The sequence below is a fragment of the Erpetoichthys calabaricus genome, chromosome 17 (genome assembly GCF_900747795.2).
Source record: "Erpetoichthys calabaricus chromosome 17, fErpCal1.3, whole genome shotgun sequence".
Lineage (NCBI taxonomy): Eukaryota > Metazoa > Chordata > Cladistia > Polypteriformes > Polypteridae > Erpetoichthys > Erpetoichthys calabaricus.
Genome location: NC_041410.2, coordinates 29268001 through 29335406, shown reverse-complemented (window position 1 = coordinate 29335406; position 67406 = coordinate 29268001). Strand labels below are relative to the sequence as shown.

The window sequence follows — 67406 nt, the reverse complement described above, 5'->3', positions numbered from 1 at the left end:
AGCCACTCTGCAAACATTCCACATAGGATCTTCACGCAGGGACTCACTATCACCATCACTAACAATCATGCAGTATCGTTGCAACAAAAGTGCAACCTTTTAGGCTATATGCCATTTACTAACCAAATTATGTTTTGCTTTTACCACAGTTTTAATTATTGAGGAGTGACCTCACTAGCCTTAGTAAACCCTGTGGGCAAGAAAGTGCCAATTTTGTCCACACTTGACACCCTCTTATTATTTAATCAGTCTAGATAAAGGACAAAGTATAGAAAATAGAAAAGCAACTTTATTGCATTTATTAATGTATAGCAATACCAAATATTAGAAAATAGTAAATAAAATACACAGCAGTGTCTGGATATGAACAATCTAGGAAAAGCTTACTGAAAACCAGAAATGCCATGGGGTGGATGTTGTCTTGGATGACTTTTAATTTAGAGATTGTTGTTATTCATAGACTAAGTTCTCTGATGTCCAGATAAAATGGTTACATGTGTCTCAATGTCTGATGTCATTTTCTCTGTTGCCCTGCTGTAGTTTTGTCCATTTTAGTCCCTTGGAGAAGCCACATTTATGTTAAATTGCACAGGTGAGGTTTCGGGACATTGCATACATTTGATTGACTATCTTGTCATGATGACAAATGACTTTGATCAAAGTGTTTGATCTCTTAAGTACATCTGCACTCCTTCCATTCTCAACCTATAATTCTGTAATTCTAAGTCCTAACGCTTCCACCCATTCCCTGGTTATAATTAACTAAAACAGGTTCTATGATATCTGTACTTATTTCCCATTTCCAAGTCACTAAATAATTGAAAAAGAAACCAACTGGAACAAAAGTATACATTACTGGTACAATACAGGGAGAATGTACAAGAAAGGATGCTTGTAATGTCTGTAATTAAAGTCCTGTAAATTCAGTTTATCTTCATTCATTTGAGCAAAATAATAAAAATGTAATTTAACAGTTGTGGTACCCAGATGGGGGTGGTATCCAGCCGGGACGCCCAAGAAGACCGGAGGAGGGCTTGTGCCTCCTCCAGACCTCGAGGGGGTGACCGCCCTGGGGGCCACGGGTACAGAGCTGGGAAGCTCGACCCTGTAGGGGCCCGTGGTCACCGCCAGGGGGCACCCCAATACCTGTAGAACCCTGGACCTCAGCACTTCCGCCACACACGGAAGTGCTGGGGGGAAGACAAGCAGGGACACCCGGAGTGCTTCCGGGGATACAGCCGGCACTTCCGCCACACTGGGGCGTGTCGGTGGGAGATTGCCAGGAACACACCTGGAGCACATCCGGGTGCTTATATAAAGGGGCCGCCTCCCTTCAGAGAATGACTTGAGTCGGGAGAGAAGAGAGGACGAGATCTCTGGAGGAGAGAAGGAGGCGGTCTGAAGATAAGGCATTGTGATAGCCCGAACTGTGGGGTATTGGGGTTGTTGAGAAGTGTTGTGAACAATGGAAGACCACAATAAACTTGTGTGGGGTAATTCTAACGTGTCTGCCTGTCTGTGTCCGGGTCATATTCCACATAGTCTGCATTTCAAATACTGAAGATTTTTCCACTCCAGAACAATTCCTAAATAATTCTCTTTATGGCTATTAGTATTTCAAGGACAAAACTGAGTATACCTAAAAACTGGCATTAGCAGCTATGTAGGACTGGGGCCTATTCATGTGGGTGACAAAGTTGATACTTCTACATTTCTGAAGGAATACCATCTCCAGCTCAACCTGGTGAAGATGGACCCTCTTTTTAACCCAGCTCATCTGTTTATTCAGCACCCCATCTCTATTCAGCTTGGCTCATTATCACTAAACCCACCAAGTTGTTTGGCAGCCTTGGGGTGGTGATTAATGACCAGCTGTCCTTCAGGGACCAAGTTGCTAAGCTCTATCGGTCTTGCAGATTCACTTTATTCAGTGTCCACAAGATCATTCCATATCTAACTGAGCATGCAGCACAACTCCTGGTTCAGGCTTTGGTCTTGTCACGTCTGGATTACTGCAACTATCTGCTGACAGGAGAACCACCATTTATCATAAGAAGCTGCAGGTGATTCAGAATTTAGTGGCACATCACATGTTTAACCACCCATGGCTTTAGATCACTATATTGGCTTACTGTAGAAGCATATACTAATTTCAAAGCCTTGAAATCTGCCTACTGAGTAGTCAGCAGTTCAGCACCTATATACTGTATATGCTCCTTTTCTACCACTGCTGATAAATGTCATCTGGTGGTCCCACCTCTGCATTGTTTCAAATCTCAGTCCAGACTCTTTTTATGTGGAGCTCCTGGCTCGGGGAATATGTTGCCCATCTGCATTCGAACGTCATAGTCCATCAATGGGGTTAGGAAGTATATGAATACCATCTTGTCTGGTGAATTTTTAATTGATATTAGCTTGTTGTAACTTGCTTGTAATTTTCTTCTGAACTCTTTACTTGTGATAATCAATTTTATAACCTTGCCCTTTAATATTTGTTCCCAAAAAGTCCTGCAGAATGATGTTTATTAAGTTGACCTCTTTTGTAAGTCACTTTGGATAAAAGTATCTGGTACGCAAATAAATGTAAATAAATGTTCTGAGCAACGTGAGAACCCAAAACAGAAAGGTACTGGAATGCAAAAGTCCTAAAATGGAGAAGACAGTGCCAGCCTTTTAGGGAGATGTAGGAACAGCTTGGATCAGCAGAGGGCAGCAGAAGCTAATAGTACCATAGCTTCACATTTTTCCACTCTTGTGAGTCCATGTGACTTCTGATGTCATTTCATGTATAATGCTTGACTGCACCAGCAAGCAATCGAATCAAAGGCCTGTTGGTAGCAAGATGAGTGTGGCTAAGCTCCAGCTGCTGTAAAATGCTTTGGAGGTCTTCAGCGGGTCTGCCACACCTCCTGGCAGCAATCCTGCCCAGCTACTACCAGCAGATGCTGCTATCACTACTGCAGACTGGTTGTTTTCATTATTTGCATCTTCAGCAAGCATTTTTTTTCATCATCATGAAGGCAATGATCCTTCAGCACACAAACAGGGCAGCAGCTGGGGTATACATAACAGTGGTACAATGGGAAACTGAGTATAATGTGCCGTCAAGATTCATATAGAAAATGCAATATAAATGTACTGGAGTTATTGATGAATCAGTCATTTCAGATACTATATATAGCATTGCCAAACCACAAACACAATTAATTCCAATTTATTCTTTTAAATGAACTGTTGCTTATGAGCCCATCATGCTACAATACTACACTGAACACTATAATACTACACTATACTACAATTCAAATGCATACAAATTAAAGTATATTTAAAGCAACAGGAAAGGTAATGTTTTAATATTTCTCTGGAACATGCTGCATATGGAAAAGAAGGGACTATCTTTAAATGCAAAAAGACGCTGAAAAGCCCCTAGAAGCTTTCTGCCCTCTAATGAGCAGACAGCCAATGGCCAAGTCCTCTGTATCTAGACATTGGAGTTGTGTGAGGCTCAGCATACTGTAGCAGTGAACAGTAAACACTTGCCATGCTGTCATCTGTCGTCTGTTCTGCTAGCGGTGGAGGAGATTTATACAAGAGCCTCACAGGTATGGATCACACTGATAACAAACTGTCCAAAGTACATACAATGGATTCAGAAAGTATTCAGATCTCTTAACTTTCTACACATTTTATTGTGTTGTAGATTTAATTTTAAATCGATTAACCTGCCATTTTCTTCCATCAGTCTTCACTCAATAATTATAAATTGAAAATATGTTTTCAGAAAGGTTTGCAAATTTATTTGCACTGAAATGTTATATTGATGGAACTAGATTTAGATTTAGTACTTGCAGAAGCCCCTTTGTCAGCAACTATAACTTTTAGTCTTCTTGAAGAAATCTCTACAAGTTTTGCATCCCTGGAATTTGGAATTTATTCCTTTATTCCTTGCAGATCCACTCAAGCTCCATTAGATTGGAATGGAAGCATCTGTAAACTGCCATCTTCAGGTCTCTCCACAGATGCTGTGTGGGGTTTAAGTCTGGTGTTTGGCTCTACCACTCAAAAACAGTTAGAGACTTGTCCTCAAGCCACTCCAGCGCCGTCTTGGCTATAGGTTTCGCATCATTTTTGTACTGAAAGAGTCTGAAGTTATGTGCACTCTGTAGCAGATTTTCTTCAAGGACCTTCCTTCTATTCAGAACAGACCCCCTGTCCCTGCTGCTGAGAAGCACCACCATGGCATGATTCTGCCATCACCATGCTTCACCGTAGGGATGGTATTAAGTGGATGATGATCAGTGCCTGGTCTTCCCTAGACATAATGCTTGGAGTTCTGCCCAAGCAGTTCAATTTTAGTCTCATCAGATCTGAAAATCTTTTGCATCATGCTCTCAGAATCATCTAAATTGTCATATGCCTTTTATTCAAGAGTGGCTTCTGTCTAGTCACTCTACCATAATCACCTGATTAATTAAATGCTGCTGAGATGGTTGTCCATCCAACAGGTTCTCCAATCTCAGCAGTGGACTTCTGAAACTCTGTTCGAATGACTATTGTGTACTCCCTGACCAAGACCCTTCATACATGGTTACTCAGTTTTGCTAACTGGTTCCAAACTTCTACTGTTTCATAATTTTTGAGGTCACTGCGCTCCTGGAAACACTCAAAGGTTTTAGAAATGGTTTTATTCTCTGCACCTGATCTATACCTCACCACAATTTTATCACAGCAGTCTACATAGAATTCCTTGGACATCATGGCTTAGTTTTTGTCCTGACATGCATGTGCAATCAATTCAGTTTGTCACAGATAGACTCTAAATTAAGTTCTAGACACAACTCAAGGATAATTAAAGCAAATGGAATGCACCAAACCACAATCTGGAGTGCCAGAGCAAAGGGTCTGAATAGTTATATGCTATATTTCTGAAAAACATGTCTTCACTTTGTCATGATGGGTTACCAAGTATTGATTAATGGAAACAAATGTCAAATTTATCAATTTAAAATTAAATCTACAGCACAATAAAGTGTGCAGAATATCAATGGGTCTGAATACTTTCTGAATCCACAATAACTACATCACACAATATCAATAAGACTACTGGGTCAGAATTGACTGTGTAAGCCACAGATAAATTGGTGGAATGCAATTGTTTAGTTTACAACAAAGTGAAGAGGAAAGTCAAGTGGCTCCTGCCCATGCAAATGCAAGGGGGGCTCAAAGAGCAAGGTAATTTCTTGCTGTCTTCTATGATTGCTTGCCCTTATGCGTGAGTGTAATGTAAACCATGCATCAGGAACAGAAATCCATGAGTACTTAAATCATTAACTTGAGTATGTAGAGGTGTGGCATGATAACCACAGAGAGAACCAGGAAACAAAACAATCTAAAAGGACATGACCTGGGTACGTAGGCAAATGATGTAAAGTGTAAACTAACATCACAGACACTCTTAAAGAGGAACACAATCTAAATTGCACAGCAGTCATCCTATGGCTCAACCCAAAAAGAATAAGCTCCAGACCAAAATTTTAAGAAGGGATATGTAGAATACTGGGGGGTGGGAGGGGCATGATTTCATAAAGTCCTAAAAAATCTAAAAGGTAACATTATACCCAACAGAGTGGGGTGGGCTCATCCCAGTCAAATGACCCCCTTGTGCTTTTTTTCTGTCAGAATTTTTAACTTTTTGGGGTGAATATAATCAGCAGGACAGAAATATCTAGATATGGCATACAGGAGCACATGCATCAGTTCGTTTACAAATGCTGAAGAGTGTGATACAGCTCCCAACCAAAAACGGTACAAACCTTATAGTCACTCTCCATTTTCTGAGCAAAATTTAAAAACTGGTTCGATTGTGCGTAAGAAACAGACTGATTTCAAAGTGAGAATCTGCATACGACTCTGTTTTAGAGTTTAAGACTTTTTCATGGGTATGGGTGCCGCTGAGAAAATATTGCACGTGACCTGCGGGTACGGATTAAAGAATTGACTTACATTCAAAGTAATGAAATTAGTGAAACTAACTATATATATATATATATATATATATATATATATATATATATATATATATATATATATATATATATATACATACCTGCGGTGGGTTGGCACCCTGCCCGGGATTGGTTCCTGCCTTGTGCCCTGTGTTGGCTGGGATTGGCTCCAGCAGACCCCCGTGACCCTGTGTTTGGATTCAGCGGGTTGGAAAATGGATGGATGTATACATATATACTTATATTTCCTGCGCCGCCGAGAGTGGCAGCCTTTTCAGCAGCTCCGTGTATGACTGTATGTGTATGTGGTTCCTTATTTACCCGACGAGGTAAGAAGGCGGTATCGTGGCAGCAGAGCTGGCACTAAGCTAAACATGAAGCGGCTTGCGAGAAAGTGGCGTTTTTGTGAATTTGCCCTTGGATTAATAAAGTATCTATCTATCTATCTATAGTAATCTTTAAGCATGTTCTTGAATGAAAACGTGCTGTATATATATCCATCTATCTATCTTCCTAAGCACCCCCTCCCCTGTCCCCACGCACACACATAAGGGGTCAATTTAGCAACGGTAGTTCACCCAAACTGCCTGTGTTTGGACTCAATGGACTGTGAGACAGGACTTCAAGTATCTAACGTATGATTACAATACTGGCAATTAAATTCTCGCGAGACTGTAAGAGGCGCGCTTTCGTTCTTCAGGTCGGCGTGATGCAGGCTTAGCACAACTTTACGTTGAAGAAAGTTGTCCAACAGTTGATATCAAAACGCCTAGTACACTTTGAAACAAGACACAGCCTAAGGATAAATCTTGATAACTATGCAACATCAGTCGGGCAGCATGAAGTTCTTTATTGGAAACCAGGAACCAACCATTCGACTGTCGATAAAGTAAGAGCTGCAAAATGCACTGCCAAGGACATGACAAGGTGTGATATTTATTTATTTAAAATTAAAGTATAATAACAGTTAAGTTATAGAATTGGTTATTACTAGTGATCGTATATTATTTAACCATCACTATTGAAAAATATTCTTTTTATTTATTTATTAGTATTTTTAATTGTTTGGCGGCCGCTGCAAGCATGCATTTCAAACGGCGCGAAGATGGTTACTTGACGTCAGGGCCGTTTGTGGGCCTAGGCAGTCTAGACAATCGTGTTCTAGTGTTAAGGGCACATTACTGCAGCCCCATTTAGAGATTTCTACCGGTATCTTGATTTTGTTTAGAAGAATTTGTCTGGACCGGACCGGAACACAAAGAAAGTTTATGCTGTGCGCCTAAGCAGCGCCTGACCTGTCTGTACTGCACAATATGTTGCACAGAAATGGTCCTGGCAGACGGGACCTTTTTTTTTTAAGAATACAGACCTATTAACAATCAGACTCAACGCGAAAGCGCGATTATATCGTTTTATATTATTTTTGCATACTAGCGATGTTCGGTCTTAATGTCTGATGACCTACACGGTCCAACAACAACACGAACAGCAGCAACAATGATGATGATGATGCCATTAATAATAATCTTCAAATTGCAGCATAGAAGAGACAAACATGGCGAAAAAAATTAAACGATCAAAACGGCAACAGAACTAGCTCATGAGTGAATTGCTAAAAGCAGATTTAATCCAAACTATGATCGTTTCTCAAATGGACATACATTAAAACTTGTGTTAAAACTTGGCAAATATCCTCCTCTTTTGGTGACAACCATTTTTGTGCTTCGCTCCGAGCACGCTAATGCAGTTGTGCGTTTTTTTGTAAAGGTAGATTGCATTAGGGTGGCATGGTGGCGCAGTGGTAGCGCTACTACCTTGCAGTAAGGAGACCTGGGTTCGCTTCCCAGGTCGTCCCTGCGTGGAGTTTGCATGTTCTCCTCGTGTCTGCATGGGTTTCCTCCGGGTGCTCCGGTTTCCTCCCACAGTCCAAATACATGGAAGTTAGGTGCATTGGCGATCCTAAATTGTCCCTGGTGTGTGTGCCCTGCGGTGGGCTAGCGCCCTGCCCAGGATTTGCACCCTATCTTGGCTGGGATTGGCTCCAGCAGAACCCCGTGACCCGGTGTTAGAATATAGCGGGTTGGAAATTGACTGCCTGAATGTTATCATTATTCTTTAAGTTTTCAATTTATTTTATTAATTTAAATTGCAGGTATATGATATGGTATATGTTAGTTAAAAAAAACAACAATACTATGTATAATAATAATGTCACCATCATCGAAAGGCACACATTTAGCTGGTGGTTTTAAAGAAACGTTAAAGACTACCAATACAACACGATTCCTTTTTTATTTTCTGAAATGGCACCAGTCAAGAGTGTATTTTTCTAAGATGGTGTTGTAAACAGACGTTGCTATAACACGACATTCTCAAATTGTGAATTCGAGTTCCTAAATACTTATCTGTCCTCAGTCCTGTCTCCAGGTCTCAATGTACAGGTCTGACAGTGATGATTCCTCTCATAGCAAATGGGATTGCTGGGCACCATTTACAACTTCACCTACAGTAGGTCAGCAAAAACCCTAGAACCATCTCTGCTTGAAATGGCCGCCATAGTCCCGGCTGAGCTAATAAAAAAAATGTCCTCTTTGTAGAGCAACTGTGGAAACTGCCAATTGATGATGACATGCATGCATTGCATTCACAAGTTTTACTTCTTTGTCCGAGTATTTGGCGTCTCACATTTAACACTTGGCTGCTAATAGCTCAATGGTGACAAGTCAGCATGATCAGCATCGACCTGTTAAATCTATAGATCATGGCACCAGTGACAGATGATTTTTCTGACAGGAATGTTACTCCATTGTCACATTCAAGTCCACCCTTGAGGATGCAAATTTTGATTGTAGCGATTGCTGTGCCAAACCAAACCTCAACCACCCACACCAGGGTTGCAAAATAACATTTATTTATATTGCACATTTTTATACATGAAAGAAGCACAAAGTGTTTTACAATAACGATGGCTAAATAAAGTTACAAAAAGAGAGTAAAAACTAAGGAAAATATATTTTTGCCAGTAGAGAATCATAATGTCCAGCTCAGTACAAATTGGAGAAAATAAACCTGTGGGGTTCCAGGGCCAAAACACTGCCCAATTCCCTCTAGGCACTCCACAGTTCATGAATGTGTTGCCATTGACAGGATACTCTCAGTATCCTTATATGGGCCTTGGTGCCACTGCTGTACTGCCAAGTTGTTTGCCTGACATGGAAAAGTCAACTCAGATAAAGGAATACTGGAATCTTCGGGCAGAAAGGTCCTTTTATCAGACTGGCTGACCCAGCAGTGTCTCAGCTTTAGAATGGCCAGTAGCGGGGAGGCAGATTGTTGGCCGAGGTCTCCAGAACTCTACTGTCTGGCTTGTCTGACACCTTTTTCAACAATCTTGCAGTGGTTCTATAATTAGCTGATGGACGGGTATTGTTATTTTTTAATTTATGTTAATTAGTTTCTACTTTGGTTTTGATTTATTTGAACAAATCTGTATCTGTATATGTGATAGTTCTATATTTAATGAGTGGTATAATCCATTCTTGCATCTTGCCTTGAGAGCTGTCATGGCGCTCTGCACTTGCACTTGGTGAGGAGTGCTGGGCAAGAACAAAGTACAGTATTTTTGACTATTGTGTCTACTATTGGATTAATTTTGTTCTGTTTTGTGTTCTGTATTTACACCATTTTTTGACACCTATTGCGCGCCCAAAGTACCTGGGAGTGAGTCTTTCTTTGAATTGCGTTTCCAAAGCTTTCTTCCATTTTTTTCATATAAAGTTGATTTTTTTTGGGGGGTGGGGGGTTTCTTAGGTAGTCAAGACAGTTGGACTGTGAAGAAACAGGACCTGTTAATGCCCACTGACGCATTCCTTGAGTGAATTTAGGCTATACAAGAAATAAAATGTGGTTGTTATTCATCTTTCCAGCAATGCGGGTGAATGCAGCATACTGAGGCCTGAGGACAGATATACATAGTGCCACCACAGAGTACCAGAAAAAACAGAAACACACAAAAGTACTGTTTAGTGACTAGTCCATAAAACAATAAGAACTGAATTTTATGAAAAGAATAAATTACATCCTGCCTTCATTATAAAAATAATGCTAGTGAATCTAATAATTCGTTAAGTGATCAAGAAAGCCAGATTGAATAGGTTGGTTTTTAGTAGTTTTTTGAAGTGTTCAATTGTACTGGTGTGACATATCTCTAATGGTAGAGTATTTCAGATTTTTGGTGCATAAAAACAGAAATCCACCTCACCATTTCTTTAATGCTTTACTCTCAGAATACTGAATAAGCCAGTATTAGAGGATCTAACATCACAATTAGAAGTATAAGGGGACAAGCACTTCAAAATATAAGGTGGTAGTTTGTTTAGAGCCTTGTATACAATCAAAGGTATTTTAAAATCAATTGCAAATGACACAGGCAGCCAGTATAATGATGCTACGACTGTTGAGATAGGCTCTAATTTTCTCTTTATAGTTAAAATTCTTGCTGCTGTGTTTTAGACTAATTGCAGCCAATTTTTATATTTTTTGGTAATTCTAATAGTGTGTATTTCAGTAATCCAGATGACTAAAAACAAATGCATGTATTAACATTTCACGGTCTTTCAGTGATACAAAAAATCTAATTCTTGCAGTGTTTTTTTAAGTCAAAGATGCAGCCTAGTGGGCACTTTGAAGTTTAGCTTAGAATCAAAAATGACAACTACATTCTTTACTTCTGCCCTTATTTATAACACCAGATGGCTTAATGTATTTCTAAGGTCCTCACTTTTTTGTTTGCCACCAAGTATTAAAGTTTCAAATGTAGATTGAGGAAAATAAGTTACTCAAAATAGAACCCTATGGCACACCATACATAACATTGTGGATCTCGGATGTACTGTATAATCACCACAGCTAACAAATAATTTTTTTCCTTTGATATAAAATTAAAACCAACACAAGGCACTACAAGAAAGGCCAACCCCTCTGTCTAAGGTGGTCAATAAGAATGCTGTGATCAATTGCTTTTTTCTAGAATTTTACTTAGGAAAAGCAGGCTAGAGATAGGTGTAAAATTGTCCAAGAAACATCATCAGATTATTATCCTTAAGTGGTGCCCTAACTACAGCAGTTTTTAGAGAAACAGGAATAATGCTCATGCCCAATAAACAATTAACTATATCTAATACAGTGTTGCTTAGCAAGTCACAGACATCTTTAAAAAAGCCTTTTAGGACTGGAACTAAGACACATGTGGCTGATGTTAATTGAGTAATAGTTCTCAATTAAGCTTATTTTGGTAAAGACGTTTAACCATGTTGAGGTTCAGTTAGCCCTCAAATGAAACCTTTATAGTAAAGAGATTTTTAATGTTAACACTGAAGAGTAATGTCACTTGTGAATTTAAACACTATGGAACAGACGTAAATGTGAAAGCTGTTTTTAAGTATGAGCTAATGAGTTAACAGGTTATGTTTGAAGTGTTTTGAAATTTGTAACTTATAATTCTTTACAACAAATGCAGAACCTTGATTGCACATTCCCCAAGTATTTCAGTGTTTTCACCTAGAGTCTGCAGTTTCTTCCCACCATACAAAAGCATACATACTGTTGTTTTTAGGTGACATTAAAAATGTTTTGATGTGTGAATGTGTTTAATATTGCCTGTTAATGAACTGGCATCCAGTTTAAGATGTGATCCTTCTCTTGCATGTGTTGCTAGTGAAGTAATACAGTAGACAGATTTTTTAAATTAACTTTTAACAGAAGAACTGTATTCAGATGCATGAAACCACCTCTCAAAGATAAGTGTAAAAATGACATTCTTTTAACAATAAATATAATAACAGCACAATACAACAAATTACTTCATATAATGAAAAACTGTGTCCATGATAAAAGACTACAGTAGTTAAACTATGGAAAAGCCATAAGCCACAAGGGGCTTGATTCTGGGAATAAGGTAGGGTCTAAATAAAGTTGACTCCAGAGGTACTGAAGAAGAGGACAGTTTTGGTGGCTCTGTGAAGATTTTCAAAAGCTTCTTTTAGGTACTTCTACACGTAAACCTTGGAAGATACTGTCTGTGAAATGGGATAGCTGCCACAGTTCTGGCCATGACAAAGAAAATTGCAAACATCACCTTGATATGTGATTTGGGAAGCCATGCTTTCCATCTGTCCTTCTTGGGACTAAACCATGGTTTGTTGCTTGGTTTCTGGGTCCATTTTGTAAACAAGCTTCGTCACCCTTTCTAGATTCACTTAAACTGCATCAAATGCTCTTTCTGAAAATCCATAAGGAATCATTTGGAGAACTCCATGAGGGCCTGTTTCTTTTCTGTCAACAGCAAGTGTGGGACCCAACGAGCAGAAAGCTTCACTTGTGATTGCAGATCACCGCCACTTGCACATCCTCTTTCACATTTGCATGACTTTCCTTGGGGATTAAATGTTTTGAACTATTCTTTAAAACATTGAAGTATGTGCCATAAAAGAAAGAGCACAATCTGATGACATGAAAGCACATTTAAAATAGACTGTTGGACCTCTCCTTGTAAAGTCTAACACGCTATTAGCTTTCTTGATCTCTCCTGTGTACTGTATGGATGTAGTCAGTGATGAGTCCATTACAACTCCTAGATCCTTCTCATATGGTGTACTTTCAAGGTTCAGACCTTTCTTTCTGTATTCACATCAAACATATTCACTTCCTACATGTAGTGTTTTACATACACTTCAATTAACTTTCATCTGCCACAAATCTGCCCAGGTCTGTATGCTACCCAAGTCTCTCTATAACAATTTAGCTGATCCTACATCATCCGCAAACTTAACCAGCTTATTGATTATATTCTTGTACAGATCATTTGTGTCTATTAAAAAGAGCAGCTGCTCCAGCACAGATCACTGGAAGTGTGGTGTAATTTCGTACCACTGTACTGAATTAGAAGTCTGCAGATATCAGAGGAGGCGACTGTTCAGGCATGCAGATCAGCCACCTAGCTGTGACGTGCTGGTGGCATGAGGACTGTTACTGCAGCCACCCACTGACATACTGTCAACAGCTCAGACTGTTAAGTGTTGAACCTCATGAATTATGGAGCAGCTTCAAAGAAAGTGTCATCCACGTGTTCTATTACCTTATATCGAACATTTTTTCTTTAGTTTCTCCAAGCTATGTGCAGTCTTTAACCGTTGTGCATTTAATTTATACCATTGGGTGTTTTAGTCGAGGCAGTGTGGTGTTGTGGTTAAGGCTTTGGACTTCAAACCCTTAGGTTGTGGTTTCAAATCCTGCCACTGACACTGTGTGACCTTAAGGAAGTCACTTGTCCTAAGGAAGTCACTTGTCCTGCCTGTGCTCCAATTGGAAAACCAAAAGAAATGTACCCTATTGTATCATAAATGTTGTAAGTCGCCTTGGATAAATATAGTGCCGGACAAATAAATAAATAGGCCGCCGGCGTGTTAACGCGAACGTTTGTCTCAATGCAGTACAACAGTTCAAACCATAATGTGGCTTTGTTCCACGTAAGACAGCTCTCCTCTCTAGTATAGCTAATCGTATACGCCTAATGCAGTAAACGTACGCTCACAGTCCTCCAGTCCACCCTCCGCCCCCACGGCTTCGGCCTGGATTTGCAGAGAGGCCCGCGTGTTGACTGGAAATCGCGGAATGGATTTCCTTGCCACCCGGGCAGCGGCTCGTTGTGATTTAATGAGACACGCTGTATGAAAGATGGCCGTGGCGAGCTTTGAGTGAGAGGGTCCTGGGAACAATTAACGAAACAACAAACTACCGATCGAAAAAAAAGATTCACTTTAGAGACGCGCGCTGGAGGATACTATCGTGAACCTGGGGTCGCCCTGCCTGCTTTTGTGGGAAGTAGTGGTCTCTTCGCATCAGATGGAGTGCCCGCACCTTAGCGCCAGCGTCTGCATCGTTCCCGATTCCACTCGCTTCCCCAATGGGTCGCCCTCCTCCTGGTGCTGCAGCGGTAAGTGGCTGACCTAGTAAACCGTATCGTGCCTGCCAGGAAACTCCGCAGGCTGAGTTTTGGCCTGCTATTGGCAAGTGGTGCCGCTTTAAGGAGCTGCAGGCCGACTGAGGCGAAAGTGGAAATTTAGTGAACAGCCGTGGTCCAGAATCGAGAGAGACGGGGGTGGGGCTGGCACAACTTTTATTGTTATCATTATTATTATTATAATTGTTGAAGTTGTTTAAAGGTTAACATTGAATAAACGAAAAGAGGAAGAGATCCGATTTGGAACTCCGCTCCATTTACTTAAGTGAAGCGTGTACCTCATCTCTCTTTGTCTGTGCAACACTCGGTCATGAAGTGCCGCGCTGGGAACTTTACAAGTAGGCACTCGCGTTCATTGTTAAGTGTTCCAGATCTTCATCTTAAACAACGGCAGTTCGTACGGTCGGCTTAAAAGCTGAACAAAACCAGGGTGTAGAGAATATCGAGTACATCCAATGCAGACCTCTTAGTAGTACCCCAGTCGGGATTACTAGCGTGAACCCCCTTTGGCCGAATCCAGGGCGCAAAGGGTTAACGGGTTTCTAGACACACGCACATACGACAGCAAGTGTGGCTTGGTGACTATGCAGTGGACCTTGCATCAGAATGTATCCTGTTCTCTGAGCGACTTGTGACTCTGTACAAGTTCCCTAACATGTTTGTGCTCCAGCTGTAAAACAATTAAAATTACAATTTAAGCATCTGCACTAAAGATCACAGATTCTAAAGATCTTGAGATAAGTATGCATTACAGAAAAGTGCAACATAAAATAAAGATTGTTTGTAAGGCCAGCAGCCATCACCGGTCTTTGTTGGGTTTTTTTGGAGCATTTCGAGAAAATCTCAGACCTGGACCTTGAATGGATGCTTGTTTGCAGTTCAGATAATTAGGTTAGGTAAACTTTATTATCCCGGAGGGAAATATATTTGGTAATGTATTTTTTTTTTGCTACATGAAACAAGTCTTTAGGCACTTTTACACATATAGAAAATAAGTCAAAACACTACAAGTGACAACCAGTGTTATTAAAGGTACACACAAACTAAAAATTATTAAAAAGAATAATTACCTGTTACAGAACACAAAATAATTCCGAATTCATCAGCAACTCCCTGCAAGTAACAGAATTCAAGATGTTTATAGCGCTGGGAATAAAAGACTTCTTAAATCTGTTGCTGTTTGCTCATGGAAAGCTGAATCCACAGCCTGATGGCAACAACTGAAATTTAGGAAAAAAAGAGAGTGGCCGTCTCTCTGACAGAACTGAGTGGGCCTTCTTTCTAACCTGGTTGTAATACAGTTCAGTGATAAACCAATAATTTTACTGCTTATTTTTGCAATGTTGTTAAGGTGGATTATGTACTTAATGCTGAAGTTACCAAACTAGTACATAAAAAGGAACTGTAACAACAGATTTAATGAGAGACCGGTGAAAAAGAGTCAGTATGGTTTTAACCGCTTTATAACAATTGAGATAACTAAGAAAGAAAGGCTGTCGCTGCTCCTTTAGAAATTTGTTTTGTGTTAAGACCAAAGTTTAGCCTGTTATCAGTGATTGTCCCTAAATATTTTTATTACTCTAATAATAATAATAATAATACATTTTATTTAAACAGTGCAATTCCCATGCTCAAAGCACCTCAAAGAAATTTAAAATGTTAAATGTAACATATGTAAAATATTATGTTGGAAACAAATAATATCTGCCAAAAACACAATAAAAATACAACATATACAAAATTTGTGATACAAAAGCCAAGTATCCTGAGCATCTAGAAAGAGGGGGTAAACTGAAAGAAGGGTCAGAATGTCAGGTTAAGTTCAAAGCATTCCTGAATGAATGAGTTTTAAGCTGGTTTTTTTTTTTTTTTTTTTAAAGAATGAGTCTTCTGATCTCATTAATTTATGGAGGTCGTTCCAAGCTCTTGATGTAATATAGCTGAAGACTATCACCCATAGAACACTCCTGTATATACCATATCCACTGTCCTCTTTAATTAATGTTGAAATTTGTTAGTTATAATCCAATGCTGCTTATTTTTTAGTTATCTGCTGTAGGGAAAATCTTTCTATTGCTGGTTCTTCCACTCGATTCTGTCTTCTGACCTTTTCATGTCTTGGTATGATTTACCATCTTTCAGATAATATAACATGTCCTGCCTTGGCTTTACTCCTGATTTCTTTCCCTCCAGTTTACCTTCCAACACAATCTTCAGAAATCCCTCACTATTAAGTGCACGTTTCATTCAGCTTTCTTGCCTTCTCACCATTTCCAACATGGTCCTCAATTTATGTATCCTTTCCACCACTTTTTCATTAGACAATTTATCCATCCAAATGATAATTTCTATCCTTCTACATGGCCACAGTTCAGATGTTTCCCCTCTATTTATATTCCCTTTTCATATAGTCCATGTCTCTGATCCATACAATGCAACACTCAAGATTACCGTTTTTATTATTCTTTTCTTCAGTGTTCCACCTATTGTAGTTCTTGCCAAGTTTTGTTTTGCATTGAAAGCTTCTATTCCCATTGCTAAGCATATTTTTATTTCTTTTTCTTCAGTTCTGTGACAGCATATTTCCTAAATATTAGAAGCTGTTTACTTCTTCCAAGATGTGTTCTCCAATATTTATTATTACTGGTTTCATTATTTCCTTTGTTATGCACATCACCTTCACTTTTTTATATAGATCCTCATTCCATACCTCTTACACGTGTACTCTACTTTGTTCATTAGTTTCTGTCGTCCTCTTTCATTGTTTGATGTTATTTCTTTGTTGGCTGCAAATCTTACCATGTACAGTAATCCATCTTCCTCAAACTTTCCCCGCCGATTTGTTGTTTCATAGTGCTTCTTTAATTCTCCTCTCCACATAGATGTTAAGCAGGATTGGCGATAGTGAGCATCCCCAGTCTATTACCTCTTTCTATTTGACTTGCCTCTGTTAGCCCATATATGTCTTTTACTTTTGCTGACTGGTTCATATATAGATTCCTAGGGACAGAGCATTTTAGTCCTTTTTGGTTCTTCAGTTTTCACTTGTTGTATATTATTGAAATAAGTGCTTTATGGTGAATGTACACATCGACAAGCTTCTGTTCCAAGACCGCTGCTTCCCCAGCCCCTTCAGTGTAATAGTAACCACAGCACAGAGAGAAGTGTGCACATTGCAACAAGTACACATGTCGTAAACGTAGAAAGGACGGCCCTTGGTTGTGTGTGAACTGTTAATATTTGAATATGATGATTGCCTATTGCGTGGAACTGACCTCACTGTACTATTCTTTCCTCTGCATGTCCTGGAGTACAAAAGAAACAACCCCATGCATCCAAAAGTGGACACTGGCAAGATCGAGAAAAAAAAACGCGGTCACTGATTACAAGCGCAAGATGTTATGCGAATGAATATGAATAATGTTGCATCAGTGCCACAATGTTTTCCAAAATGTACTATACAGGTCATAAAATGAATAATTCCAAATATCATATACAGTAATCCCTCCTCCATCGCAGAGGTTGCGTTCCAGAGCCACCTGCGAAATAAGAAAATCCGCGAAGTAGAAACCATATGTTTATATGGTTATTTTTATATTGTCATGCTTGGGTCACAGATTTGCGCAGAAACACAGGAGGTTGTAGAGAGACAGGAACGTTATTCAAACACTGCAAACAAACATTTGTCTCTTTTTCAAAAGTTTAAACTGTGCTCCATGACAAGACAGAGATGACAGTTCTGTCTCACAATTAAAAGAATGCAAACATATCTTCCTCTTCAAAGGAAACAGAGAGGAAAGCAAACAAATCAATAGGGCTGTTTGTGCCGCGGTGCTTCGCATACTTAAAAGACAAAGCTGTTGAAGGCAGCAGCTCACACCCCCTCCGTCAGGAGCAGGAAGAGAGAGAGAGAGACAGAGAAAAACAAAGTCAAAAATCAATACGTGCCCTTTGAGCTTTTAAGTATGCGAAGCACCGTGCAGCATGTCGCTTCACTAAGCAGCTGCACAGAAGGTTGCAACGTGAAGATAATCTTTCAGCATTTTTAGACGAGCGTCCGTATCGTCTAGGTGTGCGAACAGCCCCCCTGCTCACACCCCCTACGTCAGGATCAGAGAAAGGCAGCGCAAGAGAGAGAGAGAGAAAGTAAGTTGGGTTTCTTCTCAGCCATCTGCTAATAGCGTCCCTTGTATGAAATCAACTGGGCAAACCAACTGAGGAAGCATGTACCAGAAATTAAAAGACCCATTGTCCTCAGAAATCTGCGAACCAGCAAAAAATCTGTGATATATATTTAAATATGCTTGCATATAAAATCCGCAATAGAGTGAAGTCGCGAAAGGCCAAGCGCGATATAGCGAGGGATCACTGTATAACTATGTCTCTGTTTTTTTGTCAGTGCGGCTTTGACATCATGGACCGTAAGGTGCATACTAATTCAGCATGAGCAGGAACACTCAGTAAAACTGAATTAAAAAAATTGCAAGTGACGGTGAGATACGAATAAGGCAGATTCACCAGCGTTTGTGTGTCAGCTTTTATCCCTCCAGATCAGAGAATTTCCAGTTCGATTGTCGCAAAACACCACTCACATCTACAGTTATTCCCAGTTTCAGATAAAAAGTAACCACATCAGATCTGGGCCGGGGGAGTGGGTGTTGTACCATGATCGTGACTGAGAGAGTAAAAGTGAAAAAAAAAAAAAAAAAAGCACTTATTTTTACAAGTATTATAAATTTACACTGGCTGTTACAGACACAAATCAAATGTATGTTTTTATTGTATAATATTAACAAAAAGAGCAGCTCACTACTCTAAATGGTAAATTTGCCCGAGAGCTGGTATCAAACTCGCAACCTCTGGGTTATAAGTCGGCAGTTCTAACAGCACCACGGAAGCTGTCGTATCGTACTTGCACCTTTTGTAAAAGTGTTTATTTGATATTTGGCCATCAGCCTTCACATATTCTACAGTTCATGTGTACATTTTGTCATTTATTACTAAAACATGAAAAACATTTCTGTTTTAACGATGTGTTTACATAGATTGTTGTAGACACAAAACACATATCAGATTATTTCCCCTTACAATTCTATGTAGCTCACTCCCAGATAATCAATCAAGGCAGGAACTGGGAGAACTTCTTGCCCGTTCTGAGGCGTTGGGGGGGTTGAGGGGGGGGGGGGGATTGGGAGAAGGTATAGCAGGCCGCTCGCTGCTTATCGACACATTTAGAAGACAAAAGACGTTGATGGAGAGTTACGAAGGGATTTAAGGTGGACCGGAATTACGAGTTTTTTCATTGGCTCTGGTGTAATTGGCCTTAACAAAGACTTGAAACCACTGTGGCCTTGTAGGATTTGGACCTTGGAATACGGCACAACAGTCTATGGCATCCTTTGACACGTGGCATTAACATGCTTCATATTTGGATTGTATCTGGATATTTTCTGGCCCGATTACATGTACACCTGGCTTTAACTTGTGTCTCGATACAGATCTGTTGTCACCTTCCTTGTGTAAAATTCAAATTAGTCCGCTTACATGATCATTGTATGTAGATACAAAATTAATTTGTCTTCATGCTTGTATTAAATGTAGTTACTATCAGTTTATGACCATCTCTGAATGTGGTCTGAGTAAAATTGGCATTGAAGCAGTATAGTGATTGAGGCGTGAAGTCTCGATTGTATCAATACAATGAGGGATGTGTTCCCTATTGAAGTCTTGATTACGTCAAAATAATGGGCCTTGGGGGTTGGAATCCCCATCAAGGCCTTTGTTTTGAGGTAATCTCCAACACCTCCAAATACATTTTCCCCCAACTAATTTACTGAGTGTAGAGGGTGTTGAATTGAAAGCTGCTGTTTAATGCTAGTACATACAGTTTTAAAATTTGTGTGTTTCAGTATTGTTCCAGTACCATTATGCCGTGTAACTATAGGTCTGAGTGATCCAATCAAAATTCAGTCACAAGTATATTTATACCTGATTTTCAATGTGGTCGCATGATTTGCATTTCTGATCAAGTCACCAAAAATGAAGTAACTTGGTCATGGTCACACAATATTGTTAGTAGGATTGGTACTTGGAACCTTAACACTACACCAGGTGTATTGCCTGGAAGCTCATGTGAATGAATCAAATGGGCAACTCCAGTGTATATTAATATGGTTCACCAAAAAATGTATATGAAAGCGCCACTCACAAAGGAATAAACATTTTCATTCCATATATGAACATATATGGACATGAAAGTAAGATTTTCATTGCACTCTGCTTACCTGAATATATTACACCTACTACTCCATGTGCGTGTTTTAGCCTTTTTATACTTTTTAAATATAATTCTGTAAAAATCTGACTTGCAGAGCAAACTAATACTAGGATACATTTTCAAATATACATATTATACTGACACTCATTAGAAGAAGCCAGTGTAGACTAGCATTTAAAATTAAAGAAAAACAAGAGTTTCTAGGAAATAGGGAAGGGAAAGGAAATGTGGGGATGAGTTAATCTGGTCAATTTCAGGTTGAGTTGGCAGATTGTCTTGTTGAAGGCGTTTTGTAATATTAATATTACTGATACTATACATGTAATTATGCTGCGACAGATAGTGTGACATAAAGAGGATATCTGTAACAAAACAGTAACTGAAATTTAAGAATCTTCCCATTTTTTGAGAGAGGTGAGCCAAAATAAATACACACTGGACCCAGTTAGACTCTTTGGTTATGGAAGGAAAACAGGGAAATTTTGTAGAAAATACAGTGGGTGTCCAAACTCAGCTAAGAATGTGACTAAGCTGAAATTCAAGCTGTTCTGCCTTGCCCCCTCAAATTGTTCTTTTAATCTTTTTTTTAAATTATTCCATTTTCCTGTCTTTGAGAGCAGAGACACATTCTATACAAGATAACGGGTCATTACAGAGTAAATAGGGGCAATTTGTATTATTACACAGTAAGAAACTAAGTAATTATAGAATTTTGGTGCTACCCCAAGGCATTTGGACCCTGGCTTAATGTCCAGGTAAGAAGGATTCTTATTGTCCCTGTGTTTTATGCATTGAACTTTATACAGAATTGTATCCTATAAAGACATTGTTACTTTGCAACTGTAATATGGTCCTTTGTGGGTTAGTGTGCCCTGTGATGGAATGGCACTGGTTACTCCATCTTCCACAACTCAGTAGGAGAATCAGTATACTGCACATGTGAAAATCTGAATATGGTCATTTTCTTACTTCATGTCTTCTGTATTGTGTCACAGGAGGACGTGACAATGGTAGCAGGAACATTTTTCTTTTTATGGGTTCAAGTGTAATCATTTATTTAATATTTAATCTAGCTGAATGACAACAGTGCATGGTTTCTAACTGGTGCCTGTGAATGTGTGTGTTGGCACACAGGTTACAAACAGTGAAGAAGAATACAGTCGGAGGTTTCCAAAAATCAACCACTTCCTGGACCTGTCAGCTTTTCTGTTTGGAACAACATCCGTTAAAGCAGGAGGAGGAGCAGAAGGAAGAGTAGTTTTTAAGCCAATAGTCACTTGCCGATTCCTCTAGCTCTTTCTTGCATTTTATTTGGCCTATTTGTACACTTTATACCAGAATCACTATCAGGATTTAGCTCAATACAGGTTCTGTCATCAAAGGCATGTCTTTGACCAATCGTTGCCATCAGAAAGCCCTGGTGGTGTTGTGTATGAAAAATGTTTAATGTTTTAATTTATAATTTTGGCTGGTATGCTGATTTGGTGGTTAGTGTTGCCGGATGTGTTCAAATTGTCTACCTCTTCATTATCTGTTTGGAATCAATGCATTCTTTCTGGCTCTGCATTGATTTTCAGAGACCTGTATTTTAGGTTAATTTGTGCCTCTAAATTGGCCCCGTGATGGCAAGTGAGCCCAGTCATGGTCTAGTCCCTGTAACTGATGTTTCTGGGATATTCTGCATCCTCTCACAACCTTGAATTAGATTAAATTGGGTTGAGTATATTACATTATGCAATGTGTTAACTGATGAATAGATGAAAAAATAAAATTGTAAGCTGTTGAATTCTAGAAGCTCTTAATACACAATTTATACTTGCAATAAGGTAAGCTTTTTTCCATTATTTCACTGATTCAATTAAGTTGGTATAATGCAGCAGCTTTTTAAAGTTTTGTATGATCCATGTTTTTTTTCCAGTATCAACTCAAATATGACTGCTCCTGGGTTTGGTCAGTTAAAGTTCTTCTTGTATCACTGAGCTAGTACACCAAAGATGAACTGGCAGGATGGCATCAAGGTGGGATACAAAGTGTGGAATGACACTAAAACTGTACTAATGAATACTCCTACATATGATATATTGACTTTTACAGCATACAGTTGTTCACAGTATTAACTCCGTGTATATGAGTACATATCTGAACACCTCCATACAGGAACTTGTGAAAAAGAGGGCTTAAATAAAAGTACTTACAGAAGTGTCACTTCTGCATTAATGCTGTGTTGCTGAGTTAGGAGCTAAACAGTGATACGCTATAATTAAAAAATTAGAAGCATGCTCAGAGGGGAGGTATTTGTTGTATTTTGCTTAGAATCATTAGCATCCTTGAATACTATTATCCTTCATAAACTAAGAAACCTGATTACCTACCTCTTTTTTTGGGTTCACCTACCCTGTGAATCAGCAGAAATCATACCAGGCAATGCATTTGTAGTCCCCCACCAAGGAAGATGGATTTATGGACTCCTTTGTATTGCCTGGTTCTTCTGTCAACAGCAACCGGGGATTTCAGTATCAGTTTAGTTCTGTATAGTACTCTTCACTGTATGCAGACGCAGGGTGCTGTGCCATGTTTACAGGTAAATTTAAGTACAGTCTTTACATAATGAGTACACATAAGGAAGCAGATTTTTTTAAACGGACAGTAAAACAAAGTAGTTTAAAACCAATTCATATAAATAGAGTTTTTGTCCATTAATTAATTGTTCATCTATGGCCAGTTAACAATGGAGGAGAGGAAAACAACCTCTAGTCGGCAGCACCTCTGGGTTATCCAAGGACTGTATTAACACAAAGTCAACCGACGAAGTCAGGCACAGTCATAGTACTAGAGACCTCAGCCAAATGGCCACCCGCTCCATCCTGGTCATTCCATAGTATAGTCTGCGGTAACCAAGATTTATTAGACGAAGCGATGTTTTCCAATTGTCTGAGTATTCCTTGTTTTATATTGATAAAAGTGGATCTAAATTGCTGTGGACTTTGACATAGCTTGTGAGACTGTGTAGTACATAGGCTGCATTCTCATGTGTTTGTTTCTGTCCATTTGTTGTACAGATGTGTGGATGAGAGAGTGTAGTCCATATTTTACTATGTACAATCGGTCATCCTGGAGACCATTTCATCAGTGATTTCCATTTCTGGTGGTAGAGCTTCCATTGGCTGGATAAGTTTTAGGTGATGGATGTAATGCTTGTTTTTGATCTAAATGTACTCATGCCAAAGGGACTTGTGACTTGGTGAATAAAAAAGCATTTTAATCTCTAATTTTGCTCATTCACCCTCTGAAATGATTTACACTCATGGCCATGATTTTCTGATACCTATTTTTTGCTTTAAATAGTGTTGCTTACACATACAATGATTTTAGTGATTGATCAGTTGCTTAGATAGATAGATAGATAGATAGATACTTTATTAATCCCAATGGGAAAGCTTATGCAGAAATAGAAAAAGGTGAATGAAGTTTATAAGAATATGATACACTGAATTTTTGATTAATATCAGGCTAGTATGTGTTTATTCAGATCACTTGTTTTCTAAAGGTTATGCCACTTGCTATAAGTGGATAGAAATGTAGACAATAGAATCTGATTGTCAGGTTACAAGTTATATCTGTATATTCTGTTAAAAGTTAGCTGTTGAAGGAAAATTTCAGAAAAAAAAGTGTTCCTGTTCTACCTTAACAGGCTAAAAACAGAAAACCAGATTAAAGTTCACTCAAGCAAATGGTTACTTTACTGGTGTAATGTAGCTTTTCATCACCATGGCAGCTAAAACTGAAATCTGCAGGCAATATGGCCCTCCAGTAGTTTGCTCACACTGACCTACAGGATATCTTAAAAAAACTCCATTATTTTCTATTCCTGCAACAAAGTAAACTGGAGTTTCAGTGCTGTCACTTAATAGCTATAACCAGACCATTCTTCACATATGTAGTTCTTGCTAAATTCTTTCTTCACTTGAATAGTATTAAATGCTGTGTTTTCATGCTTGAAGTGTTTATTCCCCTTGTGCCGAGTTCCTTGCTAGACCTCTGCTCTGACATGCATGGAGAGGCCTATTGAAGTTGTCCAGAAGGTGTTCGTCATTGAGGAGCAAATTTCATAACTTACTCAATCCATTAAGCTCGGTTTCAGAGAAATTGCCCCCCACTTAGAAATTCTCAAATTACTACATACATGATGGTGTTATACATATTTATGCTACTTTTTTAAAATGGAACATAAAATGTGAGTTTTTTTTGTTTACCAAGCTGAAAGATATGGTGCTAATTGTTCTTTTTGCTTCTTTAATATAATGTTTTACTTTTTCTTACTCTGTAATGTTCCATGCTGCACACACCCATTTCTTTCAGCTTCTTTTTATATTCATCTACATACTTTTTCATTGCAGATTGAAGTTTCCATGTCACAGTGAATACTGTCATAAGTCCAAACCACTTGAGAGCCAGTGCATATGTGACTCCACTGTATATGAAAAGGCCAGTATTGCAAAAAAATAAAGTATTTGTTTAAAAGAAGCACAGATAGCGACAGTGCTTTAGTCTTGTTGTGTGCATGATGACAGAGGCTGAACTAGTTAGTCATAGCATCATGGGGGCTGTGTTGAAGGCATTTCCAAGTCAGAACAAGCTCCACGTAACCAAGGGTGGCTGTAAAATTTTATGGAGCCTTTAAAGAAAAGATAGATTGAACCATTCACAAACATGACTTTATCAGGTCCTAGGTAGTACTAGAAAGAAAAGTGACATTAGTGCCGTTCTTGTTTTACAGTGTGCAAATATATTTTAAGAACATATTTTACTATCATGTCCAAAATGAATAAATTTGAACTGAATGAGCCTTGAAGATCTGCTCCAACTGGAGTTCCCTTCCGCATGATGGCTCTTTGGGAGACCTCAGTTCATTAAGATGAATTGAAGCATTGTTTTTAAGAATTCCCAGCTGGCCAGTAAAGCAGAATTTTTAGTTCTGTAATTTTTATGTTACAGGAGAGCGAAATGCTTTACATTCACCTATCCTACAGTACTCTGGGATTGTTTTTGAGATCCAGGCTGTTTTGAAACATATCAGAAGAGACTCGTATTTAAAGGTAGGAATAGTAAGGCTTCCCATTGCTTCATTATGATATGAACCTTTTGATTTCATGTCTTAGTTCACATTCATCATATTTTAGCTGTTTTATGTTTGCTTTGTTTTCTAATACAGGGGTTTTATTATCTTACAAGATACTGTATGTGTAATCACCTTATCCACGGTAACTCATTTGCTCCCTAGATACAGTTGTGCACTTTAAACTCTGCTCATATTGTTCATTGCTCTCTGCAGTGATTAGTAATGTTGGCGACAATGGCTGCGCTGTACTCTGTGCCTATGTCATGATTTGGTTTGTGTCTCTTTATACATGCCTTAATCTGGCTTCACACTGCACAGTTATTCCAGTGGGAGTTTTTTTGGAGGGGGATGTAGTCCTGATTAACATAATCTTAGCAAGACATTTTCAGCTGTGGCTTGTATTTCTGCCAGTCGTGTAGTGTGAATCTTTTGTGGAACTCTTATGCCCCTCCTCAACAAACCAATACAGATTTGATTTAGTCTTAAATTGTAGGCATAGACTCTTATGTGTGTGAGAGAATTGGTGCTTATCTAGTAGTACAATGCAATCAATGTGGCCACAAGGTAAAAAAAAAAAAAGAAGAAAACCTCTGTTTTTGAGGTACGCATACAGAAGAGAGAGCTGTCTGTCTAATATCTTGTGTTAGTTCTACTATAGCCAATTGTAAGGAGGACAAAGAAAGGCCAAGACTGTGATCTAACACACCATACCTGGAAAACATTCACATTAGCCCCAGCATAGTCAGGCAGCACATTAATTGGTTGTCAGATTGAAGTGAGTGTCTTCCTCTGTGAATCCTAGTTTTGTAATTTGATATTCTTAAGGTGGCAAGATACAGCAAATGCAGTCACTCATTTTAACATACTCTCAGACTCAAAATTGTGTAGTGTGCCATCGGCACCTGACAAAAGAAATGACAAAGAATAACAACATAGCTTTCATGCAGAAATTTACATAAGAGTTTATTGTTATTTACTGTAAAGGTCTGGTGTGTCAGCTGTATTTCATGATGCCCAGAGTAGCTCGTTTGAAATACTCAACATTCTAGTATTTTAAGTTTGCCATACCAGCCTCAGCATTGTTTTACCACAACACAGAAGCAAAACAAAACCTATACACTTTGTTGCCACCGATTCAGTACTATGTATAATTCGTTACAGTAAACTTACATACAGACTACTTTATAACTTTACATTGAGCTTGCAGGTTTAAGTTTTATACTTTGGGTTTAAGTACACAATTTAGGAATGAATAATCATTGGCAGGGTGGTGCAATCTTACGTTTCGCTGCCTCACACATTCAGCAGTCCTGGGTTTGAATCCCACACTAGGCTGTTGTGTGTGAGGTGTTTGCATAGTCATCTTGTATCTGAGTGGGGTTTTCTCTATGCATTCCAGTGTTTCTTCAACATCCGTAATGACATGCAAATTAGTTCAGTTGGTAACTCGAACTTAGTCCAGTTTGTGTGTGAGTGAGCCCTCCTCTGGATTGGTACCTCATCCAAGACAGTTTCATTCCTTGTGTATGATGCTGGGGAAGGCTTCTACCACATATCCTTATTTGGATTAAACAGGTTAGAGAATGTTATATTAAGGCTTAACATTCATTTTCTACTGCTGGCACCTGAACCATGTTTAGTGCAGAACCAAGAAATCCCAGGGACTGAGAGGTGACTTAAGAAAATGTCTATATTGTTTTTATAGCTGTTTTAGTTGTACATTTAAAACGTCAAAGAGACTGCATTGTAGCCAGCCTGAAGCTAACATGTTTCCTTTAAATCCAAGTAATAGTTGCTGATAGGTTTCTGCTTTGGGCCAGGCTCTGCTGGGGTTAGGATCCAGTAGACTGAATGTCAGTGTGTGTTCAGAAAATGAGCAAATGAGTGATAGTTTTTATGTATGTCAGTTTGCCCTTGGTCCAGCTGCATTTTTTTAATTCCTTATGTCACTAATATAAGTGTATGATACTAACACATACATGTTGCACTGTGAGGAAAAATATATAAATATCTTAAGACAGCCTAAACCTTCGAGTCCACACATAAGCTGGGTTGTTTTTTTTTCCCCCCCACATACTGTATGTAAGCAGAGCCTTTCAGAACGTCCTTTACATTTTTTTTTTGGAAGATTTCATTTTTCCTGAGAGAGGATGTTCTGCTGCTATGTCTCATCTTTTTAAAGGGGTGACACCAGTAAGAAATGTCTGAGTACTGCCCTTCTCTGTTTCATGTTCTTGAATGGAGAGGATGGGCATACAGAGCTTATGTAGTTGACGCAGAGTGATTTCTCTCCAGTGACATGGAAGTGTATACTGCAATCAGATTTGAAAGCATGCTCTATATTCAGCATATTGGGAACTTGTAGCACAAACAATGAGTGACTTACAATCATCCAATCAATATTGCAGTTGGTTATTAAATGTGTTTTAAATTGGTCATTTACAGGTAATTGTGCAGTTGAGTTCCTAACAGAAGTTGTTTTTGAAAGATTCTGTTGAACAGTTTAACAGAGTGTCCAGGCTTGAGTTTACTTTGTTTTATAGGTGTACTGATTTTGGAGAGACTGACACTTTTATCCTGTTTTATATTTTCTGACAGTATGCCGTTCTAACAAGAGCCCATGGGTGTGTCTGACTTGTTCAAGTGTTCACTGTGGGAGGTAAGTGAATGCATTCAATTTAAATTGTCTGTAGTCCCTTTCCTTATTGCTTGTCAGATGGTGTGCACTTTCAACAGTGGACTCATAATGGCGCCTCGAGAATAATTTGTCCTCATGGGTTTATTTATTTATGGTGTGGACCATGCTCCTTGCTTTTTGTTCTCCACCCCCTGCAGAGCCTTTTTCTCTTATAGGTTGCATCATTGCTATCTTTCATTCTATTTTAGTTGAATCTGGCACTTTGGGGGCCGTATGCTATGATGATGTGCTCCTGTGAGGGTTATTGTGCATCCTACACACTTTTAATAGTTAAATAAGAGGTAGTGTGAAAAATAATTTTGTAAAACTGAGAAGCTCTGGGCTATATGATTTTGGCGTAAAACAGCAGTTAAGAGTTTCATAATACACCAAATGCCTACTTCATTTGACAACTTGCTGTTTGCATGTAGAATACTCTGGATTTGACTAGGCATTGGTGCAACAAGTTTTCCATAATACAGCATGTTGACATTGGCCTTCATCTTCTGTCTTATAGTTATACCAAGTGTTAGTGGATCTCTTTTATGAATACTGTAAACTCATTCCATCTCATCCCACAGATGCTCGTCTGGATTGAGATATGATGACTGGGAAGGCCACTACTTTAAGATAAAGTCTCTGCCAAAGTTGTAAAACAGTTTTGGGATAAAACTATACTTGTCGAATAGACCACTGTCCTGGTTCAGATGTCAACTGAAGGCTGGCACTTTATCAGTAAACACATTCAGACAACTTATGGCATTCAGATGTTTCTCCACTTTTACTGGGCACCAAATGGCATTATTGGCACCCAGCAGGATAAAATTATGGACTCATCCTATGTCTTGTCCTCCCATCTGCACATCTCGGTAGTAGACAGATTTATATGAACAGGATAAGCGTGAAACCTGATACAACAGCAACTGAAAGGAGTGGCACTCAGTTTTGTCATCTGCTTCTGCACATCATCCATGGCAAGATGCAACAAGTTTCATACCACTGCTGTACTGAGCTATTTCCTGTATAACTTATTCAGTACAAATATTGCCAGACTCCATTTGCTCCTCAATTTAATGGGATGTTTCTAACCACTGATTTACTATAGGCCAAATATTTTTGCCTGGTTTTCCATTCTCGATACATTTTCAATTTAAGAGTTTGTACATGGAAAAACTCTCCGGGATTTCCCTGCCTAATCAGCTTATGCCAGAAATGATGTGCCTGCTATTATGACACTTTCAAAGGCACTTAATGTTTTTATTTTTGCTAATTCTCCCCAAGTTGCACACACACACACACACACAGTCCTTCAAAACTTGTCTACAGTACCTCCTTTTAAATAACAGTCAGTATGTACAGTATGATATTCCCACTGTTTAACAATCTTTTATGGGGTATTGTCACATGACCATAATGTGGTCATAAATCATGTTACATTTAAAGGCAAGTATACTGTGTGTTCAAGACATCTTACAAACAATGTGGCCTATAAATAAAGCAGTTTAAGCAATCCTGAAGCTGCACCAGTGATTAATCAACTGTGAAAATTTCTTGAATAATTGGACAAAAGTTTGGAAATCTTGTCTGCTCACACTGCCTTTTGTGTGAATATAACTAGTTTCATATCTATCCTGCTAAACAAGGTAAATAAGTTGCTTTGTTCTGTTTTGGGGCCTTAAACAAAAACATTCATCCACTTTTTGAATTCACATTTTTCTGTACAGGAATGTAGCATCTGGTGTGATAGAGGAACCAATTCTGGACGACTTGGTTGTCAGTCATAAGGCAAACAGGCACTCATTTACTCACTTGCTTTCGCTAACCCTGGGCAGTTTAGTGCCATCAATTAACCTAACTTATTTGTCTTGGGACTGGGGTTTGGTCCATCGATATGTGGGGGGCATTTAAGCCATACCTACAATTAGCCAAGCTAGATCTCAAACCTTGTGCCTTGGAATTCTGAGGTAGCATGTTTAAACTGGCATCCTCAACTAACCTCTTTCAGAATCCATATATAAAAGAATTCATCCCAAGTACTGTAAGGCCTTGAAAATTTCAAACCATTGCAGAGGACCACACCCAGTTAGCATGTGATGTTTGTTGTAAGGGGACAATACACACAGTGAAGTAACCCTGTGCCGGGCAGACTTGTACTTCACACTCGGAACGCATATGCACATGCATCATGGTTGCCACACGTTCCCAGTGTTCATTTGAACACAACATGTGCGCGAGTTGCAGTAGCAGCAAAAAATTGGGGGATACAGGATGTTCAAGTTGGAACATGATGTCAGAGTCTCTGTTTACTATCTGCATGCAACAACAAGCCGCTTTGCTGATCCTGCAGGATCAGTGTGTGTACTTCAATGTTTGATGAATGGTTCATCATAATGAAGCAAAATGCTGGCATACAAATGTGCTGATGGTGCTTTTCAAGCGTCACATATTCCCCATCATAGTGACATGATACATTTTAAAGGTCTCACATACCATCTTTCTGTGTCTTCTTTTTTTTTTTTGCACCTTCACAACAGCATCAGAATGTACAGCAGCTTATTTGAGCCACAGAGAAAAAAAATTTAAGGACACAATGAAAACGTCTATTTTGTGATTAAACTAGAAAGTTTGGCTTTAATGACAAAATAAACTATGAGATTACAGTGGAAATTTTGAGATTAAAGTAGAATATCGTAAACATCATGTTAAGACCGACCCAGTTGTTAATCACTACATGCTTCTGGGGCTTCCTCCTGAACTAACACCAGCGGTCAAGTGGCAGTTGCCACACAGACCACATTAAATGTATGATATTCCAGCTCTCTGCACATTTAGACTCTTTAGATTTATACTTGATATCACTTTCATGATGAAAGGCATTGAAGTATATATATTAAATTTTACAGATAAACTGTTAAAAGTATTCATTATTTAAATGAAGTTAACAATTAGATATGTGGGACAGCATGGTGGCGGAGCAGTAGCGCTGTTGCTTCAAAGTATGGAGTCACATCCCTGATGTTCCCTGCCTGGAGTCTGCATGTTTTCCTGGTGGGTTTCCACAGCTTATGAAATGTTAAATTATGAAGAGTTTGTTAGTGTTGCAGTAGAGTGATCAAAAACTATGAGTATTCAGAAACTTAACTAAATTAGATATAATTGAGAGCAGTGGAGAATTAAAACCTTAGAAGGTAAAAAGAGTCATTTTATAGATAGCTGGCAAAATGCTAAAAAGATGCAGGTTTTGGGATTTGGTGATGCTAAAATGACGCTAGTGTATGTATGTGCTTGTATTCATCTTGCGATGAGCTGATGCCCCGTCCAGGGAGTGCTTCTGCCTCTCGCCCAATGCATGCTGGAAAGGACGCATCCCTGGATTGATAGATGTAATCATTAAACATCCATCCTTTTTAGAGATATTGTGGCAAGGGTTCCTGGGAAAGTAATGGATGTTTCAGGCAATTCACAACACAAGGAAGTCGAACATTTTCTGACCGTGATGATATTTCTCACTGCCACCTGGTGGAATCTTCCAGATTTACGTAGAATACTCATACAAGTATAAACAGTACACCGCTTGCGTAGCAGAAGTGTCCACAGAAGCACGCATTGCATCTTGTGAAGTATAAACCCGGCCTTAGGGCTTTATTTTTTTCTCCTTCCTGTATCATTTTAAAAGTTTAAATCAGCAGTTGCACATAGTGCCTTGAAAGAAAATAGTTACTACTTGTTACCCATCCATCCATCCATTTTCCAACCCGCTGAATTCGAACACAGGTTCACGGGGGGTCTGCTGGATCCAATCCCAGCCAACACAGGGCACAAGGCAGGAACCAATCCCGGGCAGGGTGCCAACCCACCGCAGGACACGCACAAACACACCCACACACCAAGCACACACTAGGGCCAATTTAGAATCGCCAATCCACCTAACCTGCATGTCTTTGGACTGTGGGAGGAAACCGGAGCGCCCGGAGGAAACCCACGCAGACACGGGGAGAACATGCAAACTCCACGCAGGGAGGACCCGGGAAGCGAACCCAGGTCTCCCAACTGCGAGGCAGCAGCGCTACCCACTGCGCCACCGTGCCGCCACTTGTTACCCTAGTGTAACAATTTTTTTTTTTTTTTTTTTTTTCGTCTTGCTCATCTTCTTTGTATTGTCGAAATTTACCACATTAGGTTATGGAGTCTGTAATACTATTTTTTGGCCCATTGCAGTATTTGTGTGTAGGGTTTTTATTTCCCATTTAGTATTTTGGGATACTTTGCACCAGTTATATTGACTATCATTTTGTGCAACAGTTGATGCACATGCAAGTATTGGAACATGGCATTTACAGATGATACAGTACTGTGTGTATTTGTTTGCACTAAGGAATAATTGATTTAGACCAGAGACTTTGAAGAGAATAAACCAATATAGATTGGCCTCTTTTGTATGTGAACTTCAGGAAATAGTCGTAGGGTTTTGCATTTACTTTACAATCATAAGCAGCATATTGGGAACAAATATCCTGGTCATCTTTGGTATGCTATAATGATGTTTTTATATAATTTTGTCATTTTTTTTTGTTTGTTAGTCCCTCCTGTGATTTTGTTGGGTTTTCATTTGTTAATTTAGGCTTTTAATTATAACTCTTCTCCCACTGGACAGATGCATCTGAAGATTAGAAAAGTTGGAATTTTCAAAGACAAATCACTACATCATATGGTTATGTTTATGAGAGTTTTTTACACTAATTTGGAGTGTATGGGACATATGTATAAAAATGGTTTTATTTCAAAAAGGTAAGGTTTCAACACAGGAAATAACAGTAAGAAAAATTTAAATAAGATCTGCATCCATAATGCACCAACCTGTACACACTGCAGGCCCTGAATGCCATGTGGGATGGCTTTTCTGGTTCCCATGAGTACAAAAGAATATTATCTGTTTACTGCTTGACTGTGCTACTCCTTCTCTCTCTCTCTCTGATAGATAGATAGATATACACACACACACTGCACGGTTGCCTTCCCTTTTTCCTTCTAGCTGATCTGTTACCACTAACCCATCTTCTTTCTTAAAGCTACAGTAAGTTACCATGTAGCTCGAAAGGGATATTTATAGCAAAATCTTCAGTGATATGATAGGCTCTCTAACTGTTAAATTAACTTCCATATAGTATACATTTTTGTGAAAAAAAAGTATAAAAGTATTATCAGCCTTCAAACGTATTGCACATTTTCTCATAAAAGCATATATCACGATGATTAATATGTTCATGATTTATGTTACCTTAAACTGCAGAGGCCGCTGTTATGCTTGGTTCTGACCTTCTTGCCACAAAGTTTTATTTGCAATATGATAAAACATGCTTTACCATATAAAAATGGGTGTTGGTGATGGTGTTACGTAATAGGAAAACAATCTGTGTGTATCTCCGCTTTTAGATAGCATTTTAGTTTGTTTCACATTGCACCAAGACAAATGGATAGGTGAATAACGATTGTATGCTCAGTAGTAATGAGGAAGGGGACTTAAATCTACTTTATTTAGCAAAAATTCCTTTTAAATAAGAAGTGCTATTTTTTCCTAATATAAAGAAAATTTATAATGTTTTTGGTAAAAAAAAATATATAAGAGAAAGTGATCACATTGCTTACAAATAAAAATAGCAGAAGCAGCATTAGGAGGCAGGTCCAGATGACACTTTTTGATTTAGTTTGGAGCTTTTCATAGTTAAATAAATGCAAAGGCATATTTACAAAAGGTATACAAAAAATGGCAATTAAGACAAAATACTTGTGCCAAATTTTCGTAGGTCCGCCTCACCCAATACAACTTAACAATTGAATGTACAATCTGAAAAATTGCAGGGAAAAGTGACGCGGTCTACATTCTTAGTCATCCAACTGCAATCTTATAGATTACTCTAGGATCTTGAGTGGAGAAAATCAAAATGCTAGTTTTGACATATTATGACTAATTAATTTTAATTGATATCATTAGGTAAAAGTCACCTTGCTTAACATTTTTTGTTTTTTCACCCACAAAGATACGTAAATGGACATGCAAAAAAACATTTTGAAGACTCTCAAAATCCACCCAATAACCTCAAAAAACTGGAAAAACAGGAAAAAGAAAAGCAACAGCATGTTGTATGCATGGACTGTAGCAGCTACAGCACATACTGGTAAGTCAGACCTACATATCTCCTCACTTTTAGTCTCTGTCAAAAGTGTTGAGTGAACAATCATGTCTGTACTGCTCAGCTACAGGAGAAACAGAGCATCATTAACAAGCCTTGAAAGACTCATAATGTCTGTGGCGATTTTTAGAAATCTTTAGGGTGCATATTTATTCACTTCAGTGTTGTGAGCACCTTCCATTCGCTTTGTGGTTTCTCATCCACTTGCAGTTCTTTACCGTTGGTATTCTAGATACTTTGAGCCATTTAATGAGGTGAAAAACATGTACAGTTGAAAATTTATCTGACAAACGTTTACCTTTACAATTTGGGTGAAATGTGGCTTAAACAGTTTCCTATTTGTACAAATGAGAGTGTCTACTAAAGTATAACTCACTGTGGAAGTGTGGTTGGCAAAGGATGCAGCTCCACCTTGCTGAAAGTAGCCTTGTATCTAAAGCTATTTTTAAATGTGGAAGTGCAAAGTTTCCTACAGATTGTTTTGCTCATTTTCCTTTGGGTGTGTTAGTAGGTTTTAATGATTTTACATATGAATGGAGGTGTAAAAGGCAAAATGCATGTTGATTTGTCCATCAAGTGACTGTTTACAACACAGAGCCTGTTCAGAAAATGCAACAAAAGTGAAGTAGCAGTAAAGCAGAAAAAGGCACTTGCTTGTGATCTAATGCAATCTGAGTTGCCTTATTTCTTTCAATGACTAAAATATTCTTTTTAGCTACAGGTGTGATGATTTTGTAGTGAATGATACTAAAATGGGTCTTGTACAGAAGGTCAGGGAACATCTGCAAAACTTGGAAAAGTAAGTACTATGTAATTTCTGTTATGTATTTATAATGTTTTTCTTGCTTTCATCAATGTCAGAAAATCCTGTATTAGTCAATGTATATTTGAAACGTTATGCTGGGGCCAATTGCAGATATGATAAGGCAGCCTGTTTTCTTCAGCTTATGAAATGTTACATTATGAAGAGCTTGTTAGTGTTGCAGCAGAGTGATCAAAAACGATGAGTATTCAGAAACGTAACTAAATTAGATATAATTGAGAGCAGTGGAGCATTAAAACCTTAGAAGGTAAAAAGAGTCATTTTTATAGATTACTGACAAAATGGCAAAAAGATATCCTGTGATGCACTTCTTGCATATTTTTTTAACCTAAAGCCGGCACATTTACCAATTAAAAATATGCCGTCTCTTTATCTTACTGCCAACATTGCATCTTTTTTTTTATATTGATAATTCTGAGCAAGGGAGTTCCTTGCCTTAATTTTTAATGCTTTAAAGTAGAGGCATGCATTCCTACAGGACATTTTTTTGTGCTGCAGGCAGCACTATGGTATGTTATTTATGCTAACAGGAAGGAGTAGGATGAAGTATTTAAAAATTGGGCAGGAGTGGTATTAAGGTAAATCAGTTGAGCACAGTCCTCAAACCTTAGATTTATCGGTGGATGGGAGTGGGGCAAAGTGGTTAGTGTGCAAATGCTTTCTGTGCAGGAGCAGAATGAAACCTTTAGAGAGGAGGAAAGTGCAGCCTTCTAAAAGTGATCATCAGTCGCATGTAGTCCTCTGAGCTCCGTTTCACAGTTGGATGGGAGTAAAACAAAGAGTTTAGTGTGTAGGCAGAAATGAGGTGCTTCTGTTGTGAATGTGGGCAGAAGCATTATTATAAAAATCACTCCCTTGCAACCCATAATTGTAATATATCATTTTTCTCAACCAAAATTATAATGTGATACAAACATTAGCTCATTTAATGTTTTTTTTTTTTTTTTTTTTCATGGTAATTTAGGCTGAGGTGATAATACAATGAAAATTCTCCATTACAACGATGTCTGATGTGGTATATTTGTTATTTGTGTGGAATTATATTGTCTGTTTTAATTGTGCTTTTGACTGAAAGGAAAAAAATTAAACTGTGTGTTTTTTTTTTTTTTGTAATGGTATTTTTGTAGGGTTTCTGCTTTTTAACTCTGTTAATTTACAGAGATGTTCAGAAGTATGTTCAGCTAAGATCCTGTGTTCCCTACTGTGATAGTGTCATTGTACCTTTCAAATTGGTCATCATAATTGATTAACAAAAAATATTCTGTAAAACCTCAAATTTGGTTGTGAGAGGTTTGTTGTATCATTTGCATTATTTTCAAATAGCCCATTTTTACCACGTGCTGTGGTATAAATTCCACTTTAGGTGTTGATACAATGATACATTGTGCAATGCACTTGAAACATCATCAGTGATGTTGCCCAGGGCCACTGGGTGTTTCAAGTGTTTCATCATTATTAACCCTTGGCCATGTGACCCAACTGGGGGTGATGAGACCCTAACGTGTGTCTGAGTATCTCTCTGCCATGGGTCATTCCTTCTGATCCATAACTATCTTGATTCTTATTATGTGGCCATTGTGCTGTTCCTGATAGCTTTTCTGTTAAAACCTCCTGGAATTCCCATCAGGCTATGGGCTTGACAGAGGGACTGACTAGCAATCTAACTGCAGAACATCTGCACTGGCAGTACACTGTGCTTTCCAAACTTTAGCTGCTCTGCTAAGTCAACTCTCAGTTGTCAGTGTCTCACTGTTCCAAGAGGCCAGCTAGTACCTTGGGTCGGATCTGATCTTGTTCCACTACCTTAACAAAAGTAATTGCTTGCTTTGCTGGACTCAGATATTTGGATTTTGTATCCGCCACTGTTTTCCACACCTGGTCATGGCGCCAACAGGAGCATCCCTCTTTCAGGGTTTTTGGGCAGAAACTAAGGATTTGCTGTAATTTTCTGTTTCCTGGGCACAGACAAAGATGCCAGTGTTTCAGCCTTTTCCCCAGCTGAAGAGATTTGCAAGGCTAGACGAGCTTTTAAACTGATTTATTTTTAAAAGAGGAAACTGGTATAATTTGATATATATTAGAGTATATTGTATTTCACTATAAACACAGTTAAATACAGGCAACTCTCAATGGCTTTACTATTTGTTTTCAGAAAGATGTGTCATTAAATATATTTTTGTTGCTTCTGTCTGTCTTCATTTGGTCATAATAGGCATCTATGTTTTTTTGAACACCTTGCTAAACCATGTTGCTGCAGTCACCTTTAAAACTGAGCAAGGGTCTGCTAACTATCAGAGCAGAAGTGTAATATGACGCACGCATACTCAGGAATGTTTATGTAGCTCCTGACCTAGAGTTCAGTTTATTTGAAATGTGATCTCAGTTTATCCTCTGTAGCAGTGGACACACACGTACGCAGAGGGCTTCAACTGAATACGTTTTGCTGGACTTTTGAGGTGTGAGTGAGTGGAAAATAAAATTGGCAACAAAACTGAAGTTTGCATAAGAAAAAAAGTGTGTATGCTCTTTTTAAACAGAGCTTGTGATTGCTGCTTTTACGTAATAGTCTTAGTAATTTGAAAGGTCTATGTAGGGGTGGGAGATATGACCAAAAAAAATGTTTTTAAGCATTTTGAGAATAGATATATTGTCAAACAGCTATTGACTGACTTGGAAATCATGGACATGTTACCTGCATAATGTCACTGGTAACACATTTTTTTTCCAGGATGTGATGAATTATTACTCATTTTTGATTTATTGTAGAAAACTAGGCAGTCACTTTCTCCTATGGACAAAACAGTATGGTAAAGACTTTTGGAGAAACATCAGTAAAGAGGATGCGCAGCATTGCAACAAGATGTGTCATATATGAATTACATGATTCTTTTGTTTCATTCCACATGGCCCGCAGTATTTTCCCCTAAAAATACAGCTTTAAGTCAGCAATTTCATGTGCCGAACACAACAGACTTTTAAGTACTGAAAATATAAACCTTCATGATTTGTGAAATCTTCTGAAGAATGTGTTAGTTTACAATGTTCGATGTGTTTTAAATGAATAACAAGGAAAGGGTTTACTCACTGCATGTGGAATTATAATTATGTTTTTGCATTTTTTTTTTTGTATTATGTATAAAGTATCTGGTTATTTGAGGTACACTGTGCCCATCTTAAGAGAGATTTTTTCTGTATAATTAACTAATTTAGAGTTGAGATAAAAATATATAAGTGAGAAAAATACAGCTCATATGCTTTAACAGTTTAGAGCAATATCACTTTTAGTATTCCATTCCTGTGATTGTCACATGTTACCTGGTGCATTGATTGGTGGTGGTGTAAGAACTGGAAATGTGCAGTGTTGGATTTTGATTTTGGGTTTTCCTTTAGTGTTGGCTATTGAAGCCAGGAGGCCCAAACCAACATGAAGACTGAAATGTCCATGAGAGGAAAGCAAACATGGAAAAACTGCTGCTTATCTAAAAGGCTGTAGTTTTCTATAAAAATAAATTTGTACAGAAATAAAATTATACTATTCACTACTTGCACCTTTTTGATGTGTTCATCCCAAATCCAAAATTGTTTTCATATACATCAAAAAACGTTGGTTTTGACTGCTTTTCCCTAATGTATAAGTAGGGTTCTGTACAGATAAATTTGTTACACATTTAACAGCAAGCCTCCCTCTATGGCCTTTGACAGAGGAGTGGAAAGAATTTGTGATAACTGATCGACCCAAGGCAGCATTTCACCACCTCTGTGTGGCAGCCGTTGAAGTTTATCCTAGTTGGTCAGGAATAATTAGTTTAGCTGTAAAGTGACAGATGGAGATTGCAACAAAATAACATTTTAATTGTAACATGTTAAGTGCTAGAAAGAAAAAGTAAAGGGCATTAAACAGTTTTAAAAAGCAGTGTTCTTGCATGTTGTGTATGAATGTAATTTTCCTTAGCTTTTATTCCCTGTGTATCATTTCTTTTTTATTTTTATTTTTTTTTAACTTTACCACCATCTACAGATAGGGAACACAGTGATGGAGGATCTAGAATCCTGGGTTTACATTCAATGCCTAGTCACATTCTCCCCATAACCACACAAGTTTTCTTAGGGTATCCCGGTTTTCAATCCACTTCCCAAGTGATATGCAGGTGTTATTACCTTCAAAATTCTGAACTTCAAATTTACCCTCTCTGAGTTTAAGTGTTAGTTTCTGAGTGGCCCCAGTGATACCCAGGTATCCTGCCCAGGGACTGCCAGAATAGGCTCCAGCCACCTACAACCCAATTGAATTAGGCTGGTTTGGGAATGTTATATTAGCTTATGTTATCTGTAGTTTGTCATTATACTTTCTATTCAGGTGTTTGAGACATTTTGGTATTCTTTATAGTCAAAAGGCACCTCATTTAGAGCAACCGTAAAAAGGAGTGAAAAATCTGAATCTCCGTGGTTTTGTGAGTTATAAAACATTTGAAGGTCAAGAAGTATTAATTGCATACTTTTATTGTTTTATTATTATCTATAGTTCAGCTTTCAGTGAAAGACACCGGAAAAGAAAGCTTCTGGAAAGCTCATCGTTGAACAATAAATTGTTAAAAATCAATGTAAGTATACAGTAATTTTGCATCTAATTTATAGTACTACTTAATATGAAAGACACAACCATCATTCCTCTAAAACCGTTTAGTTTTAATTTGATAGATGTTGCAAACTATCAGTATATAGTTATTGACGAGAGTATATCTTTGAACTGAGTACAGCTTGTGGTGTCGTGTCCTCCTAGTGTTTCCAGTGCTCATATCAAGTCACTGTTTACCAGTTTTGTGTACATTATGTACACTAGCATCCAAAAGTTGGGAATCACCCTTAAATTTTCTGTGTTTTGTTAGAAATTGATACCTCTTTTTATTAAGGTACCATTAAATTGACAAGTAATGTCTTGGCTATGTTTTTTAAATGTCAAATAGCAATTTACTGTATGAAATGGCTGATTTATCTTCTTCTCCTTCTTCTTCTTTCGGCTGCTCCCGTTAGGGGTCGTCACAGCGGATCATCTTCTTCCGTATCTTTCTGTCCTCTGCATCTTGTTCTGTTACACCCTTCACCTGCATGTCCTCTCTCACCACATCCATAAACCTTCGCTTAGGCCTTCCTCTTTTCCTCTTCCCTGGCAGTTCTATCCTTAGCATCCTTCTCCCAATACACCCAGCGTCTCTCCTCTGCACATGTCCAAACGAACGCAATCTCGCCTCTCCGAACTGTCCAACTTGAGCTGACCCTCTAATGTCCTCATTTCTAACCCTGTCCATCCTCGTCACACCCAATGCAAATCTTAGCATCTTTAACTCTGCCACCTCCAGCTCTGTCTCCTGCTTCCTGGTCAGTGCCACCGTCTCCAGCCCATATAACATAGCCGGTCTCACTACCGTCCTGTAGACCATCCCTTTCACTCTTGCTGATACCTGTCTCTCACAAATCACTCCTGACACTCTTCTCCACCCCTTCCATCTTGCCTGCACTCTCTTTTTCACCTCTCTTCCACAATCCCATTACTCTGTGTCAAATTAAATGAAATGGCTGATTTATAATTTTATTATTTACAGGTGACTGCAAAACTCCCATTTTCACTAGCTATTATTCCAGTGTCACATAAGGTTAAACACTTTTAGCTTATACTTAATTAATCTTGTTTAATTACTGGTTATTAGAGAAAGCTTTGTAATTGTCTTTGCATAGCCATAACCTGTTATTCTGTTCAAAAAACAAGTTAATTCTTTTCTTCAGTTGCAAGGCACTGGCATCCTTAAAGTTCAGTTCCCAGGTTTAACAACTCCAGAAACGGAACAGCTTTCTCAAGAAACACGTTAGTCTGTTGTTTTTTTGCAAGATAAAATATGACAGATTGCCAAGAAAGTGAAGGTCTCCTATAAAGGGTCCTACTAAAGTATCTATCTATCTATCTATCTATCTATCTATCTATCTATCTATCTATCTATCTATCTATCTATCTATATATCTATATATCTATCTATATATATATATATATATATATATATATATATATATATATATATATATATATATATTTATATATATATTTATTTATTTATATATATATATATATATATATATATATATATATATATATATATATATATATATATATATTTATTTATTTATTTATATATATATATATATATATATATATATATATATATATATTATAAGATACCAAAGTGAATCTAACCACAATAGAATAGGCAGCAGAAGACCGAACAGCACAGCTACACAACATTAGATAAGGACATTGGTCTGTATTTCAAGAAACAGATGCTTTACAGGTCCTCAGTTGGCTGCTTCCTTAGATACACACAAAACACTAGGGTCATCTGCAACAAAGAAATAAGGGCAAAAAGCAGGGATGTCAGATATTGGATATCTAGTGATTCTTTTACGTTGTGTTTTTTTTTTGGTTAGTTTCAGGTATGGCTTTTTCAATGAAACTCTGTATCTTAGGCCAGCATTCTGAAGTTTTCTGTCACTGTTGTAGAGAATTAATTTAATTCTTATTGCTTAATTTGTATTAAAAACTCGACCATTACTGGGTGATTCCAAAGTTTTGAATGCTAGTGTATGTAATAATGTATTGTATACATTGGTGTTTGTATAGTGACCTCTAAGGAGCACTCGGCACACGAAGGCTAAATACCACATGTTAGTGTTTTAGCCCAGTCATACTAGTTTCTACTACTAGATTCCATCTGTCACTGTTGGGCTTCACTTTTTTTTGTGTTATGAGCTGTGTATTGTTTCCATTAAATGCCTGGAGTAGCCTTTTGGGCAGCAAAGTAGAGTGAAGTTGTGCTGAACTCTGCTTCAGAGTAGGAATACCTTTCACTTGGTAGGCAGTTCAGAAACTGGTGCACATCAGAACGGCAGGATGGGCTGTTTTTTGATGTGCTGCTATTGTCTTGTACAGGGAGGTACCTCAGTGCTGTGTGCTACAGGCCTCAGGAACCTTGGTAACACCTGTTTTATGAACGCAATTCTGCAATCTCTCAGGTAAGTGCCTTATTATATTCTCCTTGCTTAGATGTGATTTTAAATAGTACTGGACATCATTCACTGCATGCCAGAATAATGCATGTTAGTTGGAGCCAGGCTGGCTATGTGAAATAAATGCAGGGTTTATAGTTTCTTCATGCAGTGGTAGGTAATTATTGTCTTTGTCTGACTGACAGCACTGAAATTCTCCTGCGTTTACGGCTGTCAGCATTCCCTTTAGCATTTTTTGAAGACTGTTGGTATTAGGATTATAATATGGAAACCTTTACATTCTCTTTGCATTCAAATAAGGTTTCTGTAATTTCATAAAGGGGTAAAATGTTCGCTAACCATTTTATGCAGATATATTTGGGTTAAAGAAAGTCTTGGCCTAGTCCCTATTGTCATTCTTTAATGTCTTCTCTACCCCAGCAAGTCTTTCTTGTGATGTATCGTTCTATTCAGTGGTGTCAGACATGCCTTCCTCTTTTCCTAATTTGTATCTTCTCTCTTGTACCAGAGGGAGGTTCAGTAGTATTTGACTTAATGTTTTTTTCTGTTTTAAATAATTTCTATTGTAATTTATACAGTTGAGCAGCTGATTGTCAGGTTAGATTTCGTAGGCGTGAGGGAGGTTTCCTTCTTTTTTCTCTTTTTGGGAAGTTCCTCATAATGTAATTGAAAATGAAGCATGCAGCAAAAAAATGCAATTCCAGCTGAAAGGATTTGACCAAGCAATAAATGACAGGTGGTGCAGCCTTCCGGTGACCATGTAAGGTGCTATAAATAATCTCTTGTTTTGTTCCCTTTTTAGTAACATTCAACAATTTTGCTGCTATTTCAAGGAACTCCCAGCTGTTGAGTTACGCAGTGGTAAAACAGCAGGCAGAAGAATGTACCACACAAGGAGCCAAGGAGACAACAGTGTGTAAGGACTCTTTATCTTAACTTTGCTGTGCTATGTTGTGCTGAAGCCCTGAGAAATTTAACAGAAGATTCTGATTTTTTTTTCTGTAGCAGAATAAGTAAGAAACTCATTAACAGAAGTGTGTCATGGAAACCTTCCAAGCCCAGTGCCTCAGCTATATTCACATAGATTTGCTGCTTCCAGTGGTTCAGTCAGTAGTCACAGCTTGGTTGCCTCTCTTAGACACAATGTTTCTTTAATAAGTGCCATTCTAGTGTATGATTTCACTACAGATTTCCTTGTGTCATATGTCTGTTCTAGATTGTTAGCAGTTATTTTTAATTTTCACCTATACAGTACATAATTAAAAAATATATTTTCAGTTATGACCTGCAGTTTTCTTCCGCAAGGATTAAATATCCAGGAACTGCCTGTCAAACTCAAGCAACTCCTTTATTTGTTTAGACATAAATTAAGATTTTGAAAATATGTAGAAACATTTGCTGATGAAATGATTCATTAACACAGCTGCATTCTGTTTTCAGAGTCTTGGATTCAAATCCTGGGCCTGGCATACTGCCTGTGTGAAGTTTACATGTTCTCCCTATGCGTTCTTCTGATTATTCTCATGGTTTAAACACTGACTTGCAAGGTTGATTATTAGCTCTAAACCTGCCTAGTGAGAGGGACAGTATGTAGAAGTGTGCCTGGTGACAGACTGGTACCATATCTGCAATTAATTTCCAACCCATGCTGCCAAATAGGCACTGGCTTCCAGCTCCCCTGAAATGGATAAGCAGGTTGAAATATAAATGGTTGTAATAACAAAATTACAGCTAAATGTTACTCAATTCTGTCTATACTAAGATACAGTTTTAAAGCACTTTTTCATGTTGACTTTGTTCTGTTTAATGTATAAAGTCGATTATCTATTGCAAATGCACTAGTGATGCTGAGATAGACCCACAATCTGGAATTGGAGGAAGAACATTCCAGAATGTCATGTCATTACAGTGGTCTTGATGAAAGCCGTTTATTCAGGTTATGGAGTGTCAGTTGCTGTTCAGCTCTGCAAAGTCTTGATGAGTAGTAGTTGAAGGCCCCCTACATACTCCTATCCAGTGGTTGTTCGTGTATCTGTGGTTCTGTCTTTGAAGAAAAATGTGCCCATATTTCACTAAAATTAACATCCTTCTGTCTGGAACCCCATGAAGGCCTCATTTTAAAGTAACCACTGGTATCTCCCATACTAATCCTTCTATGACACCCAAGCCCTTCACATAAATTGTTTTTTTATGTTTTTGATCCCCACTGCGTTATCATAGCTACTATTTTTAATTCCTATGCTTATTTACATTAAATTTCATCTGTCACATTTCTGCCCAAGTCTGCTTTCTGTCCAGGTCCATCAAGACTCCGCTGACTTCTAGGGTATTTGCCATTTCCTTTTAGTTTAGTCTCAAAACATTAAGTCAAAGAACATTAATTCATCTGCTGTACCAAAACAGTAGCAATACTCAGCTTTTTAGATTTTTGTTTCATTAATATACAGTACAAGTGTTGGATAGATAGAACTTTTTGTCCTTGGGTGGGCGGAAATTTGTCTATTTACACAAGCTCTTTAAATAAATAAATACATAAATAGGCATATACATATATAATTAGAAAAATAAACATACACACACCAGAATGACTATAAAGCAAGGAAATTAAAAAAAAAAAAAAAAACACTACTGAGTTGGCTGTCACAGTTAGAGTGAATGAGGTATTAAACAGACATATTGCTCTTGGTATAAAGAAGCTCCAGTGGTTTCCTGACTCAATTCTGCTGAACAATTCATTGGCTGAAAGCCCTCAGTGTTAACGGTGTCACATAGCCCAGTGTTTCCCAACCTTTTATGAGCTACAGCAAATATTTTACATTAGAAAAATCCCTTGGCATACCACCAAACAAAAATGTCACAAAAAGTATATGTAATGAAATATAATGTTTTTCTAGTTTCAATTTACTCACAATTTACTTACTCAGTGTGAAACCTGGGCCTGTTTAGTTGAACACAACACTGATATACATGCAGGAATTGAAGAAAGACCCACATGAAGATCTTCTTCAACAGCTCTGAGTCTCTGTCTTTTTTTAATTTTTATAGCAGTCATGCTTGAAAAGCCAAGCTCACAGAGGTAGGCTGTGGAAAATGGGAGCAGGGCTGGAATAGCTCTGCTTGCCGGAATGGGGAACTCCTTGGCAGCGGTCAGCCAAAAGCTGCACCTTTGAACGAAATCCATTTATTTTATCTGCACTTGTGAACAGGTTTTCATTTCGGCCTTGCATCTGTGTGTTCAGGTCATTGAAATGTTGAAATATATCCGCCAGATATTCCAGCCTTGCACACCACTCATCACTTGAAAGCAACTTAGCGTCACCACACCTCTCATTTGTCAAAAACACTTTTAGTTCCTCCCACAGCACATACACACGGGCTAAAACTTTGCCACGGGACAACCACCGGACCTCCGTATGCAGCAATAGCACTTTATGCTCCGCTCCCATTTCCTCACACAATGATGCAAACATGTGACTTTTTAGAGGTCTTGTCTTTACAAAGTTTATCATGCGCACAACATCGTCCAATACAGGAGCTAGGTCAGCTGGTAATGTCTTGGAAACGAGTGCCTCACGGTGCAGAAAACAATGCGTCGCAATAACATCTGGATGTTGCTCTTTCAATCTGCTTACAAATCCTTTGGTGTGCCTGAACATGGTGGCTGCTCCATGAATGCAAACACTTATGCAGTTTTCCCAAGTTAAGTCCTCCTTGTTCAAGGTACTTTGATACAACTCGAAAAATTTCCTCTCCTGTTGTTCTTTCTGGCAATTCCTTGCAAAACAGGAAGTTTTTTCTTGTGGTGTCTCCGTCAACAAAGCGCGCATTTGCTAAAAATTGTGCATGCCCACTGATATCCGTAGATTAATCGAGTTGCAATGCAAATTTTCCACTGGTGTGCAACTTTTCCAAAACAACCCTTTCAATGTCTGCAGACATATCATTAATACGTCTGGCAATTGTATTATTTGAGAGAGGGACTTGGGCTATTTCTTTAAGAACGCCAGGGCCGAGCATCTCATTTACAATGATTTTGCAGGCAGGTAGTATTAATGTCTCTGCCACCGTGTGTGGCTGTTTTGATTTGGCGATGAGTTCAGCAACTTGGTTTTCCTGACTAAAGCTGCCTGTTTCTCAGTCTGTTCATGAAGTTGAATAAAATAGTCTGTGTTCTTGTTTTTGAAGTGACGGGTGTTTTGTTTGGAGATGGCGTTTTAAGTTTGCTTGGAACCATGGCACTGTTGGACAGCTTTTCCCCACATACCAAGCATAACAGAATCGTCTCGGTTGGTTCCCTGGTAAAAGTAAATCCAAAGGAAAGATAACTTTCATTGTATTGTCTTGAGCTCACCATTTTTGCTTTCTTCTGACCACTACTCATACTAGGACCATCATCTGGGTCACAATTTTCTCCAGGACCCAGTTCGGATTGTGTACTTTTTCTTTTCAGATATTTATCCATCACTGTCACTGCTGTCACAGCCGAAGCATCACTAATTCTATTGTTTGAATGGCAACAGGTAGATACACAGATTAATTAGCCATCTGCTGCCACCTAGTGGAAGAGTATTTAATTGTTCTGCCTGTCACTGTCGTATACACTAATAAAGACAAATTATTGGCAGTAAATAAATAATAATTTTCAGACCAATTAAGTGAAATTGCTCTTTTAATTAGCTTGTCAATTCAGTGGGCCTCTCTTGAAGTGTTGTTGCGAGCCCAGCACACCACAGTGTAGAAAATTGCACTGGCCTCACAGTTATAGAAGAGTGAAGGATGTTACGTCCCACATTAAATGACTGCAGTCTCCTAAGGAAAAAGTGCCTTCTCTGGCTTTTTTTTAAATATAGTTACACTGTGTTTTGAGTCCAGGCCAACCTGTCATTAATGTGGACAACCAAGTACTTGAAGGAATGGACCACTTCAACATCCACTCCTTGAATAGTGACCGGACATAGAGGCACCCTGGTGCTGCGTAACTCTATGACCAGTTTCATAGTTTTGCTAATGCGGAGATGCAGGCAATTCTCATTGCACTAACGAACAAACTTCACCTGACTCCTATACTCTCTCTTGTCCCCTTTATTAATACATGCCATAAGTGCAGAATCATCTGAGAATTTCTGCAAGTAACATGACGTGGTGTTATATTTGTAGTCGGAGGTGTAGAGAATGAAGAGAAAAAGAGACAGACCTGTTCCTTGTGGTGCTCCAGTGTTGTTCACATCCGTATCAGAAATACGCTCCTTGAGTCTTACAAACCGCGATCTGCCTGACAGGTAGTCCATTATCCAGGACATCACAGGCTCATCCACCTGCATGCCTCGGAGTTTACCCCTTAACAGGAATAGCTGGATGGTATTGAAGGAGTGGGAGAAATCAAAAGACATAATCCTGACAGTGCTGCCAGCTTTGTCCAGGTGAGAATGAGCCTTGTGGAGCAGACAGATAATTGCATCCTCCATTCCAATCTTTGCCCGATAGGCAGTCTACAGTGGAACCAGGTGGTCTACCACAAGAGGACTCGTATAGTCCAGGACCAGTCTGTCCAAAGTTTTCATGATGTAAGAAGTAAGTGCCACTGGTCTGTTGTCATTAGGTGCCTACCTTCTTTGGAACAGGAAAAATGCAGAATGTTTTCCACAACGTGGCACTTTTTGAAGCATTGGGACAGACTGAACAGGTGACAGGGGACACCAGAAGGTTCGTCAGCACAAGAATTAAGAACTTGAGGACTGACTCCATCTGGTCCCGTAGCTTTTCCTGTATGTAACTTCCTCAGGTGTCTCCTTACTTGGTCTTCAGTTATGGAAAGTCCACACTGATGGTCAGATGAGGGCTTTCACCAGCCATTCCAGTTGAAGTGGTAGGTGGTGTTGATGTAGTAGGGGTGGTGTGGGGAGACTGGTCAATGGAAGAAGGTGGCAGTGGGAGGTAAAATCAATTTAAAAGTTTTGAGGCGTTGGATTTATCCACATCTCCTACTAGCAACAGAGCCCTGGATTGGTTCTGTCCCATTAATTATATGCAGTTCATTCCAAGAATCTTCATGTTATTCTGAGTGAGTTTGTTTTGTGTTTTTAGCTTTGTGGGCATCCTTTTGTTCACTCGGTACTCTCTGTCCTTCAGGGCCTCATTGTCACCAGATTTGAATGCTCTCTCTTTCTCATTCAGGAGAACTTTTAGCTCCTTAGTATTCCAGGGCTTGTTTGGAAATGAACACATTGTCTTTGTGGGTATGACACAGAAGTTAATATAGTCTATGATGCACCGACTGAGTCCCTCAATGTCATCCCCATGAGACTCACACATCATTTCCCAGTCCGTCATTTGGAAGTAGTCATTCAGAGCCATTTCAGCCTCCAGGCTCCACTTCCTCACCATTCTGGTGGTAACAGGTTGCTGGGAATAAGATTAATCAGGTTGTGGTCAGATCTGCCCAAGCGTGCCAGAAGATTACCCTTAAGGGCATCTTTAATATTTGAATTCAGCAAAGTCCGCTTAATTCCTTGAGTGGAGCTGGTCACAAACTGATAGAAATTTGTTCCATGTTTCTTATTTTTAATCCTATCACATATCTATACACTTCTTTTTGAACTCGCTGAACAGGTGGGGAGTGGCATGTGGTACACTACGCCCTACAATACAGGAGATAGCACTACAAACTCGTATCTCCAGGGTTCCAGTGGCAGCCTGGAATGACATCTGTGGCTTGGTGCACAAACTCCATAAAACTGCAGGGTAGTTTTCATGTTTACTGGTGGTGCAATTTTAAATCATGTCTTGTAAGCCTGAGAAAATCGCTTTGAGACTTAGTGGGAAGGTTATCTTCTGAGGATGTCTTTAGTATCCAATGGAAAGTAAGTTTTCTTAAAGCTCTTTTGTATTCAGTGTTTACATGGTGGCAGCAAATGTTTGAGCAGGCAACTTTATAACTTAAAGGCATGTGTTTTTAGAATAAGCATGCACTTGTGTACCTGCAGAGGGTATTTATTTGTAGCACTGTGTTCATCAGTCTGCTGTAAAGCAATGCATTCAAATTTTATGCTAAAGGAATATATTTAAATGACTCTTTTCTAACCTGGATAGTGATGCTACAAACAAATACACTTTCAGATTTAAGCCAGATTTGGTTTTATGTGCCATACACATGTGAAGAAATTACATTCTCCAACCCTCTTAATCCAACTCAGTGTTGCAGGGCGGCCTATCCTGGCATCACTGGGCACATGGTGTGAATTTAATGAAATGTAAACGGGGACTTGGGAGGTACTTAGGGTCATAGGGCTGGTTAGCTTCCAGATCTCAGCAGGACTGCAACAGGTGAATGGACTTCACACCACCATCATCCTGTCTTTATTTTTTTATTTTTTTCACTTGTCTTTACAGTTCTCTTGTAGAAGAATTCCGGAAGACACTTTGCTCTTTATGGCAAGGAAGCCAGACTGCATTTAGTCCTGAATCCTTATTTTATGTTATTTGGAAAATAATGCCAAATTTTAGGTAACGTATACTCATTGTATATTTATTTATGTGCATTCTTGGAATCTGTTTCATTGTTTAAAATTGTGTTCATCCTTTCAGACACCTGCTTGACGTTGTAACACTTGTAGGTGTACTTCTTTATAATCTGTCTCTAGTGAATATGGATTATACAGTTCTCATGCAAATTAAAACAAAATGCAATTGACCAAAGAAAATGTCAAAATTCATGTCATTATTACACTTTTACTGCACTGATTTACATTTGTTTGTTCTGATCCCATTTTTAAAAACTACCTTTTCATGGGGTGTACTGTACTTTCCATGTTAACATAACATTTTGTAGTGTGTGTTTAATGCTGTGCAGGATAAAGGAGACTGGAGCTGATCCCACCAACACTAAGCTAAAGACAAGGAGCAGCACAACATTGAGGGCCAGTTCATTATAGTGCCCACTCATGCATATGCGCACAGAGGGCGAGTTTAAAATCCCCAGTTAACCTAATATGTATGTACTGGGGATGTGACAGGAAAACTGGAGTACAATGGGAAGCACTTCAGAGACCCAGACAGAACATTCAAACTTCACACAGACAATTACCAGATTCAGGATCTTAACCTAGGACACTGGTTACAGGGGGCAGTAGCACTTACAATATTGGCACTCTCTGCCATTCCACAAGAGAGTGTGTGTTTTTTGTTTACACACACACATTTATTTATATATATATATATATATATATATATATATATATATATATATATATATATATATAATGTAGAATGATCTATCTGTATCATTTTTTTCTATTAGTTGGATAGATGTCTTGTGTTTGAGTGAGCTGGATTTGAAGCTTCAGTTTAGCTGAAGGTGTCATTAACGCGGACCTCAAACAAGTTTATCTGTTTAATGTCCTACATCTGAGTTGCTGAAACATTTTAAATAATGCAATCCAGTAAAGCCTTAACTAAACTATTTCTCTGACAGGGGATATCAGCAGCAGGATGCCCATGAATTCATGCGCTATCTTTTGGACCATCTTCACTTAGAACTTCAGGGAGACTGTAATGGGGTGTCACGCACCACTATTTCACCACAGGGAGCCGTGCTGTCTACAGGAAGCAAGTGCTGCATGTAATTATCATGGTGAAGTGTGTGTGTGTGTGATGACTGACTGCTCTGTCTTTATGACCTGTCTGTCATGGGAGTCTGTTGCCAAACATGCAGGGTGCCTGAAGCTAAAATTTCTTGAGTGTTAGCAGCTGTGGCTTTTAGTGACCTGACAAGGATTTGGGAGTGTGTACTATTGGGGGTTTATCCTTTGCAAATTTTTTGTTTGAATTCACTTGATTGTGTTGAACGATTCAGATTCAGGAGTCGGTTCAGTAAGTCTGGTTGGACTCACCACATTGGTTCACGTACCCTTGGACAGGAGAGTAAACTTATCAGATCATTTCTGCTTATTCTAGAAATGGGACTTCTACTGTTGTGACAGCAATATTTGGCGGCGTCCTCCAGAATGAAGTTAACTGCTTGATATGCGGCACAGAGTCTAGAAAGTTTGATCCGTTCCTAGGTAAAAGAGGCAACTTCAGATGCCACGCATCTCTCCATTTATTGACTCGTCTGTCCACGTGTACTCATGTAGTTTCCTGTGTTTCAGATCTCTCTCTAGATATTCCAAGTCAGTTTCAAAACAAAAGAACCAAGAGCCAAGAGAATGGGCCAGTTTGTACCCTAAGAGGTAAAGCCTCCTGTTTAAAGTGCATTGAAGTTCACCACAATAGCATACAACTCTTCTGAGCATTTGTTCGTTTGTTTTAGACTGCCTGCGGAGCTTCACAGATCTTGAAGAGCTGGATGAAACTGAGCTCTACATGTGCCACAAATGCAAAAAGCGTCAGAAGTCCACGAAAAAGTTCTGGATTCAAAAGCTACCCAAGGTCAGAAACTGGTTAAAATGCCACTGTCACTGTATTTCTAATGCCCCCTTGCCTTGTGCATTTGTAAATGTAAAATATGGAACCTAGATTTGTTTCTCGTGGGAAACGTTTAGGCATTTTATGCAAACCTTTGTTGCTGAAATGGTTATGACCCCGGGCTATGGGTACCTCATTTAACGGGGTGTCCCTGTTTAAATCTACGCTTTGCCAGCTAGATGAGATTTTTATACATTTTACATTGAACTGCCAAAACATTCAGGAAACAGAAACTTTCAGTAGTAAAACATCCACTCATAAATGTGTTTGTCATCTTTAAATGTGAACATTGATGGTTTATGTATCCACTTATCCAAGACTGGGTAGCACAGTGGCCGAGTGGTTGTCTCATAAATCCAGTATCCTGCATTTGAATTCTCTTCCCAGTCACTGTTTATGTACGGTTTGTGTGTTCTCTCCTCTGGGTGTTCCTTTTTTTCCCCCTTTCAACCTCCAAAATATGTGTGTTATATTAAGTGGTGATTTTAAACTGGCACCACAAGTATGTTCATGAGTAAGCCTTGAGATGGACTGCTGCCTTACCCAGTCTTGGTTCTTATTTTCCACCCACTATTGGATTAGGTGCATTTGTGATATAACTTGCATATTCTGGTGTGGTGGTACGATGTTCATTGTCTTGCTACAGACCTCTGGCCTTGATGGATTACAGCCCTCCCAGAAGTTCAAACTAAAATATACACTTGATAATCTACCAGGCAGGTGTTAATTTGCTCCCAAAAAGTCTGAATTCTTCAAGGTATGGATTCAAAAAAGGAGCTGGAACATTGCTTAGGGATTTTTGTCCATGCTGACGTGATAGCTTAGCATAGTTCTACAGATTTTTTGGCCCACCTTTCTTTCCACCTCATCACAAAGGTTTTCTGTGTGATTGTTATGTTGTCCAGGCCAATGTAATAAACTAAAGTGAGTATCATTTTTGTGATACCATCTTGCTTTGTGACACAGAGCATTATCCATTTTGTAAATGGACAGACAGCCTGTTATCATAAACACACTGTAATGTACTGTACAAGACTTACCGGTAAGTGCACTGTGGTATTCAGCTGACACTCATTTGGTATTATGAACACATTCCCTTATTACTCATTTCACTGCCACCATTGGCCTGGTCCTGCAGCTGTCGCTTATTGACTTTAAACCTGCACACATTGTGCCCTTCTGCACAACACGGAGTTGTTGTTTGAGTGTTTGTGGCCTGTCTGTTACCCTGAAGCAGTCTGGTCATTCTCTACTGACCTCTTTTCAAAAAGGTGTTTTAAATCCCAGTACTCTGTATAGGACTGGCGAGCTTTGTTGAGCTGAATGGCCTGTTCTCGTCTAGAGTGTTCTATTCCCACTCCCTGGATGATCTTTTGTTTATTCCAACATTCTCTGTGACTTGTACTACATGAAAACCCTGGAAAGGCAACCTTTTCTAAAATGTTGAATCTACCACATCTGGCACAAGACAGTAACTCCTTAAAAATGGCATCTTGTCCATTCTAATGTTTGATTTAGTAAAAACTAAACTTGCTTATGTTGGCATTGTGTATATTTTTGGGTTACATTTTTTGAGGAATGGGCTATTTGCATTAATGAGCAGGTTTATATAAAACATGGAATATATAATTATGTAAGTATTTCTCAAGAAAGAGTGGCGAGGGATTGGTAAAACTACATTTGGTGCCATGGCATTTAATGGATGACACCTGCCAAGATGGGAAAGGTGCTATATAAATAAAATGCATTATTATTATTATTGCTCAAATTCATAATAATCCAGATACGGTAGTACTTATGTCTTCGTGTTTATAACAATTAAGAGATTTCAGACATTTTTTAAATTTATGTCCACTTCCGTAAGGGATTTTTTTTTTTTTAATTTTGTATTAACAAAATTATGTGATTGGCTTAGATAAAGGTGTCCATTGATGAACAAAAGAGGCGGTATGTATCTTAGTGTGACTGGGTAGCACTTTTTGTTTTATACAAATTGGAAGCCCCACAAGCTACTTAGCTTTTAGTTTTGCCTCCGCTCAGTGAGAGGAGACCCAGCAGCACTGCTTTTTATTCTGATCTTGGGACCCAGACAAGTTTATAATCTACCAAGAAGGATCATCCATTCATTAACCAACCCGGGGTCTGCTGGAGCCAATCCCAGCCACCACAGGGCGCAAGGCAGGAAAGAAACCCCGGGCAGGGCGCCAACCCACCGCAGCCAAGAAGGATCAGCAGCTCCAAAACATATTCATAAATGTGCTTCTGTTTTCCCAGTTTTATTAACTCCTTGCATTCTCCTTTTAGGTATTATGCTTGCATTTAAAGCGATTCCACTGGACAGCTTACCTTAGGAACAAAGTGGACACATATGTAGAATTCCCTCTGCGAGATCTAGACATGAAGTGCTTCTTATTGGAGGTTAGTCGGCACCTGCTTTCTTCTCTTGATGCATACCTGTTGAGTTGCGAGTACAACTTCAATGTAACTTTGGTCTTTTTCTTCTTTGTCATCAATATAGCCTGAAAATATTGGTCCAGAAAGCTGCCTGTATGATCTGGCTGCAGTCGTAGTGCATCATGGATCTGGGTACGTACTCTGTGTAACAGTTAAGCAGCTCTTTTCAGTTTCTCAAGATTTACCCTCCTCTCTGTTCATCCAATTCAGTAATTCTGGACTCTCATCTTATTTCACACGTGGCACTTATGCACAATCCATCGTTTTATTTTCTTAGTTTTAATATTCAATGTACTACAGTGTTTGCAAAGGACATTGAAAGAAATGTCCTACTGCATGGTCTGTGGGTTTGCATTACGATGTCACTTTAGTTACATACACGCAGTGTATATAAGGAAGTGTACCCTAGACATGCTAACCTTAGTGGCACCAGCAAAGATTTGCTCAGGGTCTCATCCCTCTCAGTTTGAAATCCGAAGGCGTCTTGTGTCTAAAGAAACAGAAAAAGGCTCATTCAGCTTTGCTAAAGGCGAGTTCCCTTTGCTTGATCAGACCTTCATGTTGTCCTAGATAGCGTAGTCTCTGAGCAGTCCTGGGTCAACAGTCTCTCCGTTTTGACCACAAGACAGTTCATGACTGCTCAGAGAGTGTTTTTGTTTTTCACATTATATCAGTAGTGTGAAATGCTGTTCCCTGGCCTGCTGCAGGGCCTGTGTGACAGAGTGTGGTTGGTGTTGTGTGCCCAGGCCATGTTGTTCACAGAAGAGCTAGCAAAAACAAAAAGGAGACTTGCCTTTTGTCCTGTTTTGTATGATGTCTCGGGAAACAAAGAGCAGTCTCAGCATTTCAGCTGGCAGAGCCCAAGAAGTAATTTTCTCACAGAATAAAGCACAAAAAGCAAGACTTTGTAATAAAAAGGAAAAGCAAGTCATTTAAAATGTATCTAAAGAACAGAATTCCATAAGCAGTGCATTAAACACACAGAATGTTGATTGAACTTGATGGCTGCTAGAGTGTCGGGTGTCCCCTGCTGACCTCTGCCTTTCTCTTTTGAAGTGTTGGCTCTGGACATTACACTGCATACGCGGCTCACGAGGGCCGCTGGTTCCATTTCAACGACAGCACGGTCACCCTGACTGATGAGGACACCGTTGTGAAGGCCAAGGCTTACATCTTGTTTTACGTAGAACGACAGACCAAATCAGGATCGGATGCCAAACTTTAATACCTCGGGCACTGACAGACTGATGCATCTGGGCATTGCAGACCATCGATGTGTAGCCCGCCATCCACCGTTCCTTTCATGCACTTTTTTACTTGTTGCTGTTAACTTGAGTTTGTTGTGCAAGAGCTGGCTTTTCTCTTTTTATATGGATTTATTTTTTCTTTTTGTGAAAAATTGTCACAAGAGAACTTCAAGATTAATTGCTGCTTTTAACTCCAACCTTAGGAATTACATATCTAATTTCAGTTTTCTCTTTGTGTCTTGTAAGTTTCATTCCAGTGTGCAGATGTCCAGTGCCGTATGTGTGACGTGAAGCTGTTGACAAGCATACAGCACCATTGGCACTCTTGTCATACACAGTTTGTATTCTGATCTTCACAGTTGCCAGACCAATGACTTTACCTACTTGGAGAAAAGCAAAAGCCTAATGGATAAATAATGTCATACATAAAGCTGGTGATGGCAACTTGGCGCCTGTCAATCTGTAGCATTCACTTGGGGTCACCAGTCCTGTTAGTGCCGCACTGGGATCTGAGGATGCAGTGTAGACCAGCAGACTGGTTATGACATAAATTAATATAAATGACCACACAAGGTGTCCTGCTAGCCAGTTACAACAGAATGAGCAAAATGGATGAAGCCTATTTTATTTTTATAATGCGTTTTATTTATATAGTGCCTTTCTCCTATCCAAAGTGCTGCCCAGAGAAGGTGGCCTCTGTTGAGGACATTATATGATATTTAGATGCCAGCATGGGAAGTGAAGTGGGTGGCAGCACTCCTTGGGGTGTGCCCACACCAGTGGATGACAGACTGCTACTAATCCTATTAGGGTCATGGCAGCCTACACCAGCCCTTTGGTCTGAACTGCACTCAGCGTACACTTGAAGGGGTGAGATGGTTAATCAATTAGAGGCAAGGAATGATTAGGGGACCAAAATGACCAGGCTGTGGTGGGCAATTGAGCCAGGACATCAGGCAGTGCCCGACTCTTTTCAAAAGATGCTCAGAAATCTTTTATGACCACAGAGGGTCAGGACTTTGGTTTTATGTCTGCTCTGCGGGCCAACACCATTTGTATGGCACCGTGACCCTGTCACTACAATGGGGCATTGGGATCCACACACAGACCACTGAGTAAGCGCCTGTTGATGGCTTTGCCAGCACCTTTCATATTGTTACAAGGACTGACTGGTTAGGAAAACCTGATGGCACATAAACCTCCAGTCCTGGGGGGCCCCAGGACCTGGGATAATAACCACTGGTTCAAAGGTCAGGCAGGAGCACACCATGGAACTCCTTCACGTTTTACTGCTCAACGCCTGCTGTAACTTCAACAGGAGGTCCTTCATAACCCTACGTACTGCCTGCACTTTGACGATGGCTCCTCAGAAAGTCAACCTGTTTACTTGAAGTTTGCTATAAAAGACTGGGGAGAGCGACTTTTTTTTTTTTTTTTTATTATTATTATAAAGTGCCTTACTCTTGAACTGGCTAGATGTGTGTTCAGACTGAAGGATGGCTGTCCAGTGGTGGTTCCAGCTGAGTACCCAGTGTTCAGGATAAGTGGGTTTGAAAGATGGATGGAGGATTTATCTGCAGGAGGGAGAGAGGAAAAAATAAAGCCCACCACTCCATTGAAGTGCACGTGTTACTAGCACTCAACCAAGGAGATAACCCAGGGGCCACTCTATTCCCACAGTTTGAAGGAAAGCCGTCAAACTGGCCTGCCGCAAGCCTGTTCCTTAGCCAGGTGATGCATCTCAAGTATACAAGAGCCCTGTCTTCACTAAGGCACAGCTGCTTATTCGGGACTGGGTGCTGCCAGCAGATGAGGCTGCCCAGGACACTTTCTCCACACCGGGTGCCTGGCGTTTCCATTTTTAACTGCAGCGCCAGTTGTCTTCCCAAAATAACTTCCATTCCTTCTCCTTATAAGTCAAGGAGCTCACGGCCCTGCCCAGCACAGCCGCCCGCCGGCCTTCTGCAAACCTAGCAGCATGAACATCACGGAGCTGAACCGGGAGTGTCTCCTGCACGTCTTCTCCTTTTTGGACAAGGAGAGCCGGAGAAACGCGTCCCTGACCTGCCGCCGCCTGCGCTTCCTCTTCCACGACGCCGCGCTCTGGCCGCTGCTCGTCTTTCACTCGCCATCGGAGCTCCGCAGGGACAACTTCGTGCTGGGGGCCGCGCTGCGCCACCTGTCCATCTGCTGGCACTCGAGCAGGGTCAAGGTGTGCAACATCGAGGACTGGATGAAGAGCTCCTTCCAGAGGGACCTATGCCGCAAACACGAGAACATCGTCGGTAACTTTCTGTGGAAAGTCTCCTCCAAGTAAGTAAGCCAGCCAATCAGCCGGGGTCGACGGGCACACTAACGGGTTTACAAAAAGTGACCAACCAGACAAGCGTCACGTGAATAAACGCGGGTGACCCCCAGTGAGGCTGTGCGCTGAGACGAGCCGCGCGTTCTAAAGTTGAGAAAGCAGGCAGCGTGCGTTGTGTAGCGGACCACAAAAACTCGCGCAGTTAGTTACTAGAAGGCGTCGTCTGACACCTCACACTTCTTACGCGTCTGCAGCCATACCCGGTTTATCAGGGCTGCTCAAAGTGGGGTCCGCAAAATAAATGGTAAAACTTGGGAAGTAATTAAAAACACAGACGGCTGGTGAACTACCGCTCTGCTTATTCTCCGTTTCACTTATTTTAATAAATCACAACCAGGCATTCGATTAGAAGCCAAAAAATAACGTCATCTATTAAACAAACCAAAGAACCGTTAAACAGCGTACAGACTTTCCAGACAGCACGGCTGCGTGTGCGTGCGGCGGCGGAAAAATGTCCCAAAAACCCGGCTAGCTGCCGCTCTGTCCCGCGAGTCAGCTTTTGAGTCTGGCATCTCTCTGCCACCTGGAGCTCCAATTAGGTGGCGCTTGCTTCGTTGACCGCACAGTACTTGGCATTGTTTGAGTCAGATATCAAACCACAGCGTGAAAGGGCGGAGCTCTGGCCGTCTACAACTAAATTCTATTGGTACTCATTGAAGTGAACTCCACCTACTTGGAGCTCCGAGCTACAGAGACGTGCAAGAGGAATACAGTCATCCAGCTGCCGGACCTTTTTTAACACATGCTGAGACCCTCTGCACCAAGCATGAGCATAAGGAAACAAACTTACTTTTGTACCAGTGACCCCGTTAATGTTCTGAGCTAATAAAAAAGATTGTGAAGCCTGGTGTCTCTCATTTTGTATACTGCAATCATTCACGTGGGTGTCAGTCACTCGCCACTCTGCTCGGTCACACAGAAGCTAGTTGGCTACAAAGGAGGAAAAGGAAAACCTTTTTAAGTAATGGATCGATTCTTGGGGGACGCGCCAACATCGTCAAGTGAAAAAAATAAGACCCCTTCTGCTAAAAAAGGAAAACATGATAATATAATTATGAAATACCAGTTTGGCTTTTTGAGTCATATTTCTCGGCACTGACAGCTATGTGTATGGAGGATGATCTCAGAGTCTGCCTGTCATCCAGAGGACTGAGAAACTATGCTGTCAGAGACCAGCACACCCAGGTATGAGGTACACCATCACTGAAGGGGCAGTACGGTGGCATGGCGGTTAACGCTGCACTCTCTTAGTATGGAGACCAGGCTTCTGCGTGGGTTTCCACCCACTGTCCAAAGACATGCAAGTCTGGTAAGATGGCAACGCTAAATTGGCCTTAGTGTATGTTGTTTTGGGGGTTGGTTGGGGTATATGCCCTGTGACAGACAACCCCGACCCTGCAATGGATTAAGCAGGATAGAATATGACATGACGATCATTGACAGTGCAAAAAAAGTGGCGTAGTGGAGTTCTAAATCTGATGTGTTCGGGATGTCGTGAGCATACGACTGAGCATCTGACAGGTGGATTATGCGACGTGAGGAACGCGAGATTATTTTCATGGACGTTTTGATGTTGCTTGCTGTTTTATTCAGAGTCAGACTCCATAAAAGCCTGTTGCGTCAAGAACTTTATTTCTATTCTTTATAAAGACTAGGGGGCTTCCCCCCGGCCTGTGCTATGTGCCAGCCACTTCACATCTCTGTCACTCATGTATGTGCATTTCACTTTCAACAAACAACAAATCTTTTAATTCTCGTGGAGACGCCTCTTCTTTGGGAAGAAACACTAGTTTTCACTGATGGCAACACAAATTAGACGATCTACAAGTCTCCAACTTAAAGTTTTAATCCGAACACTATATTTGATCTCTTTTTTGCTGTTCCATTATTTCACTGAGTAATAATTTCTTTTTGTTTGCGCTAATGCGATCTTTCCTATCCTTTTTTTGGAGACTTTCGAATTTTCATGCTTTCATTATCTCTAACCTACTGTGCATGTGTATTGCGCCAACGTTTTTGAATTCTTTCCGACATTCAGCTTTGTCATCTACTCCTTGTCCTTTATTTCCGGCCATGGGCATGGTTAAATCTGAAAAGTGAAGATGTGAAAGTGTCTCTCTGAGAAAGTCACTTCTCGTCCCAGGATATTTTTTTTATTATAATAGAGAGACATGAGTTTCCATGTTTTTCTCTGCCATAACTACAAACGTCATGTGGTAAGTAAACATTACTGGTGGACTAATAATAATAATTCTTTCATTTCTATATAGCGCTTTTCTCACTACACAAGGAGGACCTGGGAAGCGAACCCCCAACCTCCTTACTGCAAAAGCAGCAGTTCATCCTTCAATGTACATTCAAGTGGGACGTTCCTTACCTGTGAAAAGCGTCTGTCCTCGTCCGTTCTGTCGCCTCACCTTCTTGAAAGGCTTGGGCTCGGCTCCAGTTCCTCATCCTGTCTTTTTAACTTCAGCTGTTTCCATGGGGAGGCCAGCATGGGTGGCGAGTGGGTGTCCCTGACCCCGTGTGCCCCTCTCTCTTGAAGGACAAGCTTACTCTAATCCAATGAGATCCCAACTCTTGAGTCTGAACTACCTCCCTGTCTACTCCCCCACAGACAGCCCCAGGACCCCCCCCCTGATGTCCTTGGTGTGGGCTTTTATCCTGGATGCAAAAGGTCAGGGAGCCAGTCCCCACCACTGTCTTGGACACTTCATCTGGCCTTACAACGAGGTGAAAGCCACCCGTGAAGCACAAATGGAAAGGCGCTACATCCTCCTTAGTTAGTTACTGACATTTGTAGCGTCCTGTGATATTAAGGTAGCAGTTGCTGTTGGCTGCCGACATTCACAGTTCACATCCACTCCTCCAGGCGAAGGAGCTTGTCCCAGCAGATAGGAACTCGTCCAGGAGGGGCGCCAGCGACACATGCAGTAATGTTGACACCTGACACAGGGTCGTGTGTGTGTCATGAGGGGGGAAGAGGAGCACACACAGCTCCCGGGTCCACAGAGTGAGGTTTGTTCCTGTGACTCCTGGGTGTCCACCACATGGCATCTTGTGTGCTCAGCCTCCTTGATCAATAGGTGCTAACAGATCAGCTAAAGAAAACAGCCCCCCCTTTTAAATGGTGAGGAGCCCCTGTTAACAGCAGCACATGGTTGCTGGTGGGAGGCCCTGTGCTCATCTTGTTTGTGTTTGCTGGATAGCAGACACGATGATTTCATTGGAACAGCACATTAAATTGTTGAAGCTACATGTTTGTTCATCTCCTTTGGATTGTAATGGGTGGGATTCATGTGGTAATATCCCATTGAAAGCCCCCTACAAAATGCATAATCCAGCAACTGCTGAAAAAGTGGAGGACTGCAGGGCTTGCGAGTAACGCACCAAAGGCCCAGAGGTTGTGTCATGGCAGACCATATGGTAAGAGCCCCTCACAAGAACGTTAAATGTAATAAACGAGAGGAGACCACTCCGTCCGTCAAGTCTGTTTGTTTGTTTAGCTAATAGCTAAGCTGTCCCAATATCTCATTCAGATTCTTCTAAAAAAAAAGTTCTCAAGGTTTCTGCTTCAACTCCATGACTCAGTAGTTTGTTCGAGAGTCCCACAACTCTTTGTGTAAAGAAGAGCTTCCTGGCTTCAGTCTTAAATGTACATCCGATGGTGGACCATTAATTTGAAACAACTCTGCTGATGTACATTCTCAAAGCCATTGCTAAAGTAGAAGTCCCCACTGCTCAACACTAAACAGGTTTAATTCTCCGAGTCTGTCACAGTACGACACGTCCTCATGTCCCATGCTGCACTTGGTTGCTCTGCTCTGCACAGCTTCAAGTGCTGCTATGTCTTTCTGGTACACAATACTCCAGATGTGGTCTCACTAATGCATTATATACTCCCTTGACTTAAATTCAACAGTTTTTATGATATAACCTAACAGCTGTCATCATAAACCCCTAAATCCTGTTCAGATGTTGATTCTTGTAAGACCTCATCTCCCATCTTGTGTTTACAACTGACGTTCCTTTCACCCACGTGTAACACTTTGCGCTTATCTACAATAAACTGCAACTGCTCATTAGCACACCCTGCGATGATCACAACAGACTTGTGAGTCACAAACATGGTGTCAGCTTGTCCTCCATGATTTGAGGGCTATTGTTTTATGCTTTACTCAATTGTGGTACAGATCTCCTTGTGTCTCATGCTTTCACTTTCGGGGGTCCGTGGGCATTGTTTAATCGTTGTGGCTCATAGCATGGCACGCTACAGCTATTTCACTTCCTTTGTTTGACATCAGCTCTAGTAACCCCCTCTCCGCAATGCACGGAGGACATTATTTTTTTTTCTCTCACATGCCCTCCCTTTAATCTAAACCTTCAGTTCTGTCTTTCTCCTCTTCCAGGTGCCCCAGCCTGCGGTCCCTGAGCCTGGCCGGATGTGGCCATGTCACTGACCAGCATATATGTGAAATCCTGCAGAGCTGTCCCAGGTTGAAAAGCCTCCAATTAGAGAACTGTGTGCGGATCACCGACCGGACACTTCACGCAGTCACCACTTATGGCACGAGCCTGGCGAGTCTCCGTGTGGATTTCTGCCGCAATGTGAGCCAGGCGGGTCTGCAGCTTGTGAGGACCACATGTCCAGGGCTGGAGGTGTTGGCCGAGCGCAGTGGTGGGATGATCCCAGACAGCCAGCCGGATGAGCGGGAGAAGCTGGGAAGGACACTGCAGAAGCTGCTTCTGTACTCATGAAGTGATTGTCTGCTACTGGGAGTCACGGCTAACAGTCCCAGCGTCACTTATATATATATATATATATATATATTGTGGTATGTGGCCCAGACACAGACAGGCGCACACCGATGGTACAAACACCAACACACGTTTATTTTCCATATTCTATATACCAGTGCACACACAACCCCAAAACTCCCTCAAAGTCCAGGCCTATCCAAAATGATGCCTCTCTTCAGGCCGCCTCCTTTCCACTGCTCCTGAGCTCCGTCCTTCTCCGCTCCCGACTCAAGCCATCGAATGGAGGGACGCGGCCCCTTTTATAATCACCCAGATGTGCTCCAGGTGCCTCCCGATAATCAGTGTGGCAGAAGTACTGGCTGCGCACTCGGAAGCACTCCGGCTGTCCCTGGTCATCTTCACCCCAGCACTTCCAGGTGTGGCAGAAGTGCTGAGGACCAGGGTATTCCAGACATCGGGGCACCCCCTGACGGTTACCACGGGCACCTATAGGGTTAAGCTTCCAAGCTCAGTTCCCGTGGTCCCCAAACCCACCAGGGCGGTCGCCCCCTCGTGGTCTGGAGGAGGTGTAAGCCCTCCTCTGGGCATCCCGGCTGGGTGCCACCCCCAGCCGCTTGCCACAATATATATATGTGTATGTATATGTATAAAATGTATGATTTTTTTTTTATGCTTTATAATACCAAGTGTGAATTTTTATAAAGTATCTTTTTTAATTAAGTGCATTTATATTTCACTGTCCAAAGAGTTTTCTGTGACTTACGAGGCTGGTCTGCTCTCACAGCTTAAGATTATCGTACATACAGATACACGAACACATAGCGATCCTGTAGACAGAGTCTCAGCTGAAAGCCTAATTTTCAGTCACCCCCCAATATTCTACTTAGAAGACCCCTCACAGTCACACATACTGTAGATATCCTTAAATAGACAACAGAGAATACGTCTCACAATATTCTTTACTTGCACACACATCCTTAAATAGACAATGGAGCCTTAATATATCTCACAATATTCTAGAGGAGTTTCTACTTACGAACTTACTTATCGGCGACACTGACGAACATACGGGTGTCATCATGACACAATTAAAAGCTCTTCAGGTCACGTCACTTACCCACCAAACAATATGCCCTTCTCTTACAGCAGTTAGGTCGCTCCTCAAAAGAAGAGACCTCTCAGCCTTGATTACAGGAGTCTTCATTTTCAATTTATTATTTCATTTATTCTAGATGTAAAAACAAAAGTATAGAAATTTAAAAGCAATGTGGCATTTATTAAATGAATAATAATACCAAATAAAACAAAATATAATAGAAAAAAAGATCAAGAGAGTCTGGAAAGAGTCTTTAGAAAAGAACTTACGGAAGTTGTCCTGAGGCGTTTTTTTGATGTCAGTGTTATTCACAAGATGCTTTCAATGGCGTTCAGATGAAACAGTCACACACGTCTCCGTCTCTTCTTCCGACTTTACTCTTTGGCCTTCTCTTGTTGCTGCTGCTTTTCTGGCCATATTTATGTTAAAATTCCATATGACATTTGATTGGCTGGCTGTCCATATGATGGATGTCTTTGCTCGAAGTTGTTGATCTGTAAGGACCTCCAAACTCCTTCCTTTCCCAAGGTGTAAACTAATTTGGCAATTCCAAGTCCTAGGGTGTCCATCTGTTGTCAGGTTATGAAGTATTTCCTTATTCTCCTGCTGTTTACACCGATGTTTTCAATGGATTGATTACTGGTACAATTCAGGAAGAGAAGATACTTTGATGTTAATTACTCCCCCAGGAGTGTTGAGTTCATCTTGGCTGTTTGAAGCAAAAAATAAAATATAAGCATCAGATGACCCGACTGCAGGTTTACAGCAGGCTGATGATGATATTGTAATGGGCAATTGATCATCTGTTCATAAAGTGGTCTCCATACCAGACCTGACTTCTACTTCTGTGGCTTTCCAACAGAGGTTGGCAGCTGACGCCATCAATGAGGTCTTCATGTCAAGGTGAGAGTTGGGGCCACAAGTGATGCCATCAAGTCCGCAGACTTATGTAAGTGTTGGTCGACCTCAATTATTTTAGTCAGATCCAAAGATCTTCAGTCCAGTCGCTATCATCTGCATGTATTTGGGTCCTTTACAAGGTGACAGTGGTGTGCGGTTATCTTGCTTTCTGCCCCAGAAGCACCTGCTTTGCCCTCTTGTACAGGCAGTGGGTGTTGCCATCCTGTAGGCATGACACGTCAGTGTGCCGTTTTGAATGAGTACCATCACCACCTGATGACAAAGTGACACACTAAAACACACAGATTCCAGTACTGGGGTGGGTCCAGCTGTCAGGGTTGGCTAATCAGTGGCCTGATCTTTTCTTTTTGGCTGAGATCAAGTAGGTGGGCCGAGTCTGTCATTTGCTGAGAATTCTCACACACTGGCAAAGCTGTTGTCTATCTCGTGGTTGGGTAAGCTGGCACTTGGGAGAACACAGATGGAAGGCAAGACACAGGATAAAGGCAAGGACATGGAAAGAAAAATCTCAAAAAACATTGAGAACAAAAAAAGAGGATAAATGAGAAACCCAGAAACTGGACAGAAGCAGAGAAAAGAGGAGAGACAGAGAATGAGAAATCTGCGTCTGGAAAATGCTGAACGATGGACGTCCAATTTGAACAGTCAAGAGTGGGGAGATGTGAGGGGCAAGAAGACATCAACCAAAGACAGTTGGACTTCACACCACACGTACATGAAATAAAAAAAGCAAAGCGTCAACTGGACTGCCCCTACTGACAACAACAGACCTACAGTATGTGGAAGCCCACCTGGGCTGTCGGGACAAAAACTTTAAATACCTGGATTAGGTCCCCACTCAGTCTCCTCTGCTTGAGACTAAACAGGTTTAATTCTCTGAATCTGCCCCAGTAGGACACGTCCTTGAGCACTGGGATGCACTGTGTTGTTCTCCTCTGCACACGCTACTCCAGAGGTGGTCTTACTAATGCACCATACAGTCCGAGCATAGCGTCCTTTGACTTAAATTGAACAGTTTTTATGTGATAACCAAACATTTTATTTACTTTTTAATCACTTTTGCACGTTTCTTGTATGATGACAACATGGTGTCAACACCTAAATGCTTTTCAGAGGTTGCGTCCTGTAGTTCAGTGTCTCCCATTTTGTGTTTAGAATTGATGTTCCTCTTGTCCACCTGTGAGCTCTTTGCACTTTCCTACGCTAAACATTATTTTCCAAGTGTTGGCACAGTTCCGAAGCTTGTCCAAGTGTTTTTGAATCGGTTTTGCGGCATCTGCAATGTCTGCCATTGCTCCAGTTTTAGTGTCATCTGTGAATTTCCCAGGTTTTCTAACTATACTGGAATTTATGCCATTAATATAAATCAGAAGTAGTAATGGTCCCACCCAGTACAGACCGCTGAGGGAGTCCACTGAAGACCTCGCCCTCCTCTTATCTGTACTCGTCATCGCCTGCTGGTTAACCAACTTGAGATCCAGTTTTGCTGGTTACCTCTGATGCCTACAGCTTCTAGTTTAAGAATTGACTTTCAGTGTCGGACAACAGAGGAGTTCACTTCTTTTTGAAAGTCTTCATTAAGTGACGTCCTACACTTTGCTTTTGAGGACAATTGCAGTTGCCTGTTTAACAAAATCTAAAATCTTCCTTCCATAAACCCCTGCTGGCTCATATTACTTCTGAATGCTTTGGAATCACTTCAGTTATTTATTTGTGTTCAGTGCCCCCCTGACCCACCGGTATGAGGAAACTCCAACATACAATACGCTGTTTGAGTCTTCTTCATGTCTAGCTATGCACAATGTTCAGCATCTTGGGGTCCCCCCTATTTTTGACCTGAAATTCTCTCATTTTTACACCATATATTGTACATTTCTATTAAACAATGCCGAGGGTAACATCCTAAGGCAAATGGTGTTGTAATTATTTGTATGGAAAGCACCCTGAGCTGCATGCAGGGTATGAAATTTGGTAATAATAATAATCTTATATATATTTTGCCAGTCTCCTCACCCACTCACTCACTCACGTCCGTCTGAAGCCGAATGCGCAATTGCCTTCTGCGCAGCTGCCCGAAAAACCTTACGAGACCGACATCGCGGCAGGCGGCGGATTTACGGCCACGAAAATTCAAAGAGAAAGGCAACTTCGACCGACATCCAACCCCAACATCGCGGCAGGCGGCGGATTTACGGCCGCAAAAATTCAAAGAGAAAGGCGACTTCGATTAAAGCTCTAGAGTCCCAAAAGGCGATTTCGACTACAGCTCGAGGCCTAATTACACATTCATTCAATACACCTATATCAGGTTTGTGGTGCTTATACTTATTACTATTCCACTCGTGCCCGTTTCATCTTACGTTGTCGAAACGGGCTCTTTGTCTGTCTTTATATATTATATGCTACCGTGGCTGTTCGTTTGTCTGTCCAGGATTTTAAATCACCTGTAGCTCGCAAACTGTTTGACTTGTTGAACTGAAATTTGGTACACATATACTACGTGACGTCTACTGTCCGCTTTCGGGGTGATGATTGACCTCCAAGGTTATTCCACTTTTTATTTTAATTTATTGTAGAATCAACACTCGCCAGCGGCCAGCATGCATACGGGCGCCGTTCTCATCCCTACCACCTTCACCATCACTTCCTCTACCTCTTCATATCTTAAGGCAGATTGAAGACTTAAGTGCCAGCTTAAGTGAAAATTTCAAGAAAACGTACTAAGTAATCGCAACACAAACACTGACTTACGGTTTTAATGCGAAAAAATGCCGACGAAAGAAGAGAAGAATTAGGCCGCTAGGGTGGAGAAAAGAAGAGCTGATCAGGAAACAGCAAGAGCATCGACCTCTGAGCAAACGAATGGGAAACGGAGAGAGAAAGAGGAGGACAACTAGGATCGCTCAAGTCAAGTAACGTGCAGTGCGCCATTACT

The 67406-nt window shown here is 40.1% G+C and overlaps 2 protein-coding genes across 3 annotated transcripts; both read left to right on the top strand.

The window, feature by feature from the left end:
- The first annotated feature begins 13602 nt into the window (after positions 1-13602).
- usp3 (ubiquitin specific peptidase 3) lies at positions 13603-55551 on the top strand. Of its 2 annotated transcripts, XM_051920632.1 has the most exons (16): positions 13603-13998; positions 28020-28080; positions 28680-28745; positions 34137-34274; positions 35005-35088; positions 39635-39713; positions 42089-42171; positions 42968-43081; positions 49555-49668; positions 50636-50782; positions 51118-51224; positions 51312-51392; positions 51473-51591; positions 53932-54045; positions 54146-54213; positions 55138-55551. In XM_051920632.1, the coding sequence occupies exons 1-16, from the start codon at positions 13908-13910 to the stop codon at positions 55304-55306; spliced, it is 1635 nt and encodes a 544-aa protein (XP_051776592.1). In that variant the 5' UTR covers positions 13603-13907; the 3' UTR covers positions 55307-55551. The 2 variants fall into 2 exon arrangements, with proteins under 2 accessions (XP_051776592.1, XP_028678431.1); XM_028822598.2 differs by lacking the exon at positions 28680-28745 and having other exon boundaries at positions 13610-13998.
- Positions 55552-57015: 1464 nt separating this feature from the next.
- On the top strand, positions 57016-62480 carry fbxl22 (F-box and leucine-rich repeat protein 22). The gene is made up of 2 exons (XM_028822600.2): positions 57016-57641; positions 62103-62480. Exons 1-2 carry the CDS (start codon positions 57307-57309, stop codon positions 62449-62451), a joined length of 684 nt encoding a protein of 227 aa, XP_028678433.1. The 5' UTR covers positions 57016-57306; the 3' UTR covers positions 62452-62480.
- The last annotated feature ends 4926 nt before the right edge of the window (positions 62481-67406 follow it).

What these genes read in the sequence shown, in the direction of transcription:
- fbxl22 (XM_028822600.2), top strand. Translation starts at nt 57,307, where the DNA reads ATGAACATCACGGAGCTGAACCGGGAGTGTCTCCTGCACGTCTTCTCC. An exon ending in CTGTGGAAAGTCTCCTCCAA is followed by an intron (nt 57,642 to 62,102) that starts GTAAGTAAGCCA and finishes CTCCTCTTCCAG; the next exon opens with GTGCCCCAGCCTGCGGTCCC.
- usp3 (XM_051920632.1), top strand. Translation starts at nt 13,908, where the DNA reads ATGGAGTGCCCGCACCTTAGCGCCAGCGTCTGCATCGTTCCCGATTCC. An exon ending in ATAAATTGTTAAAAATCAAT is followed by an intron (nt 39,714 to 42,088) that starts GTAAGTATACAG and finishes TGTCTTGTACAG; the next exon opens with GGAGGTACCTCAGTGCTGTG. An exon ending in AGCCAAGGAGACAACAGTGT is followed by an intron (nt 43,082 to 49,554) that starts GTAAGGACTCTT and finishes TTGTCTTTACAG; the next exon opens with TTCTCTTGTAGAAGAATTCC.